This window comes from Lissotriton vulgaris, chromosome 7 (assembly GCF_964263255.1).
Source record: "Lissotriton vulgaris chromosome 7, aLisVul1.2, whole genome shotgun sequence".
In the NCBI taxonomy this organism is placed as follows: domain Eukaryota; kingdom Metazoa; phylum Chordata; class Amphibia; order Caudata; family Salamandridae; genus Lissotriton; species Lissotriton vulgaris.
In genome coordinates this window covers 1,664,674,416-1,664,746,504 of record NC_141695.1, presented here as the reverse complement: position 1 = coordinate 1,664,746,504, position 72,089 = coordinate 1,664,674,416, and positions in this window count along the sequence as shown.

Genomic DNA, 72,089 nt, shown 5'->3' with positions numbered 1-72,089 from the left:
ATGGCGGATAAGGGGCAGACAGCAGCGTTGGTACTTCTAGATCTTAGTGCAGCTTTTGACACTGTGCTGCACACAACGCTGCTGTCTCGCCTCTCGGATATGAGAGTAGTAGGATCTGCCTTTGAATGGATCAAATCTTTTCTTGAAAACAGGAGTTTTCAAATGCATTGTCCTCCATTCAAACCCTCCCCCAGGAAGCTGAGACATGGGGTTCCACAGGGCTCCAGTTTGAGCCCTACCTTGTTCAATCTCTATATGGAACCCCTGGCCCACATTGTGCAATCTTTCGGAGTGGATATTGTCACGTATGCTGACGATACCCAACTCATGATTGTGTGGTTGTGTGTGTGTGGTTGTATGTGTGGTTGTGTGTGTGGTTGTGTGTGTGGTTGTGGGTGCGGTTGTGGTTGTGTGTGTGGATGTGTGGTTGGGTGTGGTTTGTGTCTGGTTTGTGTGTGGGGTCGTGTGTGTGGTTATGTGGTTGTGTATGGTTGAGTGTCTGGTTGTGTGTGTGTGTGGTGTGTGTGGTTTTGTGTGTGTGTGTGTGGTTGTGTGAGTGCGTGTGTGGTTGAACTCACGAACATATTGTGACTATTCACAGCAGTGTTTTGGTACTCCAAGAGACAGCAGTGAAGGTGTTCAGATTAGGCACTGCCACGCTCGCGAATGCCTTACCATTCATAGCAGAAGTCAAAAGTGCTTCGGCACTGCACACTGCCACCTCCACACCACCAGTGCTGGAGGCCTGAAAGGGAGAAAAGGGGTCCTTGTATAATACCACAGTCAAGCTAAAAGCACCAGTGAAGGTCTTACTGTAAACAGCAGGAGTCAATGGTGCTTCGGCACTGCACACCACGCACTACCCCTACCACGCCACCAGGCCTGGCAGGGAGCAAGAGGTCCTTGTATCGCAATAAAAGCACCAATGAATGACTTACCGTGCGTAGCAGGAATCAATGGTGCTTCGGCACTACACACCAAAGAAAGAGAGAGACTGCATGTGTGCGTGAGTGCCTGTGTGTGTGTGTGTGTGCGCGCGCGCGAGAGAGAAAGCGCATGTGCATGAGTGTGTGTATGTGTGTGAGAGAGGGAGAGAGAGCGTGCATGTGTGCCTGCATATGTGTGAGAGAGCTAGAACGTGCATGTGTCCGTGTGTGGGCGTGTGTGAAAGAGAGAGAGAGTGCATGTGTGTGTGTGTGAGAGAGAGTGAGAATGCATGTGTGCCTGTGTGTGAGAGGGGGAGAGAAAGAGAGCAGAGCCTGCATGTGTGAGTATGCGTGAGTGCGAGAGAGCGTGCATGTGTGCCGGTGTGTGGCGGGCTCAGGCGTGCTGACTGCTTATCAACGCATCCACAGTAGTGGCACACACCTGCTATAGTTCTTTCTATTCCTGGTGGATGCCATTTCAACGAGTTAACCCCTTCAATTTCAACTGGGTTGGGGCCCTTAAAAAAAACATTTTTTTTAAATTAATTGGTTGAGCCCCCAGGTACATTTTTTTTTCTTGATGCTGCAGAACAAATAAGGTAGAGCCATCAGGCGTGAGAAATAATTGGCTACCTTGGATGGGTCATCTCAACTATGTTTTGATGGTAGAGTGTCAGGTGTCCATGGCAGTGTAGTAGTTCCATATAGTCAATGTATATGTTATGAATCGGAAGATGTTGCGCTGAAAACTAAAACCATTACTTTAGTATTAAATCTTTTTATTGAGCAATAAACAAGTGCAATGCACCTCTCAAAGTCATCTACGCCGACCCAAATAGGAGGCGGCCTAAGACAGAGTCACTGCATACTCATGACTAACTGACTCAACGGCCAGCACAATTAACACAGCAAGCCGCCTACAACCCATTCGGGCCGGCCGCGTCAAAAGAGGTGCCATGGAGGTGCAAGCAGAGCCAATAAAAATGCGAGAACGAACAGGAAGCCCCAACAAAGGATAAAACAACCCCAGTGGTCCCCCCCCTCCCGCTCCCTCCCCTCTCCTTGTCCATTAGTCGAGCATAGGGTAACAGTCCATCACTGACTCTCTACGAGCCAGGCGGTACCGCGTGTGCTGGGCCTCTGCGCCTATGTGAGTGTGTCTTAGGCTCTGGGAGTGGGGTGTCTGCAAGTCGTAGCAGCCGTAGATAACGGGGACAGCTCAATTCCCTGAATTCCCCGGTCAGCAAGGTTAGAAAAGGCTGCCATAGTGCTGCAAAGTCCGCTCCCCTCCCCGCTGAGGCTAATGACAACTTTTCCATCCCCAGAATCGCCCAGAGACGATGCAGCCAACCCAGTTGTTGCGGGGCCTGGACAGCTCTCCAGTGGGCCACAATGTTCTGAACTGCCGCCCCCAGAGCCAGGGCAATCGGCTTCCCTCTCCAGGATTTCAAGGGGTACATGAGAGCGTTAGGAAGGCCCAGTAGAATGTATGATGGGAATCGAGGGAGCTGCGTGTCTAGATGAGAATCTATTAGATCAAGAATGGGGGTCCAGTAGGGACGGAGTCTATCACAGCTCCATAGCAAATGTTCCAACGTCCCCAGTTCCTCACAACCCCTCCAGCAGCGATCGCTGACTTGGGAATCCCACCGGTGCAACCTCTCGGGTGTATGATACCAGTATGTGGCGACTTTGGTCATTGTTTCAATGAGACCCGTATGGTGTGCTGAATGTCTGGCCCTGTAATAAACTCCCTCCCATTCCTTCAATGTGAATTGGCGCCCCAGGTCCCTCTCCCATCTAGCCCTTCCTGCATTGTATGTGTGAACGTTGGTGAGGAGTAACTGTTGGTAGAGGTCTGAGATTAATTTTTTGTCCTATGTGCGGGTCAGCAGCCACCGCTCATAGGGTGTGAGATGTCGTAGTGCTCCGGCTGGATCGAGGGGTTAAGAACCCAATGTCGCACCTGCAGGTACTGTAGGCGATCCGTCTCGGCAATGCCGTAGTTCTCTTTCACTTTGTGGAACGGAAGGATACCTTTGAGGTCAAACATGTGTCCCACATCCCTGCAGGGGGTCGCTCTCCATGCCGCGTATGCCCTAGCGTCCAGGCCCGGCGTGAAGTCTGGGTTATCGAATATCGGAGTCATCGGCGAGGGAAAGGTGGTCAGTCCTCTAGCCACGGCCACCCTGTCCCACACCTCGAGGACCGTGCTCGTGACCTTTGAGGCATACAGGTTGGGGGGTCTATGACACCGTGGTAGGAATGGGACACCCTGCAGTGGGCGGCCGGCCACCGCCTGATCTTGAAAGAGCCAGTGTTTGCCGGACTCTAGTTGATGCCATTCCACTAGTGTGCGCAATTGTGTCGCCTGGAAGTAGAATGTGAGGTCGGGGATGCCAACACCACCATGGTCATGTGGCAAAGCAGCAATAGTGTGTTTAAACTGCGGGCGTCGGCCGTTCCAGACAAACCGTGCTAACTCCGACTGTGTTTTCTGAAGCCACCCGGCCGGCGGCCGCAAGGGAAGTGTCTGGAACAAGTATAGAATCTGGGGCAGCAGAGTCATTTTGATGGCCGCGATCCGGCCGAGCCAGGACAGAGTGAGGCGTTTCCAACGCCGTAGCTGGTCTTGGAGTTTCTTGCTGAGTTTCGTGTAGTTGGTCTCCGCGGTGTCCTGCACCGTCGGGGCCAGAAGGACACCCAAGTAGGGGATGGAGGCGTCGGACCACTGCACATTGAACTCTGCTTTGACCTCTTCCAGAGTCTCCGGCAGCAACGAAATATTCAGGGCCTCCGATTTTGCCACATTTATCTTGAAGCCAGACGCCAGTGCGAAGGTGTGGAGTTCCGCAAAGAGCGCCCGTAGTGACTGCATCGGATTGGTGAGAGACAACAGGATATCGTCCGCGTACAAACTAATCTTGTGCGTGTCTCCGCCAAAGGGAATGCCAGAGATGAGTTTGTGGTGCCGCACTCTCTGCGCCATCGGCCCCATATAGAGCGCGAACAGGAGGGGGGAGAGTGGACAACCCTGCCGGGTTCCTCTGCTAATGTTAAATCGTGGGGAAGTGTGGCCATTAACTCGCACCGCTGCATTGGGTCGGCGATAGCAATTAAATATACGGTGGCGAAGGACTTCTCCGAACCCGAAGTGCTGTAGCACCTGGTCAAGGTAAGGCCAGTGCACTCTATCGAATGCCTTTTCTGCATCAATAGTGAGGAGCATACAGCCCGGTCTCGTGCGTGATCCAGCCTCGATGAGATGGAGGACCCGCCGGGTATTGTCGCTAGTCTGCCTTTGTGGGATGAAGCCCGACTGATCAGGCTCCACTAATTGCTGCATGTAAGGTGCTAGGCGACTTGCAAGAATGCCGGTGTAAAGCTTCAGATCTACGTTCAGTAAGGAGATAGGCCGGTATGAGCTGCAATTGGTCGGGTCGCGCCCGGGTTTAGGGATCACCGAGATGGCCGCCTCTAGTAAGTCAGGAGGGATGGCGCCGGGCTGATCAAACGTGTTAAAAAGGTCACGCAGTATAGGGGCAACTTGTGGGCAGAATGTCTTGTAAAAGGCCGCTGTATAGCCATCCGGCCCTGGAGATTTCCCCACTTTAAGGCGGGATATCGCCGAGATGACCTCCTCAAGGCCGATGGGCCGATCCAGGAAGTCCGCTTGTGCTTGGTTTAGGGAGGGAAGCGCCGCGCCTCGCAGATAGTCCAGGCCGACTTGTGGGTCGAGGCAGTCTGCATCATAGAGGGCGGCGTAGTAATTACCGAAAGCCGCAGCTATGGCTGCATCCTCCGTGACTAGGGTGCCCTGGGCGGATTGGAGGGAGCGTACTTGCTGCCTCTGATTCTGCTCCCGTAGTCTGCTCGCCAAGAGCTTCCCACAGCGGTCACCCCCGGTATAGTATGCGTGCTTGAGGCGCATGGCAGCGTATTCGGCTACATCTTGATCTAGGGCAGCCAGCATCTTCCTTTCGGTGCACAGCTGGCGCCACGCCCGCGCGGCCCCGGTGCGTTGGTGCATCTGCTCCAGTTCAGCTACCCGTTGAGTGAGTTCGGCTCTTTTCAGCGCTCTTTCCTTGTTATTAGCGGCGGCGATCGATATGATCTCCCCGCGAAGGACCGCTTTGAGTACCGCCCATTGTGTGGTTTTAGTTGTGTCCCCATTCGCATTGTGCGTCAAAAATCGAGCGATCGCTGCTTTGAGTCGTTCTTGTGTGGCCGGGACCTGTAAAAGCCCGTCCCGTAACCTCCAGTGTCGTTGAGGTTTCGGCGTGGACGCTACCTGGAAGGTCGCCACCACCGGCGAATGGTCAGATAATGAGGCTGGGAGTATCTCTACGTCCTGAGCCTGTGCAGTCAGTTGGGAGGAGCACAAAAAATAGTCCAGTCGCGCATAGGTCTTGTGGGCTGCCGAATAGTAAGTGTAGGCTGTCGTATGCGGGTGAGAGTGTCTCCACAGATCTGTGAGGCCTAGATCTGAAATGTGTGCCTGTCCTGATGTCGAGAGTGCCCCAACCTGGCCGAACCTCTGGCCGGAGCGGTCTGCTGTGTTGTGAAACACTAAATTGAGATCCCCACCGAGTAGTAAGTGTGGGTGCGTAGTGGCCGTGGCCGCCTCTAAGGCTGTGTGTAAAAATTTCTCCTGACCCTCGTTCGGTGCGTAAACAGTGCCCACTAGTAATGTCTGGCCCGCTACCTGAAAGCTGTGGACGAGGAGCCGCCCCTTGATCTCAGCCTCTTTTTGCAAGACCCTCCCCTCAAAGGATTTGGCTACTAATATCGCTACCCCCGCTACCTTTTTGTGAGTAGATGAGAAAAACTGCCACGGGAAGGAGCGTGACTTAAGTCTATGATGGTCCTTAGATACTAGGTGTGTCTCTTGCAGGAGGCAAATGTCAGCTTTCGAGTGTTCCAGGAAGGACAGTATCGCCTTGCGCTTGACCGGGTTTTTAAGGCCCCGTACATTAAGCGAGAGCACGGTCAAGCGGCGCGTCATGGCGGGCGCATTGCAGAGTCAGCTAAGCCCAGCACCTGTGCTGCGGGCACCAGTGGTAGGACACCCCTTCGCCCGGCGCGAGTCTGTCTGCAGAACCAAATTGCAAGGTCAAAATCCCCTGGACAAGGAGAGCCCCCTCCCCCCCCCCCTCTCAACTCCCTCCCAACCCGAACTTCCGCAACACCCCCCATCCCTCCCCCATCCCTTAGTCCCAACTGTGAAAAGGTCTTGGTCAAACATAGTTCCGGGTCCAGCTAGCAGTCCATCTGGACCCGTGGTAAGGTGTATCCTTGATGGGTAGGCAATGGCAACGGCAACCCGTCGGCTCCCTACCCCCGCCCCCATGCCGCTTAGTGGCCATGCTCCACAAAGCTTTGATTGCCATGTCTCATGGCCCGCTGGCTGTGTCTTTGGACACCTCTTGAATGGCGGCCGCATGTTCCAGGGCTACTGTTTCGGGGTCCGGCCTGTTAATCTTCTTCTTCTGGCGTTTGTGACGCACTCTTTGCCAGCATCTGTCTGTCGCCCGGTAGAGGCATTGACAATGAAGGGGCCATCCCGGAGTCGTCTCCTGACTCCTCTTCCTTGTGCGGGATGCCCAGGAGATCGCAGGTGTCTCTCAGGGATCTAAGTTGCTGCAGGGATCCATTCCACTTAAAAATGATGTGGAATGGGTGTCCCCAGGAGTATGGAACCCCTTTCTCCCGCAAGACGGCCGTGACTGTCTTAAAAGCTCGTCTCTTTTGAAGGGTGATTGCAGACAGGTCCTGGAAAAGTTCCACCGTCTGTCCACGGTATACAGTGCGTTGGTGTTGTCGGGCAGCCTTCAGGATGCGTTCCTTGAGAGGGAAGTCTGGGAGGTAGGCGAGGATGTCCGGTGGGGGGTTGGACGCCCGTCTAGGGAGGCCCACTCTGTGCGCCCTATCAATCCTGACCTCGAAGTCGTCCGGCTCCCCCAGTATGTCCCTGAATAGGCCCTGCAGGTAAGCCGTCACATCCTCCCCCCCGCCTTTGAGGGTACGTTCCGGACGCGTATGTTATTGCGCCTCGAGCGGTTCTCTAGGTCCTCAGTGTGGGTCTGTAGGTCTTTTTGTTGCTCCTGGAGTCTAATTATCTCCTGCTGCAGGATATGCACCTCCTCGACCCTGGCAGCGTCCGTTGATTCCACTTCGGCTACCCGCTCCCCTAGTTCATCCATGTCTTTCCTCAGTTCTTTGTACCCGCCCGCCATTTCCTGCTTCAGTGTTTGGATGTCATCTCTTAGGGAAGCGAATATTGCTTCCATGAATGATTTCGTGGCTGTCGCTTCACCGTCTCCCCGATCGTCCAGTTTGGGCTGTGTGATCTGTGCAGGTTTGTCAGGACTCTTGTCCCCCTTGGTCGAACCTTTCGCCAGCATGTCCAGGATAGTACGGCCCGCGCGGCGGTTGGTGGATGACATGGCCGAGGCGCGGCCCGGGGTCCAGGGCCCTGGGGTTCGAAGCTGTCCGGGGGTTCCCTGTTTCCACTCCGGGGTTAGCAGGGGAGCGGTCTGCTCCTCGCTTACCCACCGCTGTGGGTGGCAGGCTGCGCCGTCCGATCTGTCCGCCGCTGTGTCTGGGTAGGTCGGGGTGAGTGGATGGCCGCACTGCGGTGGCACGTGTAGTAGAGAACTCAATCACCGCACCTCTGCCAGGCGTGTCGCTCTTCGGGGCCTAGCAGCTGCGGCGGCGGGTAGCCCGTGGTCCTCAGACCGGTCGCGCTGTTGCGCGGGTGCTCTAGAATGCCCGGTGCCTCTCTCTCACCACCCCCGCTAGTGTCCTCCGCTGTCGCGCAGTATGGCGGGGCCTATCAGGGCCTTGCGTTCAGCGCCTCCGTGTCGTACCTGGGAACCCCTCCTGTGGGCTCAACCTTGCCGGCTTGACTGCCCCACCTCTCCGGCTGCATTGGGTGGGGTCACGCCGTGATGGGCGCCTCGAATCTCGGCGGCTTCCCGGGCAGTCCCCCTGACCCAGGACCCGGCCACGGGGCTCTCTGTGTGGTAGGCCGGAGAGCCGGCCCTCTAGTTGGTGGTTTGGGGCTCCCCACGCCTCCTTTCAGACCACCTACGCGGGCTGCAGCCCGGACCGCTAAAAGTCTATTGTGCCGCATACCGGGGGCTCGATGGTGCCCCCCGAGCCTCCCACTGATCTCTCCCGCCAAAGCTCCTCACCTCTCCATCTCGGCGCTGGTAGCCGCTCGGTCCTCGCTGCTGCCGATCGCCGCACCGCAGAGAGCGCCAACTCGTCCGCTTCACCGGCTGGTCTACTGGGGCCAAGGCACCATGGAGCTTCCGTATCCCTCCGCCGTGCCCGGAGCTGCACGGCGCCGCGTCCAACCCCTGGGCCCGCGGGGTCTCGCAGCGTCGCAGGCCCAAAGAGCCGGGGCCTGGATTTGCTTCCGCCGGACTGGCAGCGGGGAGGCGGGGCAGGCTCGAGCACTAGGGTCCGGGCTGGAAGGCGGCGGGTCCGGATCACGGGCACAGCTCTCAGCCCAGAGACGGGACCAACGATCCACGGGCCGGTGCCTGCCGCGGACCAGTCGGCGCTCGTCCAGGGCAAGTTGCAGGGCGGCCTCGAAGCAGCGCTGGTTCGCGCGCCGCGGAGTCCGCCATTTCCTCGCTCCGCGGTCTGGGTCAGTTACGTCCTCGGCGCTGTGAGCCTGGTTGGATCGGCTCCGGAATTGCTCTGGCGAGGTGGGTTGCGACTGCGGCCACTTGGGTGTCAGTGCCGTGGTCGCAGGGTCCAAATTTACTGCTGTTTAAGGCCGATGGCGGGAGCCGGGGCAGGGAGCCTCAAAGACCTGCGTCTGTTCAGGTCGCCATCTTGGCCACGCCCTAAAACCATTACTTCAAAAAAAAAAACTTGTATACACACTGCAGGTCACACATTTGTACAGAAGCCTTTATGAATCGGGCCATTAATGTGTTTCATGTGACACTGTTAATGCTTTCTGCATGTTAGTGACGGGTGTTTTTATGGGGATCATTGATTAATGGGGTGTTTATCTGCGATATGTAAACCAGTTTATTGAATCGATTGCTAAATTAAGGGTTTGTTGTACTTTTTTTTGCCAGAAAGGAAGGTTGCGCTAACATCTGCTCGCCAAGTCCAAGCAGCGTTCTGTAACAGTCCACGTCCTCAACATAAGGTGCTACTCAGCAGTTTTGATGTATGAGAATGTGTAGCATAAAATATATTCACTAACATGGCTTACATCTCCATTCAGATTCAGATTTGAAAGAGACACATTTGCCATAAAGTTCACAGCCCCAAAATGTGTTGATAAAGTATGTGGCGGCGGACGTGGCCATAGCAGGTTTACAGGCGGGGAGTCGCTTGGGAGCAAATTCACCGAGCGTGAAGGTTTTTCCCCCTGCCGCCAGCCCATGATGTGTGTCAACTGACTTTTTCAAATTTTCTGTCTCCCTTAATGAGGCGAGACTTTATGGATATTGATCCATCATAGGGACTCTTACAAAATCAGGTTGTATTAGTTTACCTTTTTCCTTCTCTACACCTTAGGTTAGGACACCTTAGCGAGTGTCCACCAAGGAGTATGAATGATTGTTCTGGTCCTGACGAATGCTGAGCTGACTTTAGGCTCCAAAGCAGAAACATGTTGACCATCTTTGTTTACTTGTCACCACTGTGAGGACTTATTGGTTCAAACTAACCCAACCAATCACCAGTCCTTCTTTTTTTCGCCGTTTTTTAATAGAGTTAGAGCCACCTTCTCAATAAAATTAATTGCTTGATGAGTAGCCCACACTCTTTTTAAAGCACTTTTTCCATCACAATTTCAGTTTCCTTTCCAAACTATCAGGGACCCAATGAAGACAACTGGCTACCAACTTTCAGTTGGGGCCTGAGGGTCCTTTTTCCACACCAAGCACGTGCACTCTATTTCTTTACTAACGTGAGAACTTTTAGTCGGTGTTAATCTCTACTCTGACTACTTGCACATCTGACTTTGTGTTTTCTGTTCTGATGTTCTGTTTATTTGACACTCTTATGTTGATTGATATAAATTTATTTGCAAGGGGTAAAAGAGTGGTCCTAAAAACCCTTTCTCTCTTGTTGTTCCAATTGATAAAGTATGTGTACCTCGACATGATGCGCTGTGTCAGGCTGTGCATATAATGAGGAATGTGTGCCATCTTGTTGTGCGCATATCAAGAGAGAGAGAGAGGACTAACTAGCTAGTCCAGATCCCCTGGGTTTATATGTAGTATCAACCAGGACTAGTCAATAGTGACCTGTATAGGACTCTAGACTGTATTATCTCAGCAAGCACCTAGTAGGTGTTCATGAAGCCCTCACCCACCAACCTAGTTGGTGGCATGCTTCATCATAGGGCCCACCCAGTGCCACCTAGCGTGTCCCGGGTGTGCTAAGACGCCTGATTACAGCGGAGCAGGTATGTTACTGAGAGTGCAGTGTGGTGAGTGAAGAAGTGGAGGTTAAAACAGCCTTGAGTGATCCCAGTACCCGAGGGTAAATTAAATTTTTAATGACTGGGTCTCCGTGGGTGGTTAAAAACAAGGCAGTGGGACGTTATGGCGGTGGAGTTAAGACCGCCTACGTGCAGTGTAGGTCGACATGTTTCAGCCAGTGCCTTAATTATGCTGGCTTTCCTCAGGACCAAGGTGTGTGCAGCAGTTAAAATTATATTAAAGTGAGTGTGAACGACTATGTGTCGCACTCGCTAAGGTGCTCTTAGTGTATATGGGGAATCCCTCACTAAGCATACCTTTACATATAACCTGTAGGACAGGACATGTAGGACAGGGACAAGACATACAGAAGAGTCAGTTAGCATATGTCTTAGAGGTTACAAGACAATTTGGCCGATTAATAAGTGCTTCGTGGGGAGGAAGGACTATAGCACGGCGAAAGTGTAACAGCATGGGTGGTGCTGTTAGTGAATTTTATCCGGGAGATCATGGCGTGGTGAGGCTAAAATATGGGCATCACACACATCGGTGGTGAGAGTGTAAGTAAAAGGGTGCTCTTACGCTGGCGATTTGCCTGGTATGTCCCTGGAGTGACTCCGTAAGGGGATTGACCCCAGAGGGGACCACTGAGAGATTAGAACCTGTATGGAGACAAAAACGCTTACCCGGTTGATGCGTGATGTACAGCATACTCACGAGAATGTCAGTCAAAGCCTGCGGGGTACCTGTTGTGCCGTAGTCAGCGTCCGGAACCTGAGTGAGGGCCGCTGTGTTGTTTAAGTACTGAACGTAAGTGCCGGCACCTGGAGGGGAAAGGGTAGAGAGACTCTCCTGCCGCTGCTCGTGTTAGCGTACACAGACCTAGTGTAATAAATCACTGGGTTGGACAACCATTTGTGTTGATTGACTTATTGTTTTTATAAAATATTTCGTGCAAAAAATTCTTTGGCATCAAAAGATACAACACAACATTCATAACAAAATACAAATACAAATTCAGTGAACTGAGAGAAAATTATCAAAACACAGTGTGTAAACAAAGAAATTGTCATACATAAATAACATGGACAACTATAGAAAGGCCTCAAGTTAATCACTTTACAGAGGCTCCAATCCTGGATATGAAATAGACAAGGGGACTATTGTGTTTGAAAGAAACCTCCTTGTTACAACCATCACAAGATACACAGTAGATACCACATCAGGTGCTTAGGCTATGAAAAAACATAGGAACAGTTAAACAATTCCAGAGTGTGTTTTAGTTGAATCCTAGCGTGCCCTAGCAATTTGGTATCTTGGAGGTGAGAACGTCGACGCGTTTCGAACCCAATACCATTCGACGGGTTCTCCTCAGGACATGGACTGGGGGGTTGTTGTCACTGTGAAACAATTAAGACACGGTGTAAGTGAGGGGGCTCATTTCAATAAGCTCATCGCATGGACTCACCCACTTCAAAATTAAAAAAGTACCTTATTTGTGAGGTGGAAGGGTCACTCCCTGCGGGAAGAATGAGATGCGAGATTTACGTTAGATACAGTCTACCTATGTTATAGATGTGCTGCACACAGGTTGTTAAGTAAAATCAAGGCGTACCTTGACAGAGGGCGAAGTTACCGCTGAACAAGGACGCGGTGCCGGCCGTGATCAGTTGTTCGGTGTGTGGATCTGAAATCTGGAGAGAGGGTTGGGACTTAGTATAACTCTCATTACCAAGATGATGCACTGGTAAGACACGGAGTGAGTGAAGAAAATCCTACCTTTTTTGACGCGATGATTTATTCAAATTGAGCGCGTGGGAGGCGGCGGCCGCCGCACGGGCTGGCGTGCTGTTAAAGAAAGGGGGGCAAACATTTAGACTGACATTAAGATGGTCGTGGTTTAATGCAAGTCCAAAAGGGGATACATATCCCAAACGGGTGACTTACTTCTCGGCAGAGAATACGAGCTGCAACGGTCCGGCACACAGTGACTTCTGAGAGACAGCTTGTTGGTAAAGGGGGCGTGTCTCCCTATATTTAAACAGCCTGTGGTCCCGGTGCATTGTGGGATTTGTAGTTTTTTGAACTACCGCAAGGGGTGCGCAGCACGAGACTGGTTTATCGTCTACATGAAATTTGTAGATTAGTGAATCTCCTATTCCCAAAGATTTGGTACAGTGCGGTCACTAGAGTGGCAACGGCATAAGCAGACTAACGATACGAACAGACAGTTCATTTATAGATTGCTGAGTTCATTCAGATCATTCAAACCTGACACGGCAGTATTGAATTTCAGGATGAGGTACGCCTCTTTCTGTGCCAATCTTGCATCAGGGTCCCCTCCGGCGCCCGGGACATTTTTTATGCTCGCCAGGATGGTCCACTTCAGGTCGTTTGCGGCATGATCCCTTTTCAGAAAGTGCGACCAGAAGTTGAGTATTTGGGTCAAAATCCAAACCTTCCACCTTATTAATGAAGTCCATAGTGTCGCGAAGATACGATGGTACCTTTGTGACAAATTCTTTCAGAAACACGTCCACAAATTTGGAAATGGGCTCCAGCACTGTAAAACGAAATACGCAGTGTACGCCATAACCTGTCCCTGCGGCAAAATTTACATAGGGAAGACAACACAAGAAGTGCGCCAGCGGATAATTCAACATAAATCTCGAATCAACAACAAAGTACTCACTGCGCCCCTGGTATCGCACTTTCTGAAAAGGGATCATGCCGCAAACGACCTGAAGTGGTGGACCATCCTGGCGAGCATAAAAAATGTCCCGGGCGCCGGAGGGGACCCTGATGCAAGATTGGCACAGAAAGAGGCGTACCTCATCCTGAAATTCAATACTGCCGTGTCAGGTTTGAATGATCTGAATGAACTCAGCAATCTATAAATGAACTGTCTGTTCGTATCGTTAGTCTGCTTATGCCGTTGCCACTCTAGTGACCGCACTGTACCAAATCTTCGGGAATAGGAGATTCACTAATCTACAAATTTCATGTAGACGATAAACCAGTCTCGTGCTGCGCACCCCTTGCGGTAGTTCAAAAAACTACAAATCCCACAATGCACCGGGACCACAGGCTGTTTAAATATAGGGAGACACGCCCCCTTTACCAACAAGCTGTCTCTCAGAAGTCACTGTGTGCCGGACCGTTGCAGCTCGTATTCTCTGCCGAGAAGTAAGTCACCCGTTTGGGATATGTATCCCCTTTTGGACTTGCATTAAACCACGACCATCTTAATGTCAGTCTAAATGTTTGCCCCCCTTTCTTTAACAGCACGCCAGCCCGTGCGGCGGCCGCCGCCTCCCACGCGCTCAATTTGAATAAATCATCGCGTCAAAAAAGGTAGGATTTTCTTCACTCACTCCGTGTCTTACCAGTGCATCATCTTGGTAATGAGAGTTATACTAAGTCCCAACCCTCTCTCCAGATTTCAGATCCACACACCGAACAACTGATCACGGCCGGCACCGCGTCCTTGTTCAGCGGTAACTTCGCCCTCTGTCAAGGTACGCCTTGATTTTACTTAACAACCTGTATGCAGCACATCTATAACATAGGTAGACTGTATCTAACGTAAATCTCGCATCTCATTCTTCCCGCAGGGAGTGACCCTTCCACCTCACAAATAAGGTACTTTTTTAATTTTGAAGTGGGTGAGTCCATGCGATGAGCTTATTGAAATGAGCCCCCTCACTTACACCGTGTCTTAATTGTTTCACAGTGACAACAACCCCCCAGTCCATGTCCTGAGGAGAACCCGTCGAATGGTATTGGGTTCGAAACGCGTCGACGTTCTCACCTCCAAGATACCAAATTGCTAGGGCACGCTAGGATTCAACTAAAACACACTCTGGAATTGTTTAACTGTTCCTATGTTTTTTCCTAGCCTAAGCACCTGATGTGGTATCTACTGTGTATCTTGTGATGGTTGTAACAAGGAGGTTTCTTTCAAACACAATAGTCCCCTTGTCTATTTCATATCCAGGATTGGAGCCTCTGTAAAGTGATTAACTTGAGGCCTTTCTATAGTTGTCCATGTTATTTATGTATGACAATTTCTTTGTTTACACACTGTGTTTTGATAATTTTCTCTCAGTTCACTGAATTTGTATTTGTATTTTGTTATGAATGTTGTGTTGTATCTTTTGATGCCAAAGAATTTTTTGCACGAAATATTTTATAAAAACAATAAGTCAATCAACACAAATGGTTGTCCAACCCAGTGATTTATTACACTAGGTCTGTGTACTTTGACGCTAATTCAAAACTGCCCGGCCATTGCTTTGTTTTTCTATGGAATAGTGGTCCAGGCCGGTCAGTGACAGGACCCAAGCCTTCCCCAGTTTCCCGCTGCTCGTGTTAGAGCGCATGTGTGGAGAGGAGACGCGTTTGCGCTGAGAGCTGTACAACGCGCATGTGCAAGAATCTGGACTGTGGGTTGCACATGTGCGGTAGTGCCAGTATCGCTTGGGACAGCAGGTGGCGCATGCGCAGTAGTGCCAGTAACGCTATGTTAGACGGGCATGGAGCAAAAAATAGGGACAGGGGGGGGCACATCCATTCTCAGGGTATGAGTCTCAAAGAGATGATTAATTCTGATGGTATGAGACTTAAAAAGTGCAGAGACACTAGTCCACGTGGTCAGGGCAGTTAAAGAAACGCTCCGATTGGTCAGGTGTTTAGGGCATTTGTAGAGAGTTCCATGCAATGGCATCATTGAGTCCATGCTTGTGTAGAGAGAGGCGGTAGATCCATCGCTGTTCTTTGCTCAGAAGAAACTTGTCATTGTCATTCCTGTCACAGTTAAACTGTTCAATCACGGTCTAAGCTAGATCGTTGGGGGTGTGGTTTAGGTTCCGGAAATGATCGGTCAATTTACTGATGTTCTTTTTGCACCTTATTGTGCTTCTGTGTTCCACCACTCGTGTGCGTACTTTGCGCGTGGTCATGGCAACGTTGCGGAGGCCACATGGATAGGTCAGGAGATAAATTACATTTCGAGAGTTGCAATTGGTGTGGTGTTGTTGGGTCCATGTTTTACCTGGTTCCAGGTCCAGGGTTTTGGTGTGACGGGTGAGGTGGCATACACTGCAGTCATTGCAGAGGTAGTGTCTCGTGACTTTTGGGAGGCCCCAAGTGTTAAGGATGGTGTTAGTTCCAGTTGTATTATGAAGCCTTGGGCGGGTGGACACTAATTGGTCTCTCAGGTTGCTGGATCTTTTATAGGCAAAGCGTGGTTTTTCCCAAGTTTTGGGGCCAGAGTTAATTATTTTCCAATGTTTGTTGATAATCTTAGCAACCTGATTGGATGCTGTGTTGTAGGTGGTACGCAGGTCATGGGTTGTTCTTGGGGTTCTTTAAAGGTGGTTTCTAGGAGAGCATCCCTGTTCTGGTTGCGGACTCTCTTCTTGGTCTTGGTGATGATGGCTTTGGGGTAGCCGCGTTCTGAGAGCTTCTGTGCCAGGGTGGTTGACTGCTTCCTGTAGTCTGCCAGTTGGCTGCAGTTTCTCCGGATGCCGAGAAACTGGCCGTAAGGGAGGTTTTCCCTGAGGGGTCTGGGGTGGAAGCTGTTAAAGTGCAGAAGTGAGTTCCTTGCCGTGGGTTTATAATATGTGGGGGTCATGAGGATCCCCTCTTTGACTGTGATGTTGAGGTCCAGGAATGCTATGGTGGTGGCACTTGCGGTGCTGGTAAACCTCAGGTAGGGGTCTCTGTTGTTTAGCCAGTTGAGGAAACTCTCAAGAGTTTGATTTGAGCCTTGACAGATGATGAAAATGTTATCGATATACCTGCGCCATTTTTTAATGTTGGCAGTATAGGGGTTAGTGTCGGTCATGACATGAGTCTGTTCAAACTGGTGGACATATAGTCCGGCTACACTGGGGGCAAAAACACTGCCCATGGAAGTACCGTTGGTTTGTAGGTAATAGGTGCCCTCGTATTCAAAGCAGTTATCCTTGAGTGCGATGGTAGCACAGTCCATGATGAATTTACGTGGTGTATGGTATGTCCAGGGCGTTTGTCCAAGAATGTCCCCGAGTACCTGTAGGGTGGCATCTTGTGGGAGGCTGGTATAGAGGCTTTCAATGTCCAGCCCTACCATTAGTTTGGTATTTACATCAAACGGTTCGTTGTGGATGATGTTGAGGAGATGTTTGGTATCCTTCATGTACGTGGGCGTTTTGATGAACTAGGGGGTTAAGGAAGAAGTCACAGTATCGTGACAAAGGTTCTAAAAGGGAGTTAATGCCCGATACTATCAGTCTACCTGGTGTTGGTAGAGTACCTTTATGTACTTTGGGTACGGTGAAGAAGTAGGGTGTTCTGGCATTCTTGGGGCAGAGGTAGTCAGCTTCCTGTTTGGAGATGTGTTCCAGGTCGTATGCTCTCTTGACCAAATTATTTATGGTCGTTTGGAGTGCTGAAGTTGGGTCCTGATCCAGTTTCTTGTAGTTGCGTGTGTCCCGGAGTAGTCCGCGACATTCATTGTCGTAATCAGACTTGTCCATGAGGAGGATGCCGCCTCCCTTATCCGCTGGTTTGATAACTAGGGTGGGGTTGTTCTGGAGATGTTGAATGGTATCTCTGTCTTCTTTGAACATGTTGTTGAAGTATCCCGAGGGGTTCAGTTGTTCGATGTCCGTGAAAACCGCCTGCTCGAAGGCGGTTTTCTTTGAGAAATCTATCCCGCCTGATAATATCACAACTGAAAATCCAAATGTTACCGACCTGAGACCAAAATCCTCCTTTATTCCCCCACCTGCATCCATTCCCCCTGAAATAAGCACCTCCATCTTCGTAATCGCCGTCGTCTCCGGGATGCCCGTGATGCGTAGGTTGTTTCGACGCGAGCTGGCCTCCAAATCCTCGTTTTTAGCTCTAATCACACATAAGAGACGATCCATTTGTGACAGCTAGTCTTTGGTTTCCCCCTGGATATCATGGAAGTCGGACTGTTTATTCTCAAGGACATCCAGCCTGTGCTCGTGGACCCCTACTTGAGTTTTTACTGATTCTATCTGGGACGTCAAGGTATCTAACTTAGCATCAATGGTACGCAGGCTTGACCGCATTTCTAACATGAGCGTACGGATGTCCTCTCCCTGATCGCCATGGTGACCTCCAGCTGCCCCACCGGTGGACGATTCAGAGTCTGATTCCATATGCCTGGTGGATCGGCGCTGCTCAAAACTGATTTTAGGTTGTTTGGCGTCTGGTTTGCCCATGACTAGGCGTCTCTGCTGCTACACCCACAAACACTCAAGATGGCCCGGCAGGACCATTACCACAGCAGGCAAACAGTTCCAAGGCCTCTTCAGTTGCGCAGCCAATGCGTTCCTACTGCAGGTGCCAGCAGGACCGCCACGTGGCCAGTGGGTTCTTTAATGAGCGACACACAATCGCGCCGACTGCTCTCCTGTCAAATCTTTGCCCAACTGAGGCGGTGGGTGCCAGGTGACTACCAGATAATGTCACTCCACAGTGCTCAATACAGGGATGTTGGTAAAGCAAGGCACGATCGCCAGTCACTCGCGACTCTCCAACAATGTCACTCGCAACCCCGCTACACCAACATGAGCGCGGCACGGCCCCCCAGGGCCAACCAGGTCTCCCAGACGTAGTGCACCACACAAGTAGATCAATGCCGCTAAAATGGCGGCCGGCCAGCAGTACAGGATGGTTTATAGGGCGCCAGCGGCACACGCAGACCTCCGCGCCACACCTGCACCCCGTCGCTACCTGGATAGCCAGTACTCACAGTTCAGGCGGTTGTGCAGCGGCATAGAACAAGGCGGCCCAGGGACTTCAATTCAGTGCCAGGCGGCGCAGGCATAGGCATCTGCAAAATGGCGGCCGACGGGCCGGAGCACACGCCTCGCTCCACCAGGACCCTAAGGATCTTCACGGGGCCAGTCCTGAATGATTCCTACAAGACAGCCTTCCTTGCGCTGCAACCGCGCCTCACCTCCCAGTGCAGCCGATGCTTCAGGCTTCCGCGTCGGGTCTCCCATCCAGAACCGGACTAACACGGTTGCGGCAGCCCCGTCTGGCCGTCTGACCCCGGCCCCCTCCGCACCAACAGCGCCTCGATGCAGCCTGTTCAGCGAGCAAGCGATGGATCCTCCCACGAGAGGCAAGGTTGGCGGCAGTTCCCCGACTCAGCCGACAACCACAGTTCGATGCCGCCGATATTGCAGGCCGTGCCCCAAGGCCCCGAATGGAGCACCAGCCTCAAGTGAAGGGGGTAGCTTCACCCGAGCTCCACGGCACAACGCCAGCACACGATCGTGGTATGTCAGAGCAGATGGCTCGGCAGGTAGGCGATGGAAATGGCCAGGATTCTTCCTGCTGATGACCGCAACTGTGGTGCACACTGAGCAGTGTGGATTGCCGCGTTTCGCCCCTTTAGAATGTACGAATCACTGCAGGATAGTGTCTCGGCCGGCGGAGCTCGCTTACAGAGCGGTCATTCTGTAAAACGGCAAGCCACGCCCCCCAGATCTGTATTGGATGTTAGTTGTGTATCTAAGTATTCAAAATTGAGTTTGGTCCACCGTCGGGTGATAAAGAGCTATCCCTTTACCTGACAACGACAATAGTGGTGCATTGTTATAAGTTTGGGCTACTACAAAGAAGATAGGAATGTAGATGGAAAGTCACAACTTAATGTTTCTTGCTCAGTAAACTGTATAAGCACCCTGCCGAGCTTTCTTAACATTTTTGTTTGGTGCCATTGTGTGAATTGGTTACTTATACAAAGAATTACCAGCTGCACATTTCTTTCATGTCTCACATATAAGAACTACAAACCAATATCAATTGGAGTTTGTAAGGTATACTTTGTTCATACCTATTTTATTTAATTATTTTTAAATGTTTCTGTATTGTTTCAACTAAGAAAAAACACTATACATACATATTTACAATTTGTACAAAACAACATATATATTCTACAACATTAAACAATATATAGAGATAGAATTCATCACAAGAGACAATTTCATCAGCAGACATCAATTATTGTGGGGTGCCCTATCTTGACACCAAGTTCATTTACTATCCATAACAACTTAATGCAAGGGAAAAAGTAAAAAATACTCTAAGCAACAAATCGCTGTATAAGACCACACATGAATTAATTAGTCTAAAGGACTTCCAAGTCAATTGCTTCTCAATGTGCCTATATAAAAAAAATAAAAAATAAAAATATTGTGTGAATTAGGGCACATTGTGTTCTGTCTGTTTTTAAAGGGCAAATATTTCCCTATTGGAGTGTTTTTTTTACACTGCATTGAAGAGTTCCATATATTTGATGATCTTTTCACTGTACCGAGTCGCCTACTATTTAATCACATGTTCTAGACAATCAAGAAATTTCTTGGGGCCTCACAAGATGCAGGTGACTCAGCTCTTAGCCTTTGTCATAGGCATAGATTTACTATCATCAGTATTCCACACCTAAATATCCATTAGGCACTACCAAAAATTAAACAGACTTGCTAAACAATTTAGAAGCAAACATTATCATAACTTAAAACTTTTCATTCACCTTGGGTATTTTTTCCTGTTGGTTCTTTCCACAGTCTGTCGCTATTCGAGGCCAAAAAGAACCTCAGAAATAATCTTCTGAAGGCTTAGTTATTTATATGCATAATTGAAGGCGGGTTTGAACAGGCAAATCTATTGTATCCCGCCACCAATCACTAAAAATCCCACTGTGAATTATACGAAACATGTCAAATCCTCACTGCTTTATTCCTCTCGTAATATGTGTGTTAAGTTCATTCATCTAAAATGTTTCTTTGTGCAACAAAAGCACATTAAGACACTTATCTCTCGGGTTTTTGCCTTCACTTTTAAGACCAGAAAATGTGATTGTGCCACATTGTGTATGACAGTATTTCCCAGGTCCATGAATTAAATTGAGAACTGTGTGTTCGAGGCGTATGAGCTGCAAATCACACACTATGCATAGATCGCAATCTGGTGTTGGGCCCGGATGTTTGCAGTTTGTTATTGTCTTGGAACAAGTCTTTGAAAGTCACGAGATAGGGGACTCCTCCTTTGGACAATAGTGCGCATGGGCACTGACTCCATCTTCAAGTTGTTTTTTTCTGCCATCGGGTTCGGATGTGTTCCACGCGTTCCAGTTCGTTATCATTACTGAGTTAACTTTCGACGCGCAATCCTTACCCTCTCTTCGGTATTGTTTTCGATCACGTTTTTCCCTTTCGACGCGCATCTCTACAAAACTTCTACTTCGGTTCCGGTCGTCAAAGCAGGCCTTGGGGCCTAGCGGCACCATCAGGCCTTCTTGGCTAATGGAAAGGACTCCCTTCAAAAAGTGTCCTCAATTTGGATCCAAGTTTCCACACGCCGATCTTCATGAGTTGTGTAACCTCCTCGGCACGAGGCCAACGACTGTCCGGCTTGTGCCTCTTTCCCCTCCAAGAAAACCATCAGAGATCGTCGAGCTCGAAGAAGCATTGCTCGAACATCGACATCAATACTGGACAACATCTTCCAAGAAGGCATCGATGTGCCGGAGCAGGAGCGGATGGAAGAAGGCACCTTCAGCGCCTCCGAAGCTGATGAATACGACGTCGAAGACATCACCCCGGGGTAACGAGTCGTAAGTACTTACGTCGACCCCACCCACCCACCCATTCAAAGGCTTTGGTAACACCTTCACCTTCAGGCCTAGGTGCACACCGGGATAAAACTTTCCACGCCCGCCTTAGGGCCCGGCAAAGAAGTCAACACATAAGCCTTCAGGCCAATCGGGATCGAACCAGCCTACCGTCTGTGCCAAAACCCCATCTTCGGCACAGACAAAAGAGAAACAGAAACAGAAACCATTGTCTTCGTCCGCACCGAAGCCTGGTTCCACATCGACGCATTCAGCACCAAAATCAATGAACACTGAACCTTCGGATCCGAAAAATCCTCGGAACCAAGGAAGCCATCGGTTCCGAAACCCACTAATCAACCTTTGGATCCCAAAAAACCATTGGTACCTAAAAAAACAACCGGTTCCAAAAACATCTAGTACACATACATCTGATCTGAAAAAGTCCATAAAGCAACTCCAAAGACTGTGCCACACAAGCACTTGGACCCGAAAAAATCAGCACGAAACACCATACTTCAGAGAAGGAGGTTTTTTGACCTGATCCTACACAAAAAAATTGGAAATAGAGCCAGAAACAGATCATCTCAGGATTAGTCCCTCCAAAAAAAGGAAAATGGACAACCTACACCACCTCCAGTACCTTCTAAGAAAAAAGACATTGCAACTTCCCTTTTAAGGGTCCATTCTACACCTCCTCCTCCACAATACATTTCTCCTGTTCCATCTCCAGTACCAACAGAATCTCCTCCACCTCCAGATGATGATAATACCACTGGTAACGAAGGGGATAATGAACCTCCAGGGGAGCCTTTTCATTACATCCCAAATGATCCATGGGAAAATGATGGCACACCAGATGTCCCTAATGTACCACAAGAGGATGTCTACCCATCTAGACCATCCCATCCAGAGGACACTATAGGTTTCTCTCAGCTAATACACAGGGCTGCAGAATACCATGGGGTAAATTTACATAGAGAACCCATCAAAGAAGAATTCCTCATGGACACTTTTGCAACTCCCTTAAGGTCCACCTCCATTCTACCAATGTTTAAAGGGGTCATTAAACACGCTCCTGAAGTCTTTAAAGACCCAGTAAGGCCTAGAGTCATTAACCGTAGAATAGAAAAAAGTACAAGGCAGTCACAACTGACCCTGCATACATTAAGGGAAGCTTCCTTTAGATTCCTTTGTTGTTTCAAACACCAGAAAAAGGGCCAACTCTCAAACCTCAGGCGATGCTCCACCACCTGACAAATAATCAAAACTCTTGGATGTATCTGCGAAAAGAACGGCGTCAAAAGCAGCCAACATATGGAGGATTGCCAACACACAGGCTTTACTGGCTAGGTATAATTGGTCACACTATGACGAGCTAGAGGCCCTACTACAACACCACCTTCCAGATAAATATGAGACTAGAGCCCGTGATCCATACTAATATAATAAAGAGAGAGCCCAAACCTTTGAGGTGGGTAATCTCAGGAACCACAGCACCAATCACAACACCCAATACAGCGTTGGAAAGGGCAGTTGCAGCAGAAGGACATAGGCTATGCAGACTCCCACCATATACAATTAAAAGGTAAAAGAACCGTGCCAGCAAAGTAGTCCCTTGTGGGCGTGTCTGCGTTGTGCTGTGGGCGTGTGCTGGAGGCGTGACTAATGCTGGGGACATGTGGTACGTTCCGCCCTTCATGCCATGTCTCATATCGTGTGCAAATCCCACCCTGCTCCCTTTAAATACCCCTGCACCCCATAATCATAACCCACCCTTACTCCTTAAAATAGTAAGGGTAACACTAACCCATTTTAACCCTGTAATTATACCCTGTACCCCAAAACCCAAACCTATCCCTAAACCCTAAAAATACCCCTGTACCCCAAAACACAAACCTAGCCCTGAACCCTAAAATTACCACTGTACCCCAAAACCCAAACCTACCCCTGAACCCTAAAATAACACTGTACCCCAAAACCCAAACCTAGCCCTGAACCCTTAAAATACCCCTGTACCCTAAAACCCAAACCTACCCCTGAACCCTAAAAATACCTCTGTACCCCAAAACCCAAACCTAGCCCCGAACCCTAAAAATAATCCTGTACCCCAAAACCCAAACCTACCCCTGTACCCTAAAGTACCCCTGTACCCCAAAACCCAAACCTAGCCCTGACCCCTAAAAATACCCCTGTACCCCAAAACCCAAACCTAGCCCTGAACCCTTAAAATACCACTGTACCCCAAAACCCAAACCTACCCCTGAACCCTAAAAATACCCCTATACCCCAAAACCCAAACCTAGCCCTGAACCCTAAAAATACCCCTGTACCCCATAACCCAAAACTATATCTGAACCCTTAAAATACCCAAACACCCCAAAACATATACCTCAGTACCCCAAAACATATACCCCTATATCCATACTTACCTTATCCAAACATTAAAAAAAACATGCTTTTACCATTCATGCATTTACTACGAATTTCATTGTAAATGTATGCGTGGTAAAAGCATATAAAATGTAATGCCATGCGTTATAATGGCATTGCGGAGTCATGATATACTTTCGTAATGAAAGTATGCGGAGTGATGGTACGCGGAAAGAAAGTTGCGGAATAATGGGTGTTTACCCTCCCCGGTAAGTACATTGGTGGCACGGCGGCCCACATTTCCAGCAACATACTCACATTTTTTCACCACTCATTTGAAAAATGCACAGGGCTCTCTCATTGATTGCCAGCACCGACATACACTTTTAGACACACCTCCCGCCACAAGTTCTAGAATTGCGAACTTTAGAGCTGGGGAGCTACGTTCGAATCTCGGCATCACCTCAACATCCTGTGATTCCAGGCAAATCGCTTTGTCTCACCGTGCCTACCACAAATGAGTGTGTTCTTCTGTAATGTAAATTGTGCTCATGCCATGTTGTCGAGTTTGCGCTATATAATATTGCAAGGAAAAATAAAGTAGGGAAACTCGAGTTCACACACTACTGAACGCGCACTCTTAAGTGCATCAGCAGTGCACTGGGAATCGCAGTGTTTCACAGGCCTGTCACAGATAAGAAATGCTATAAAAACGAAATCCTACAAAACAATATACTACTGGCCGACAGCAATTCATACCCGGACAATGTCGGGACAGGCTGCTAGTCTCATAGAAGATGGTAAACTGGTAACCAATACTTCCATTTGGTATGCTCTAGATTTAGCAGATACAGCCTCCCGAGCCATAAATACCAGTGTCCTTTTACGCAGACATGCCTGGCTAAGGATATCGGGGTTTAAACCCGAGGTTCAGACTACCATACTGAACCAACCCTTTGACCAAGAACACTTATTTGGACCTACGGTGGATTAAACTTTAGAAACGATGAAAAAAGACATTGATACTGCCAAATCAATGGGAGCCTTGCAATTGCAAGCTCCCAGAAGTTCCTTTTGTTGCTCCTCTTATAGGGGCGCCTCTAGAGGCTTTAACACCGATAATGCCTCCACTTCATATAAAAGTCCCACACAAACCTTCTCTATCAGAGGTTATTACAGAGGAGGCTACAGAAGCAATAACAGCATAAGTAGAGTCAAAACTACTAATACTCGTACTGCCACCAGCTACAAACAATGACTTCCCGCCGCTCCCCCCGGACTATCATACTCCAGTTGGGGGAAGATTAACCCAGTTCCTACCTGTCTGGAACAATATCACCACAGACAGGTGGGTGAGACAAATAATCCCATCTGGTTAATGCCTGGAGCTCACTGCCACTCCTCCCAACATACTACCCAAACAGCGTCCAATGTCAACAGAACATTTAACGCTTCTAAAACAAGAGGTGCTTTCCCTACTGCACAAACATGCAATAGAAACAGTTCCCCTTCACCATCAAAACACAGGAGTTTACTCCCTGTACTTTCTGATCCCAAAGAAGGATGGAACCCTAAGGGCCATCTTAGACCTCAGACCATTAAACCTAAACATACAATCAGACCATTTTCACATGGTCACTCTTCAACAGGTCCTTCCCCTACTGAAACAAGGAGATTTCCTTGCCACTTCAGATCTCAAGGACGCCTACTTCCACATTCCCATTCACCCTGCTCATAGGAAATATATTCGGTTTGTAGTGGACAGTCAGCATTATCAATTCAAGGTTCTACCATTCGGAGTTACCACAGCACCCAGAGTATTCACAAAATGTCTGGCAGTGGTAGCAGCCCACTTAAGAAGACTGTTCATGTTTAACAATACTTGGACGACTGGCTCATAAAAGCCAAGTCACATTCCCAGTGTGTAAATCACACACACACCACAATCCAACTACTTCACGACTTAGGGTTTACATTAAATTTCCCAAAGTCTCACCTCCAACCATCCCACATCCAACAAAATGTAGGTCCTGCAATAGACACCTCAAAAGGCCTTGCATATCCCAATCCAGCCAAGATAGCAAGTATGGAGGCCCTTATAACAAAATTCCAACTGCAACACTCGCTGCCAGCTCAAGTGTTTATTCAACTAATAGGGATGATGGTCTCTTGCATATTCATAGTATCTCACGCAAGACTCTAGAAGCGCCCATTACAGGAATGCTAGGCACATCAGTGGAACCAAGCTCAAGGTCAGTTAACAGATCTGGTGTTGGTGGACGGCCGCACACATCGCTCTCTGCAGTGGTGGAACACCCAAACCTTTCCAAGAGCCGGTTCCACAAATCGTGTGAACAGCAGACGCATCGCTCACCGGCTGGGTAGCTAATCTACTACATCACACCATACAGGGCAGGTGGACACTACAGCAGGGACGCCCTTTTGAGCACGGACGCACTTTGGCTACATCCCTAAACTACAGCGGCATTTCCAGGACTTGCACCACTACTCGCCGCACCCGCTCCGCGGGTGCCGCTTCGCCCCTCTGGGCACCGGGACATTTGGCGAAGGACTGTAGCAGGCTACCGGGTGAGTGTGGTCAGCGGGGCTGCGAGCGTGCAGGGGACTCCATTGCCCAGGACTCCCTGCAAGACCATTTTCCAACTTCCGGTCCGCTCTCCCTGCTGCCGCCCCCCGCCCCTCTGCAGTCTTAAAAACCCTTACCACTTCTTCTTCTGTGGGACGCCCTTTTGAGCATGGACGCACTTTGGCTACATCCCTAAACTACAGCGGCATTTCCAGGACTTGCACCACTACTCGCCGCACCCGCTCCGCCCCTCTGGGCACCGGGACATTTGGCGAAGGACTGTAGCAGGCTACCGGGTGAGTGTGGTCAGCGGGGCTGCGAGCGTGCAGGGGACTCCATTGCCCAGGAGTCCCTGCAAGACCATTTTCCAACTTCCGGTCTGCTCTCCCTGCTGCCGCCCCCCGCCCCTCTGCAGTCTTAAAAACCCTTACCACTTCTTCTTCTGTGGGACGCCCTTTTGAGCACGGACGCACTTTGGCTACATCCCTAAACTACAGCAGCATTTCCAGGACTTGCACCACTACTCGCCCCTCTGGGCACCGGGACATTTGGCGAAGGACTGTAGCAGGCTACCGGGTGAGTGTGGTCAGCGGGGCTGCGAGCGTGCAGGGGACTCCATTGCCCAGGAGTCCCTGCAAGACCATTTTCCAACTTCCGGTCCGCTCTCCCTGCTGCCACGCCCCCCTGTTTTACCCGGCCACCTACTTATTGACCTAGCACTCCCGCAGCGCGGGACGCAGCCCGGGGCGAAGACCGGGCAAAGAGCGGGCCGTTTGAGGCCGTTCGAGGACGGAGAGGACTGGACTGGCCCACCCCCTTTTCATCTGGTATTCCTGGACTCCATAGTTCCACTTAGGGACTTAAGATCCACCTTCGCCACTGTGTTCCCATCGCTATGAATTCAATGGTTACCCGCAGCAAAACGTCTAAAGGTGGGTCACAGATTAGCGGCCCCATGGATGATTTTATTACCCGTACCAACATAGCTATTGACAAAGAGATATCCAAACTCCAAAACCGGGTCTCGCTAGAATTAGATGCTGCTAGACGATTGTCCCAAGTAATTGCACTTTCCAAGAAATCCTCCTTAGGCCACATAGCTGCTTCTGTCACTCCTGAGCGCCCGGCCCTTCCACATTGTATAATTACTCAGGTCGATGTTCACCATTCCCCGACCCCGGCTACTTGCCAGGTGGCCTTAGGAAATAACGTTGAAATAATCCCACCAATACCATCTAGCGTCCCCAACCCTACCTCTATTGTTCCCTTTTCGATAAATCTAACTAATATCACCCCAAGTGGCAAGCAACCAAAGAGGAAACGCAATTCTCGCTCTGCTTATTTCCGCAAAAAAGCGAAAATTGCTGTTCCCAAAGATCTGCCTTTAGCTAACACCACAGCACTTAGTGCTGGCGCAGAGCCTACTCTTAACGCACAGCCACCGAGTGGGGGTCAGGAAAGGGTTCTATCCATTCCCTCCTCTAATATCCCAGCAGGTGCGGACCCTGAAGTAGATGGGTTAACTAAAAATAATAAGGAATTTATAGAGGAGGTATGGGAAACTCTCAAAAAACTGCTGTCACCCCTAGATTTAAGACTTTCTAGGATTGAAAACAACTTGCTAGAAATGGAGAAGAGCATTATTGCTCTGGCCACTCTGGGGTTGAAAAGTCTTGAAACCCAGGGTATTATTGTTGCTGACCCAACGCCACAACCCATTGCACCCCAAACCAACCAAACTTCCTCTAATGGACTACCCATAACAAAGCCAGTCCCCAAACCGAGGACTGTTACGGTGGAGCAAGCTCGTGAAAAACCAAAGGTCCCTCCACGGGACTCTTCACGCCATCAGCAAAATTCCAAGCATAATATACCCAGCAGGTCGATTCCTACTGAATCCCAAGTCCCTCCTGTAAAAGACAACTTTAGAGGTGGCTATATTGACCTCCCTCCAGAGGCAAACGACTATGCGGTTGTTCTGACGGGCGTTCCCACGATAGGTGACGGTCAAACTGAAAATCACTGGTCGCTCAAAAATAAAATAATGCACTGGCTAAACGTAAATAGACCAATCCCCAATGGTCGAAGAAGTCGTGTATTAATGGTTCGCAGAACTCCCTGGGTAGGCCCAACGTTGAAATCCATCCCGGGAGACTGCGTAGTAGTGACCTTTGAAGATCCCCATACGGCGCATCACATTTGCATGTGGCCAAACAATGATGACTCCCTAGTTACACCTAAACCAGTATCCTTTTTCTATCCTCCTCGACCAAGTCGAAATCAGGGGGAAAATTGGACACTGGTCCAGCAACATCCATGGCTGAATAAGTCCCGTGGCCAGAAGGAGACCCTACTACATTGGAACGGTCTCTCCACTTACAACAGATTTGGGACTCTAGAGGAGGTGGATTGACTCCCAGTGCATCCAGCTAACCAACCTCGAACGGAAATCTCACCACTGCAGGGGCATGATTCTAAGGATTGCACTGGTTCTGAGTTTGTAACAAATAAAGCGGCACGACCAAATAGCCCGCGGTTTGTAGGGGAACCTTCCACATCTGATATAACTAAAACTCCCGTTTTATGAAGACAAGGGGAACCCAACGGATAGCTAAGAACCATGGGTATAACTTTGTTATGGAAAACAATGGAACCTAGCTTATTCAACATATGTAAAATGTAGTATAGAAACACAATGGAAACTATACAAATCAAGATGTCCTGACCCAGCCGGGGCAGGAGTTTATTCTCAAAAAACAATGTCAAGTATACAATACAATATTATCAAGACACAAGCCTGTGCCGTACTGACAAAAAAAGGAGAAATAGATATAGGGTGAGAAAGAGGGTGATTTTCAGGCAAGGAAAGAGAGCAAAGACAGGGCACTGCAGAAAATTCAAAGATTACTGGCAGTGTCGCCTGGAGTGGGATGTACACAGATTTCTTTAGACAATATTATGAGTGTCAACCCACTCTTGGGTGTCGACGTTTCGATCCCTATAGCTCTATTGGATGCATGGGATCATCATCAGGACTTATCTAATAGCAAAACATGCCTGAATGAGCAAAGCCATGTGGTTGAGCATCCACGTGGGTATCAGTGGAGTTCAATGGTTATGTTGTTATGGTCGTTTAAAAACTTCAGCGCCCGTCTGTAAGTGTACCGGGTGGCCGCACTGTTAAATTGCGTGCGAGCGCCGGAATCTGAAGTATAAAGGCATCGATGGCACTATACTTCGGCGTCAGTATTCCGACCTGTTTTCGTTGAAGTCACAATTTGTGGCTTGCCTCGCCCTGGGCTTCAACAATGTGGAAATCGGGCGTTAGTCATGGTAAGACAACCGCCTCTCCCAGGGGTGCTCGGTCAATGCCGGATTCAGCCGGATTCAACGAAAACAGGTCGGAATACTGACGCCGAAGTATAGTGCCATCGATGCCTTTATACTTCAGATTCCGGCGCTCGCACGCAATTTAACAGTGCGGCCACCCGGTACACTTACAGACGGGCGCTGAAGTTTTTAAACGACCATAACAACATAACCATTGAACTCCACTGATACCCACGTGGATGCTCAACCACATGGCTTTGCTCATTCAGGCATGTTTTGCTATTAGATAAGTCCTGATGATGATCCCATGCATCCAATAGAGCTATAGGGATCGAAACGTCGACACCCAAGAGTGGGTTGACACTCATAATATTGTCTAAAGAAATCTGTGTACATCCCACTCCAGGCGACACTGCCAGTAATCTTTGAATTTTCTGCAGTGCCCTGTCTTTGCTCTCTTTCCTTGCCTGAAAATCACCCTCTTTCTCACCCTATATCTATTTCTCCTTTCTTTGTCAGTACGGCACAGGCTTGTGTCTTGATAATATTGTATTGTATACTTGACATTGTTTTTTGAGAATAAACTCCTGCCCCGGCTGGGTCAGGACATCTTGATTTGTATAGTTTCCATTGTGTTTCTATACTACATTTTACATATGTTGAATAAGCTAGGTTCCATTGTTTTCCATAACATAACTAAAACTCCCGGCAGGGAAGACTGGCGGTACCTACCCTATATGTCTCATTCTGTAGCTACCTCTATCGAATCACCAGGTCCTACCCTTTCTGGCTGCCTCGTGACCCCTAACCAGCAAATTGAGCTACCTGTGAGGTCTCCTAAACTTGAGAATATGTTTGTTTCTCCTAGGCCTATTGTTTTTACCAATGCTTCTCCACCCGGTGACTCTGCCCTAAAAATCTTAAGTTGGAATGTGGCTGGTCTTGATCGCAATTTCGATAATCCTGAATGGAATGATTTCCTGGAACCATATCACATCTGTCTTTTCCAGGAAACCTGGTGCATGGAGCCAAGACACCGAGTGGGATTCTCTACCTTTTTTATCCCCGCTGCCCAGGAACAAGGTTCCAAAGGTCGCCCTTCAGGCGGCCTAATTATTTGGATCAATATTGCATTGGACTTCAGAGCAAAAGTAAGAAACACCCAGTCACCTGATCTCCAGTGGTTAACGATAACCCACAAAGGGGGAAGAAGTTTGGAACTCTTTAATATCTACCTGAGGGGTGCCAAAGGCGGCGCATCCCATCTACCATCTACAGGCCTAAACCACAATCTGGCCGCCTGCAGTGTGGACTCTTACGTAATGCTTGCAGGCGACTTCAATTGCTGTTTTGAACCCCTGGCCAGAGAAGACATCTTGGACACTTTTAAGGAGGATTCCAGGAGAGGCATTCCTATTCTCAGCCTTGACCCGATCCCTAAATGGTCGCAAAACGCCATTGAGATCAATGCTCTTTGCATGGAGCACAATTTGCGTGCAGCAAACGGGCGTTCCAAATCTGACCACACAGGTGCCCATACCTACAACAGACCAGGCCATACATCAAGGATTGATTTTGTGATGCTCAACTATAACCTCTGGCAATACCATCAAGACATGGAGGTTATAGTGTCAGGTGATAGTGATCACAACCCTCTATCACTAACTATCTCATCTCCTTGGCAGGGTGGAAACCAAGGCCCTCCCGGCCATAAGTGGAAATCTACCCATGAACTAGCCCCTACAAATTGTAGTAGGCGCCTGAAGTGGGCGAAAGTTTCAGCCGATGAAACAAGGATGGCCCAAGCCGGGACTATTTTGGAAGGAGTGGAGTCTCGGATGGACATCTCAGAGCTAACTGATACTAAGATTCTACCCCTATACACTGAGACTGTATTGGCATTGAGTAATTTATTCATTGTTCCCCAATCTACTCGTAGGGGCCCCTCGAAACAAACAGCTAAGTGGTTTACAGGCAAATGTCGTGTAGCTAAGAGGGAACTTGTTACCACATTAAAATCCAAAAATGCAGCTGATATCAGGGCCGCTAGGAAAACTTACAAAAAAACCTTATCTGAAGCCAAACAGGAATATGATTCTAATTTTTGGGGAGATCTAGTAGAGGCAAGTACCAGGAAGGACGCTAAGGGGTTCTGGGACCTATTAAGATCTAGGGAAAAGCCGATTGACCAGCAGCTCACTTGTAACATCCCAGGGGGCGTATGGTTTGACCATTTTCTGAAATTATATTCTGCCCCTTCAGGTGCATTCCAGTCGGGGGACCCACCCATGGTCTAACTGCCTAATTCTATTTCTGCTCCCATGTGCCAGGACGAGCTATTTACCAGCTTGGATGTTGAAAGAGCAATCCAATGCATCGTCCCAAACAAAGCGGCAGGTCCTGATGGGATCCCAGGAGACCTAATCAAGAATTACCCATCTTCCTGGAGCAGATTAATTGCCTCCCTTTTGAACGAGGTATTACTGGGTGGTGATTTTCCCGACTCCTGGAGGGGCGCTGAAGTTGTACCTATTTTTAAAAAAGGTTCTAGGGGCGACCAAGCGAACTACCGGCCAATTAGCTTACTGGACTCTTCCCAAAAGGTGGCAGGAAAGGTGGTATTGGGCAGAATTATTCAGTGGGCCGATGAAAATAATATCCTGTCAGATCTTCAAGCGGGTTTCAGAACAGGAACAGGCACAATCGAGCAGACGTTCCGCCTTCTGATGATCTATTGGAAAGTGGTGGTGCTGGGAGGGGGCAGTCTGTACTTGGTCTTCATTGACTTGCGGACTGCGTTCGACCTAGTACCACGAGCACTTTTATGGAACGTCCTCGATGGGTTAGGCCTCCCCCCCTACCTGCTCTCGCTCCTTGTAAAATTTCACGACAAGAATTTTGCCCAAATTAGATGGGGTACACAGGGAGAGAAAACATCTCGTATACCCGTGGACAGGGGCGTTCGGCAAGGGTGTGTGCTTGCCCCCACTCTGTTTTCTCTTTATATCAACGGAGTGGTGGAGCACTTACTTCAGCATCCATCAGACGCACCCACCCTTGCTGGAAGGAAAATTCCGACGCTCCTGTTCGCGGACGATACCCTCCTTATTTCGAAATCCCCAATGGGCATCCAATCGTTGCTCTCCAGCTTTAAGGCCTTTTGTGATGAAAGGGGTTTGGCCATAAATATAGGGAAAACCAAGTTTTTGGTTCTCAATCCGCCCAAAAAGTCTGTCTTTCCCCCGGTCCTAGATTCTGTTCCACTTGATCGCGTTAAAGAATTTGATTACCTGGGAATACGCATCAGTGACACCATGAGCTGGAAGGCACATCACCATAAAGTATTCTTGACGCACAAAAGGGTGGCAGGTGCCTTGCTCAAAGAGCAGCGAGCCTCATCATTAAAACCTATTGGGGCGCCCCTGGACATCTATAGGGCAAGGGTTGTGAGCGCGGCACTTTATGGTGCCGAACTGTGGGGCACTCATAAAGTTGACACCCTGGCTCACCTTGAGAATAACTTTCACAAAGATCTAATGGGTTTGCCCCACAGCACACCAACCATCCCACTGCTGCTAGATGCAGGCACCCGGGCTATCTGCGATCAAGCGAAACTACGCCCACTCCTGTTATGGTCCAGAATCTGGAACGTGCAGGAGCTTCGAAGTTATGCAGAAGCCCTGAATGACATTATGTCACTACCGGGCTCGCATAAAATCATCTGGCTCAGAGAAGTCAAAAAGTTGTTGCATAAACTAGGATTAGGAGAGGCTTGGGCCAACAAATCTGCACCCCCGAAACAACAGCTCAAGAAGGTCTATTGGGCATGGGTAGACAGTGAGAGGGTTCGCAGTACAAACCATTGCAAATCTGTATTACTGTTCTTGTCGATCAAAGAGTTACCGTTAAAGGAACCTTATTTGGATATTATCCAGAGCTCATGGGACAGATCACTGTACATCAAGTTCAGGGTGGGGGTGCTTCCATTATGTGAGTTTACGTCCACTTGGAGACCGCCGGCCCAAACCGTACCTTACTGCCCTTTTTGTGACCTTAGGATAGAGTCTGTGTCCCACATGCTGTTTGAGTGCAGTGTCTATGCAGCCCCGAGACGTAGGTGGTTGAAGCCCCTCTGCAGGTGTTTGGGAACTCGTTCTCATCTAGAAGCACTGCGCATTTTACGTACAGATGCTAGACCCTTCTTTTCTACCTGCATGGCAAAATTCTAGGGCTGGGCCTGGCGTCTTAGGGTTGCAAGGAAACTGTTAATCCAGTGACCGAGCCTTCACATCTAATATGCTGCTATGAAATGTTCTTATGCTGATGATTGCTGTTTTAATGTTTTAAAATGTATGAAATGCTTTTATGATATGATTTTTTTATCGAATAAAGCTTACATTTACATTTACACTACAGCAAAAGCTACTCCACATCAATCATTTGGAGTTATTAGCAATATTTCTGGCATTAAAAGCATTCCAGAAACACGTATCAAACAAAGCTGTTTTAGTCCGGACGGACAATATAACAGCGATGTATTATCTACAAAAACAAGAGGGGACGCACTCTCTGCAGCTCTCTCAACTAGCACAGAGCATATGAAGATGGGCAATTCCTCAAAACATATTCCTTTTAGCCCAACATCTTCCAGGAATGAAGAATCAGATGGCAGATCTGTTAAATCATCAGACCAACAGATTCACGAGTGGGCTCTTCATCTAGAAGTCCTCCAACTGTTTTTCCAAATGTGGGGACATCCAGAGATAGATCTCTTTGTCACACATTTAAACACAAAATGCCCAAGCTTCGCCGCCAGATATCCACACCTATAGTCCAAAGGCAATGCAATATGGATGAATTGGTCAGGGAGATTTGCAAACGCTTTTCCGCCTCTCCCACTCATTCCACTAGTGGTACGCAAGCTGTAACAACAGTCACTAACACTGATCCTAGTTGCTCCAACATGGGCCAGATAACCCTGGTACACAACCTTGCTGGAACTATCAGTAGTCCTGCACCAAAAACTGCATCTCTCCCCACAACTATTATCAAAGAACCATGGAGAGATCAGACACCCAAAGCAGCTACATGGTCTACACCACACACATTCACAAAACACTATTGTATAGATGTGCAACAAAACATCAACCTACTGTGGGCCAGGCTGTACTCAAAACACTATTTCAGACTACTGCAACAGATACTTGTGGTCGCCGCTAAAGGGACAGTACTGCTATGCAATCTATGCATAGTGTGTGATCTGCAGCTCATATGCCTCAAACGGAAAATGCTGCTTACCAGTATGCATCTGTTCTTGGCATGTAGAGCTGCAGATTCACACACGCTCACCCACCTCCTTATCTGCTCCAGTATAATCTTAATTAGATACAACATACATGGACATCTCTTTCTGTTCTCACAAAACTCCATCATTTCCCTTCTTGGCGAAAAAACAACCTGAAGATGGAGTCGATGCCCATGCGCACTATTGTCCAAAGGAGGAGTCACCTATCTTGTGACTTCCAAAGACTTGTTCCAATACAATAACAAACTGCAAACATCCGGGCCCAACACCAGATGGCAATCTATGCATAGTGTGCGAATCTGCAGCTCTACATCTCTACATGCCACGAACAGATGCATACTTGTAAGTAACAGTTTCCTTTGGTCTGCATACACTGTCTTGTTAATAGTATCTTATGTTGTGTAATTGCATGTTGCGTTACATTTAATAATATATCTTTCTGGATTATTTCTCCTGATTTTGTTTTTCCGCAGATATATTTTAATATGTATTGCATTCTTTGTGTCGTAGGTTGCAAAGTGGTTTATGCATGTCTCTCAATCGTGGTATGCCACCGTAAGGTTGCCTTAAAGTGCTGATGGCAGGCTAATAGAGGAAAATAAGGAAACAGGATACAGAAAATGATGGAGGAACCCTTTGAAAATAGTGGTATTCAACACACTAGTATATATCCGGTCTGGATTAAGATTGCCAAAAGAAGCTGGAGACGGGACAGAATGGAGCATGATACTGAGAAAGATGAGACTAACTTTTTAGATGGAGTGGTCTTCATCACAATACTAGTAGCTCTCCTGATGGGGCGTAAGGATTAGTGTATCCTTTGGATAGAGGTAAGTGTAGCTTGGGTTAAATGTATCTGGAATGGTGTTCTGGTAGCAAGCACCTCAGTTTACTGTTTTTGGACCTGATGTCTTGCTAGTTCCACTTTTATTTCTCTATATTTATCTTTTTCTCTACACGCACTATTTCTGACATAACCTAATATCAATAGTATGTTCTTCTCTGCTTTTTTCTATATGCCACTTATTGAATCCCTGTTTTTTAATATAATATTTCAGTACCCGAAAGGTTATAACAATTTTAATTTTATTGCTCTAAAAAATTCAGTTTTTGTTTTAAAAATGAACAATAACTTCACTTTTCAAATGACTATTTTAGGTTTCAGAAGTGATATTACAATATACAGTAGGCTTTGTTTTTGTTATTTCTGAATGCATTTCAAGGTCTGACACAAAAGAGGACAAAGTAAATTTTTTTTTGTAATTAAAATCGCACTCGATCTGGTGACAGGGCTCCTCCCAGGATTACCCGTGCAGCGGAGTTTAGCGCTGACGCGGGGCTCTATTCCTTTCGCCGCCATCTCCCCGGGCCACGCACTAGCCACGCCCACTACCGCTAGGTCACGCCCCCATCTCTCCTATAATCATGTGCCTCGCAAGGACGAGCAGCGGACGTGCGCAGCGGACGCGCCTAAGGCAAGCCCGTCTGCGCCCGTCCGCGCCTGGCCGGGCCCAGGGACTAGGCAGAATGGAGAAATCAACAGCTACACCTCTCATGAACTCCTCTCCTTGCAACACTCTGGCACTCCCCATCTCGATCTCGCAACACCCACCTGTTTAAAAGCTAACAACATCTATCCTCGCCACCTAAGGCAGGAGAACCTTTATACCACATCTCAAAGCTCTAACTCCACGAGCTCTACCCCAAGCCCAAAGGCCTTGACCCTTCGCTGTCTATACCTTAACACCAGATCTTTGGTAAAACACCAACTAGACATCTTTTTATTACTTACATCAGATAGACCAGATCTGCTATTTATCTCCGAAACCTGGCTCACGGTGGACTCCTTACCGGATATTCTTACAGCTCTACCGGCAGACTATTACATTCTGTTAACAAATAGAGAACCAGGAAAACCTAGGGGAGGCGTTGCTGCCATCATTCATAAAGACCATAAGTTTTCCACTCTACCCTCTACCCTCCCAGTACCTCCCTGACACAGAAAATCTTGTAATTAAATCTGACACGGACAAAGGGACCATGGTGCTGGTATTGATTTATCGCCCACCCAAAACTATGCCTTCATTTCCAGTCTCTCTGACTGAGCAAATGGCCAGTCTAGCTGTCAATTATAACAAAGTCATGCTGATTGGTGATCTAAATTATTGGTACAATGACCCGGAAGCAGGACCCCAGGCCACAGAACTCTTTGACCTTCTCTCCCACATGAACTTCTCTCAATCAGTCCTGACCCCCACCCACGAAAAAAGGGACACATTTTGGACCAGATTTGGTCTCGCAATGTCCCACTATCTTCCCCAACAACAATGCCTTGCATATGGTCGGATCATCACCTACTGCACTTCTCCATCACTTTTCACGGCCATTCTAAAGACTCCCGCTTCTGCCGGGGGGCTAGCAAGGAAATGGAGCTCACTAAATAAACAAGATTTCCTGTTATGTTATGTTAAACTGTATTTTGTATAGCGTACGGCTACTCAGAGAGTGTCCTGACGCTTTAATTTGCACACCAATCATATAACATAACAAGAAAAAAACACAGCAAAAGACCGAAAAGAAACCAACAGATCATGGGAAACTAGGAAGTAAAAAGCCAGGTTTTAAGCCCTTTCCTAAAGGCCAACAGGTTTGAAGTGCTGCGCAGGGCCACTGGTAGCTTATTCCACAACTGGGGCGCCAGCAGTCTAAAGGAGCGGCCTCCAATGCGTGCCCTCTTGACACGGGGCACAACGGCAAGAAACAAGGCTTCTGACCTCAGCGACCTGGCTGGGTGGTAAAAGGTCAGTCTTTTTTGGAGGTATTTCGCTCCGGAGGCGTGCAGGGCTTTATGTGCCAGAGTCAAGGTCTTAAACATTATCCGCTTCCGGACAGGAAGCCAGTGCAATGCCTCCAAGAGGCACGAGGCTCTAGCACGGCGAGATAGTCCAAAGATGGCCCGTGCTGCCGAATTCTGGACCACCTGTAACCGTTGAAGCAGATACTCTGGCAGGCCGAGATACAAAACGTTGGAATAGTCGATTCTCGAGCCAATTATCGCCTGCACTGTGATCTTCCTGTGTTCCTCCGATAACAAAGGGAGAAACTTACGCAGCATCCGGAGTAGACCAAAACAGGTGCCCGTGAGGCCGACTATCTGTGAGCGCAGTGAGAGGCCGTTGTCGATCTTAATCCCAAGGTTTTTTGCCACCTGGGACGAACTTGCTGGTGGAAACATGTTCTCAGGCCACCACACTTTCCAGTCCGGATCCGAACTGCACCCAAAAAAGAGGACCTCGGATTTGTCAGAGTTACACTTGAGGCTGTTATGTTGGAACCACTGAAATACAGCCTCAAGGCAACCCCGAATCCTACCTCCATCGAAATCCGCACCCTTCTCACAGGTGAAGAGGAGCTGGGTGTCATCAGCGTAGGAAACGATCTGGGCCCCGAAAGACTCCGCCAGAGGGGTCATGAAGATGTTAAATAGAGTTGGGCTCAATACTGAGCCCTGAGGAACTCCGACCCCCAATGGCGACATCTCGGCGGAGCAAGCAGAAGCCCAGACCGTTTGTCGACGGCCTGCCAGGAAAGAACGAAACCACTGGAGCACCGTCCTCCTGAGACCAATCTCTGAGAGTCTTACAAGAAGACCCTCATGGGGGACGGTGTCGAAGGCCGCCGACAGATCTAACATCACCAGCATCGCCCTGCCTCCCGAATCCAGCACCTCCCTAATCGCCTCCGTGACTTCTAGGAGAGCTGTTTCGGTACTAAGATTGGTGCGAAAGCCCGATTGAGTAGGGTGCAGTAGGTCATGGGACTCCAGGTAGTCGGCAAGCACCCTGTGCACATGCTTTTCAATGATCTTGGCGAAAGCAGGCAGGAGCGAGATAGGCCTATAATTCGCCAACACCTCCGCATCCAAACCAGGCTTTTTGAGCAGGGGGATAATCATCGCCTGCTTCCAAGACTGGGGAACCACACCCTGTACTAAAGAACAATTCAGCAGGGGGTTCACGTAAGGGTTAATGATAGCTGCCATTTTTGCCAGAAACTTGGCAGGGATCCCGAGGAGAACCTGATTTGAGACAAGCCATCAGATCGAATGAAGCGGTCATAGAGAGAGGCGGGAAAACAGCCAAGGCCGCACCAGCACTAGGCAGGGTCACAGCGGCATTCTCCACCCGACAGGGCGCGTCAGGCTGCTGCACAGGGAAAGAGTCCTGGATCAATTGGATCTTGGAAGTAAAAAAGTCCGCGATCGCCCTGACCCAAGGTTCAGGAGGGGGAGTCTGAGTCGACGCAGCACGTGAGGTGGTAAACTCCCGCACAATAGCAAAGAGCTCCTTACAGGAATTAGAGGCAGCTTCGATTTTTCTCGCGAAATAAGCCTTCTTTGCAGAAAGGATATCACAATGGTAAACTTTCGCCAAGGATCTATAAGCAAGTTTCGCTGTCGGGTCATATTTCACGCGCCATGCTCTTTCTGCTATCTTGCATTGTCGGCGTGAAGCCGCCAACGCTTCCGTAAACCAAGGGGCAGATGCACCTTTGTCAGGATTGCGCGGAGGCCTCACAGGAGCAAGGCCATTTAACCTCTCTAGGAGCCAGGCCTGCAGCCGCTCAACATCCTTATCCAGGTCCCCAGTCAAAGCGCAAGGATGATCCGTACAAGACTGTGCCAATAGTTCCGGAGTAACCCGGTGGAGGGCCCTGAATCCCTGGAAAGCTTGCCGGGGGGCACCGGACGACTTCCGAAAAAAAGAATTTAATCAGCCTATGATCAGACCAAAGCACCTGAATGGGAGCATGCATTTCTATAGGGGTTGTAGAAAAAGTCAGATCCAGGGTGTGTCCCTTCTCATGGGTTGGCCCAACGTGATAGGGCACCAGGCCCAGAGGGGCTGTGACGTCCCGCATTTTAATCGCGTTGGCGTCCATTTCAACGTCCATATGGACATTAAAGTCCCCGGCGACTATGCAGTGCTCGGACGTAAGTAACAGAGATGAGATAACTAACTGGAACTCTTCAAAGAAAGAGCCTGTAGGCCCAGGAGGTCGGTAAACGAGGAGGCCTTTCACAGATTGGTGTGGTGACAGGACAATAGAAAAGGCAAGGGATTCACACTCCTTAATCACCTCAGAGGGAATGATAGTACAGGTGACCCTTTTATCTACTATCAGTGCCACCCCGCCTCCGCGCCCCTTCAGTCGATCCTGCCTGTAGATGTTATAGTCAGGCGGGATGGCTGTGGCAATATCTGGGTTGGATGACTCACCGAGCCACGTCTCGGTGAGCATCAGAAACAGTGGTTTTTCCGACTCCAGCAGATCATAAATATCCAGGGCATGACGGCCGAGAGATCTGGTATTAAGCAATAAGCCCAGATATTTGACGCTGACAGCCGCCTTCTGCGGTGCATCAGCCAGATGTTTCTGCGGGCGCCAACCACACTCAGGGCAACGACTCTTACCCTTGTAACGCGCAGGGAAGACCGTACAGCAGGAGCCATTAACCTGTTGCCAAGAGCGTAACTCCGACCCCGAATAGTAAAGCATGATGCTCAGATGCACAAACAAAGTGCAAAACAAAAGCCCAGTCCTGCCCGCCGCCTCGGAAGCCTCCGGGACGCTGACGGGCGCAGACGGGCAGGACTCTGGCACGACTCCGGCACAGCGAGGCACGACCGCTGCGCGATACCGCTGCGCTCCCGAGGGAGCTTTAAATAGGCGTCCCTCTGGCAGTACAGAGCGCTAGAGCGCTCGCAGCTGGCGTCCCCTCCGCCTCGGCACCACTCCAATATGGCGCCCAAAGTCCCCTCCACCACCCGTGAACCAAATCCGCCCAACCGGCGGTGCGGGAGCCAATTAGTGTGCAAGTAAGGGGCCAGCGTAAGAGCAAGGGCTAAGAGAACACAAGCCAAACAAAATATCAAAAAGGTAAGGTTAAAAGCAGCAGCGCGATGTCAGCGCGATGTCCAGCGCGAAATGGTGTGCAAAGTGAAATCCCTGTCTACTTTGGCCAACTCTCTCCCAGCATCTTCCCCAGATATCAACCTCATGGACAAAGATCTCACTGAATGGCTCCTGGCTGCCAGCAACGTGCACGTTCCTTTAACCAAGTTCTCACGTGCTCGCCGCATGGATGCCCATAGGTGGTTTACCGCAGACCTAAAAAATCTAAAATTAGAACTGCGTCAATTGGAGAGAAAATGGAGACACGGGTACTCTGTTGAAGATAGATTATCTTATACATCTGCCCGCAGGAAGTATAAGAACTCCATTCTATCGGCTAAGGCAACCTTCTTCTCCGAAAAAATCTCAAACGCCCAAAACAAATCCAGAGAAATCTTCAGGGTCGTAAACGACCTATGTAATGATGTCAGAACCTCCCCTTCTCAAGTTCCCACTCAAATGATGTGCAATCAGCTTAATGACTTCTTTAAGGATAAGATTGCCATTATAAAAGACAGTATTCAGTCCAGCTCGATCAATGCGGAAATAATGGACATCTGCAGAAATCCCTACGAACTTGAGGCTATCCCTCTTATAGACCAATCGAGGCTAGCAGAGTTGATGAACCGCGTAAAGTCCGGGTCTCCCAACGACCTCTGTCCCCCGCACATACTAAAGGAAGTTTATTCAATACTCCCCCGAGGAATACTTCCCCTCCTGAACGAGTCTTTATCACAGGGAATAGTCCCCAATTTGTTCAAAAACGCCACGCTGTTTCCACTAATCAAAAAACCTAGTGCCGACCCTTCCAACCTTTCAAACTACCGACCCATATCCCTTCTCCCTTTCGGTGCGAAGATTCTTGAAGCGCATGTGGCTAGCTGTATCTCTAGTTTTATAGAAACATCTGACTACCTGGAGCCCAACCAAGCCGGCTTTCGCCAGGCGCACTCTACCGAGACGGTGATTCTAGCGGTCCTGGACACTATGAGGTCTAATGCCGATAAGGGCTTACATCAGGCCTTGGTGCTTCTGGACTTGTCGGCAGCGTTGGACACGGTGGATCACACCATCTTATTACACCGTGTCGAACAGGCCGGCCTGCGCGGCGCGGCCCTCGGATGGGTCAAGTCCTTTCTGAACGACCGATCCCAAGCAGTTAAGCTTGAGAATTTCACAGCTCCCAAACTCTCCACCACCTGCGGCGTCCCACAGGGATCGTCATTGTCCCCCCTCCTGTTCAATCTTTACCTCAAACCGCTGCTGCACTCTCTAAAAAACAGGAAGGTCACAATATACAACTATGCGGACGACCTGCAGCTCATTTTCCCTCTAAACTCGACGGACTCCGTTGAGGAATTTCAGGCCACCATGTTGCACATTCAAGGGTGGATGGAGTTGAACCATCTAAAACTCAACCCTGGGAAGACCGAGCTGATACTCCCGGGTAAAAGTGCAACCAGCTGGGGCCCTCATTTTTGGCCGCCATCAATGGGATGTCCCCCGTCTCCCTCTCCATCGGTAAAAAGTCTCGGGATCACCCTCCACACCGATCTCTCACTGAAAAGTCAGGTGGGAACTGTGATCTCTTCATGCTTCTTCCAGCTTCGGAAGATTAAGAAAATTGCTCATCTGCTCTCGCACTCGGCCCTCATTAAGGTGGTAATCGCCTTGGTCCTCTCCCGTTAGGATTTTTCCAATTCCATTTATCTAGGCCTTCCTTTGGCTCTTTCTAATCGCCTGCAGATTGTGCAAAATCAGGCGGCCAGACTAATATTTAAACGCAACGGCAGGAGTTCGGCGAAACCACTGCTAGCCACTATTCATTGGCTACCTATTGCCCAACGGGTAACCTTCAAGGTAGGTTGTCTGGCCTTTAAGGCTCTTCATGGGAAAAGCCCCAAGTTTATTAACCATCTCATAAACAAATACGAACCAACTCGTAATCTCCGCTCTGCCCACCTGTCCCTCCTTACCTTGCCCCTCATCAAAAAGAAACGCCTTGGCGGATGTCGATTTGCCTATCTGGCCCCAAAGATCTGGAACTCGCTTCCCTTGTCACTTCGGAGTTGCACTAATCTAATGGAGTTCAGGAGTGCACTGAAGACCTGGTTGTTCAAGCAAGCGCACGATTAGGACACTGTATACCATCTTTTCTTTGCTCTAGCGCCATGAAACCTCTGGGTGCCCGTGCGCTTTACAAATCCCGAATAACATAACATATTTAATGTAAAAATGTTTAGGTGCATTTGAGAAGAGGGATCCCCCTATGGAAACATTAAAATTACGAAAATTATGCAGAGAAAACGGCTGCTGATATTTTTCTGCACTTGTCTTATTTATAAAATATTTATTTGGAGGGTTTTGTTGTTTGCTTAATTTACATCGCGATATTGTGTTGCTCATTTGATTTTTTTTATATATGTTTAATAATATGAGATGACATATTTTGTATGTTTTCAATATCTGTTCATGATAACATTTTAGGTATGCAGTTTGGTACTGTGAGTGGTTAAAAGGAAGAGAACTTTATTTTTAATAAAAGTTCTACAATGCCAAAGTAACTTTTATGATGGAAGCAATCCAGATGGGGAATCGATGAATGAGAAAATGTGTGAGATTATATTACAACATACAACTTTTATTTGTTTGTGTGAATGTGTGGAGGCAATCCCATCAAGTTTTGAGAAAGCCTATTCATTCAGAAGCTCCTGCTGGCCGTAAGGGCTCGACATCAGTATCCATAAAATGTATTTAGGTCCACTTAAGAGAGTCCTAAATGGCCAACATGAAGCTTTTAATAATTTTAAATATGTTTATGGTGCCTCCACTCTAATCTTAGCATTGGGCGAATTAAAGAAACTCAGATAACAAATATCAGAAGTCATAATTCCAACCTCAGAATTGCAAGAACTGGCTACAATAAACAGTGCCCCAGCGCAATGGGTTTTTAACAAAGTGATACTCAAAGTACGGCCTTTACATGTCGCACCCTGGTCAAAAACAGCACTGGGCTGCTGTTTACTAGAGGTGGGCGGAATTTGCGGAATTGCGTTATGCAAATCTCCACAAAACGGTAAAAACTCGCGGAATTGCTTGTTCGCAATGCTTTTTACCTGTTCACAATCATATCAATGTGCGAATCGCTATTAGCGATTCGCATTTTGATTTTGCGATTTCAAGGGTGCAGGGGTGTCCAATGGACACCCTGTTGCACCCCTGAAATGTAAATGTAGCCTGATGTTGCGCACACACATGTCCAAAGGACATGTGTGTGTGTAACATACCACTTAGAAAAATGCACTAAAGTGCATTTTTCTAAGTTTTCGCTATTTACCGCGAAGTTACACTTCGCAGTAAATAGCGGCCAGAAATAGCGAATTCGCAAATAATAAATGGATAATGAATTGCATTTAAGGAATCTCTAATAGAGATTCCATAAATGTAATTCCTCGCAAATATGCGATTTCGCAATTTGCGATTTTTGCATTTGGGATGATGAATCCCAAATGCAAAAATTGCGCTCGCAAGGGGCCAGATTCGTAGAATCCGGCCCTTCGCGAGCCGATTTTTCTTTCATGAATCTAGCTGTTTGTGTCACAGCACTTAATCATCAAGCATGCCGGGCAAGCTGTATCCTTGTTTATCCAAAAACATCGAAATGCAAAACAGAAAACGTATCCCTCATTACTCTAAAGCAGGGGTCTCCAAACCGGTCCTGGAGGGCCGGATCCATGCCAGATTTTTAAAATTACTACATGTATCTCAATGGGGATATCCACAAAATCTGGCATGGATCCGGCCCTCCAGGACCGGTTTGGAGACCCCTGCTAAAGTATACGCACCAAATGTTTCAAGGAATTAATAAGGGTTCCTGTGAACAGAGTCTCATGCTCTTACTACAGGAAATGAGCATGCGCCTACACCAGGCTGCTCGCTAACAAGTGTCTTGAGAATGTGGTTCCCACTAAATGTTTCCCCACATGAGACCACTAGACACCAGTCCCACCAACAGGGAAACTAAACCTCTGATGCCCCAAAACAGCTCAAAAGTCCTCCTCCGCAAGAGACCACCGAAAACTCGATCTCGCCAACAGAGAGACGAGAAAAGGAGCTTCCACTGCAGGCACAAGGGAGGACAACCACGGAATCAAAGGAACATGAACGTTGGTGCCATGGGCACCCTTATGGCCTTCAGGAAATACAGGAACGCCACCAGCGCTGTGTCATCAAAATAATCTGCAGCTTGTAACAGCGCTGCATGTTCTATATCTGGTTACCAGCAGTGGCTTCCAATCAAGTGGGGTGTCACTGTCGTCAGGCATGCCGGGAGTTGTGGTTTTACAACAGTTTCCTGTAGCTCTCGACAAGTGGCAGTCAGTGTGGGCGAGTACGATGGGCCCTGACAGTGATAAAGTTTCTTTAAACTTTAAAAAAATGTATTTCATTAACATGCAGAACTATTTGACCTTAGTTCATCAGATTATATCAGTACATAGAGAAGGATATTTTTTTTAAAGAGATGGTTTAAAAATATGATTTTAGAAACATTCATTCTCCCCCCCACCCTTCTGTGGGGTTACATACATAGGGGCATATTCTCAAGGGGCTATCGCCGAGTTATACGCACTTTAACACAGCCAATGTTGCGATACATTTTTTTTTTTTTTAATTTTTGGTAAACCTTTATTGATACACAAAGCAGTTACAATAACGGGCAGCAAATCAATAAAAGCCATAAGTACTCAGCATTCCGCCTCCCCATTACCCCATTGCAACTCAGGATAATGATTGTACCATATAGGTACCAGGATGGAAAAGGTTTCTTTTTTAAGTTTAGGGAAAACCAGGATAGGATGCCATACAATCGAACAATCATTACATCAAGGGCTGTCTGTAATCAGGATCTTCGCAGCAGGACTAATAAGGACAGGGCGTTGATACTAATGCGTATTTAACAGGATAGACAATGAACAGTACAGTTCGCATGCCAATACAGTACATGCCTGCCGCAACTTAAGTCTGTTTCAAGAAACATCGCCCCTCGTGATTCGGACCAGAGAAACGTACGGTAAACAACCCATCGCTTGGTTACAAAGAAGAAGGGGAAAGAACAAGGGATAAAGGGAAAGCCAAGAATAACAGGTAAGAACAAAGGGGCCCTGGGAACGAAAAAGAAAAAAGAAAAACAGTAATACCCCCCCCCCCCCCCCGCCTCCGAACCCCCCACCCTGCACCCCTGCCTCCGGCTACGGCCTCCCCCTCAGCAGCGTGCCTGTCGCCCGTTATGGAACCCGAAATGTAGAAGAAAGCAGAATAGAGCTATAGCTCGACTTAAGTTAGAATCTAAAGGAGAGAAACAGAAAAAGGAAAGAAAAAAGGGGAAAACGGAGGAGGAAACCAGGACAGACCCCCAGCCCACGCCGCCCCCACCCCCGCCACAGAAGACACCCACTCCAAACAGTAAGCCTGAATGCAATACAGTACACGTATAATGAGTGGGTACAATCCCTGCCAGTCTGCCGTTAGCGCCATCATAACATAGGTAGAGAGTCCCGCACCGGATCGCACTGAAATAGCATTACAATACTCAACCCAGGCCCGCCCAGTCCAATTTACGATTGCAACCCAATCTCTCCGTCACAGGTGTAGGTGGATCAAAGTACTCGACTGGGAAGAGGACGTCCTCCAAAGACACAACAGTACACAATGATGTCGCTCGGAGGACGTAGCTATCCGACTGTCCAGGGGTCATCAGTGAGCGTGAGAGATGGTGCTCAATCCTCAACATCCGCCCAGAACAGAGGGAAAAAGGGCTTGCCATAGCGCCACCTCCACCCTCCGCTGTTGATCAGTTAGTCATTAGAACCGGGTAATGCTCCCATAAATGATACCATCGTCGGATATTCAGCCTCCGCTGTGATGACTGGACAACACCCAGCGCCACCAACCCTCTGTCGAGCGTGGGCCCATAGGACGTCACCATCTAGCCCCGAGACCACCAAGTCCTCTAGTTAGGGTTTAAACAAACCTCTGCTGTCTAAAAGTAAACCTAGGTATTTGTAAGTGGCTACGTGGTCTAGCCTCTGTCTGTCCAGGAACCATGCAAGTTTCTTTGTTTTATTGTAATTCATTGACATAACTTTTGATTTGTTTAAGTTCATCTTTAATGCATTGTTAATTGAGAATTTGTTGGTGGTGTCCAGGAGATGTTGTAGTCCAATAGGGGACCGACTAATTAAGATCAGGTCACCTGCATAGAGAAGATTTGATAGTGAGATGTCTCCCAGCCGTGGGGGCATGCGATTTGGTTTTGTCCAATTCTCCAGGAAGATCTGTGAGAAAAAGGTTAAGCAGCATGGGGGCTAGAACGCATCCTTGTTTTAGACCTTTGGTGGTATTGATTTGCCTTGAAAGGTGCGTTCCAGATCTCAGTTTGATCTTGACCCAAGTGTTGATATGTAGTAGTATCAGCTGTTTTAGAAGTGGCCCGGGAATCCCCCATTTTCCAGCTTCTGCCAGAGTTTGCTGCAGTCTACATGGTCAAACTCCGCACTGTAATCTATGAAGCATATAAATAGCGAGCTCTTGGCTGTCTTTACCGCGTCTATCAGTAGAGTTAGCGCCATGATATTAGTTATTGTGCCCAGACCTCTACTGAATCCGGTTTGGTTTGCTGGGATGATGTGTTTTAAGGTTGCTCAGGATGTTAATTCCTTCAAGAGGAGTCCTGCATAGTACTTTGCCTCTGTGTCAATTAGGGCAGTAAGTCGATGGTTACTTGGATTGCTCCTTTCACCCTGTTTATAGATGGGACATATTATTGATATTATCCAGGATGATGGACATATCGTTGTTTCCCTAATTTCCTGGAAGACTGGCGCCAGTGTGTCGCTCCAGAAGTCAGCGTCTTGCTTGTACATTATTGGCTGGATTACGTTGGGCCAGGAGCTACATCTAGTTTCCTTTTTGATATTTGTGGCTTGATCCTAACCGCTGTTTGTACGTCATTTTTTTCCTTCCTGTTTGAGGTTAGTTTGGAGCTTGTTGCTACTTCCTCCTCCAGATTTGTAGTCTTGCGCGGGGGCTTGGTCTTGTTGAAGTCGTCATATACTTCATGTTTATGTATTCCTGTTTTATTAGTGCTTGGATACATCTTGATTGTCCGAGTTTTTCCTCTGGGTGGTCGCCCTCTGGGTTTTTATCATTGAAGTGATTTGATAAATAGTGTGCCCATTCGGATTCAGATATATGTTAATTCCTTTGTGACCTGGCCGTTGGAGGCTATGGATTGTTTTCCAGAATCTAGCGCTGTTCTTCTGTTTCGAGTCGTACACGATTGTCGCCCGGAGTTCCTCATTCATTCGCCATTTCTTTTCCCAGGTCTTCTTCTTTTGTTGAGCCTTTAGGGTTCGCAACTCTTTTTGCAGGACTTCATTGTTAGATTGTTTACGGAGCTGCTTTAGGATCTGGTTTATTTTCCGTTTTAGTTTTTTTATCTCTGGTGTAATTACCTTACCAAATATGTTACATGATGTGTTCGCTTCGCGGGTTTTTTGCTCTGTGGCATATGTTGTTCCAAGTTCCATTACTAATTCTTCCCAAGCCTCTAATGGATTCTTTGTCAAATTTGTTATCTGGTGGAAGATTATTTTTGCGTTGATTGTTAATTCTTCTGCTTTATTGGTCTTGCACCGTATCCGTCTAAAGTTGGAGGTGTACTCTGCCCCGATGCTTTTCCTTGCTTCCATGTCGTTCCCACTAGTGACACCTAGTTTCACTTCTAGTGGCAGGTGGTCACTTTGGCCCTTTTCTCAAACCTTGAATGAACTCATTATTTCAAACAGTGGTATTGTTGCAAGGGTGAAGTCGAGGTGAGAAGAAGTGGTTGAGGAAAAATATGTTAATGCTGGCGGTGTGTCCTCTTTGAATCAACCATTTAGTACTCTCAGGTTTAACTGCTCCAGATCATTTAGTAGTTGATTTGAGCATCTTGTTTGCTTGTTTGGAGAGGCTGGGGATTGATTTGGTATTCCCCACCGCAATGTTCTGTACCTTTACTATTTTATCTTCTGATTTCTTTCCAAAAAGGTGAAGATTGAAGTCGCCTGCCAGAAGTAAGTTCTCTATTTCCCTTTCTTCCATGAGTCTTACCAATTCGCTAACAAGTTCTCTTGCCTCTTTTAGTCTGTGCTTGGGGTGTATGTTTGTGTTTATTATATATAGTGGTTGAGCCACCTGATTGTTATCAATTGTTATTACTATTGCCTGTATGGCACTAGGGGGAGTGATTATTACGTTGATTTCTTCCATTGTTCCTATTGTTAGTATTGAGGCGAGTGAGGCCAAGCCTCCTGAGCTGTGACCATAGGAAGAACCTCTAATTGCTGGGTGGATTGGAGTTGTATATCCTTGTGGGGGTATCTCTTTCTCTTCCCAGGTTTCTTGGAGTAAAATCAGATCAAATGAGTTTAAGTAGTTAGATGTTTCTGGGTCTTCCAGTTTGATTGACAGACCGTTAATGTTCCAAACGCATATTTTAATTATTAGAGGTGTCCGCTTTCGTGAAAGTCTGGCCTGTTGCCCTTTGTCACTTTGTATCTTCTGTGATTATTGTCCGCCGGATGTTTGCCCAGTTTAAATCAGGTTGCTGAGTTGTTAAATGTTTTAAGTGTGGTAGATTACTGTCAGGTCCTGGGGAATAACTACGTGCTCCTTTAAAAATCGATTTGACTATTTGTAGACATTCTTTTTTGCTTTCTTCTAGGAGCGGGTGGGGTAGGCTAGGCTAGTCTTTTCCTGCTTCAAGCTTTATTCCCCATTGAGAGATTTTGAGCGTTTCCCCCAAGATTTGATCTGCTAAGTCGTTTGTTTTCCATGTTGACTTTGTCATTTTGTGTCCATGTTGATCTGGGGAAGAGTGAAATTCAATTGCGAGCAGGTCTGTTGTGTTAATGTGTTTTAAATTTTCAATTGAGTGGATGAATCTTAGTATATTACCCCTATTTAGGGTGTCCACTCTTCCTCTGGATTTGAATTCTGGGATAAATAGGATAATGTCTGTCTCTTTTTTTCCAGGGGTCGGTATTCGCTGATGTGTAGTTAGCTCGTATTGTTTGACCCCGTATGGGGGCTGGATTTTATTTGTTATGTCATTGCTTTCTAAGCTGACTCCGTGGAGGTCCTCTTTTGCCTGTTCAAGGGCTAACTTATTCGTGCTCTGTGTGCTTACCTTCGTCTTTTGTTCCTGGATGGTGATTTCCTTGCAATAATTAACACTGTTTGTGGGTTGGTCAGTGTTTATTACTTCTGTGTTGATTTGGACAGATTCCTCTAGAGCCTGCTCTGTGACTTGTGCACCGGGTTGTATTTTTACTATTGGCATATTTTCTGCGATAGTCCTTCCATTGCTTCGTGTGTCATTTGCCGGTTCAGGTATGTTACTAGGTTGCTTGTGTTTGACTTGGCCGATGTGCTTCTGCTTTATCTCTTTGCTTGTTTTCTCTTTGGAAAATATTGGTGTAGGGGTCTCTGCTGCTTTTAAGATCTTTGTGTCTAATGATTTTTTATCTTGAGGTGATGACTTTTTTTCTTCGATGTACTTCATGATTTCTCCTGTTTGCTCCTTATCCCTAGATGTGGTCATTTGCTGGTTCTCGTCAATGTAATCTACTCTTGTTGTCGTTCTGTTCCAACCCTTCCTTTTTTGTTTCCGGCAGGCTAGCGCATTCGTAGATGTCTCTGCGCCGGCCCTTTCATTGATTGAGATGTTCGAAAAGGACACTTCTAGTGTGCATTTGGATTTTGGAGATGAGTCCCCTTGCTTGATAGCAATGTGATAGTCGTTGCTGGTTCCTGATGGTTTTCCACAGAGGCTTGTTCTTCCGGACCTGACCTCCGTTGTAGGGTGCGTTATTGTGTTTAGTTTTAAATCCTCCAGGAGGTTCCCTAGCATCGTGGGTAGTGTAGATAGCTTGTCGACTATTGGAGACCAGACCCAGTCAGTTCTTACTGTTTGAGATAGTTTTGCTGCTTCTTGTCCTCTTTTCATGAGGCCTTTAAGATCCGCAAGTTTTCTTTCTATTCCAGAAGTAGCTTCTGCTAGCGTTTGCAGGACACTCAACTGCATGTCTAGTTTATCTGATTGGTACTGCAGTGCTGTTGCTGGCAGCTGTATTGTATTAAGTAAAGTTGCCCATAATTTATCAGTAGGTCCTCTACTCCCCTCGATGTGCGGGTTAGAGTGCTCTTCAGTGGAGCTATTAAAGGTTGGTTTAACGTTATATGATGCCACTAGGTCCTCCCATTCTTGTGACGCCAGAAAGGTCATATCCCTATCTGTGGTACACGAGTTCTCATATAACAAGTGTGGGGGGAGATTTGCGGGTTCAATATTCCTTTGCTGTTTCTCAGCTGTTCGAGTGTTGTCTTGTATGGTCAATTGCTTATATGGAGAGCTATTTTTTTGCATGAGATGTTGCGATCGCTCCATCATCTTTGCTCAATGTGTTCCGATGCGATGGAGAGATGTAGATGGAGGATAACTGTCCTCTTGAGTCATTGGGACTTTGGTGCTCCGGGAGCCCTTCTAGTTATGCGTCCCATTTGCTCTCATTCTCCTTATCAGGCACGAGCCCCCTAGAGTTTTTTTCCTGGTCACCGGAGTCTTTTGGTGAGTTGTTTTGGCTGATGGCATCCTCACTTGCTTCAATGGTGTCGTCAACTTGCCCCCATTGAGCTCTAGCCCCCATTATACTTCTCAAGTGGGCTGTGGTCTCCATATGGTTTGTGAACGTATGTATTTCTACGGCTTTTGTTTTTGATGTTTGAGGCAAGGAACTATCTACTCTGGCGAGTCGCAGGGGGGATTGTAGACTGATTATGGTGTCATTGTTTGAGTAGATTGTTTTGCCTGGATCTTTTAGAAAAGTGAATTTCGTATGGATTTTTGGCTGGCAGTAGTTTGTGATCTTCCTTGGAGGTTGTTCTTCTATGTTTCGGGCAAGTTTTTTCTTTTGTCACTTTTGATTGTAACATTTAGCTGATTTACATTTTTTAGCTCTGTTATGGATGATGGACTGTTTTCTTTGTTAGTTATTGGACATTAAATTGAGCAGGTTTTTGTGTCCTTGGTGTTCCCTTTGCTGGTGCTTTTGCTGTCCTTAATGCTGTTTTTCACTCGAATCGTCATTTTCTGGAGTCATTTTACATCCGTGGTTCTCACGTACGACATCCTTTCTTTTTCGTTTGGGTGAAGGCCTTGTTATATATCTTCTTACTCTTCGAGACCTCATGACGATCCCCCTTGCCGCTTTTCCTGACACACTCCAAGGAGATCCGCAGGGGGCCACAAGGGTGGGAGAGGAAGTTGATAGTTGAGGGTACTGGCTGTTGGCTGCTGACTGTCGGCTGTTGGTTGCTTGCCTATGTTACCTAAATTAGGTGCTGGGGTGGGTAGACTCAGAATCAGCAGAGGGGTGTGAGCAGTGGTTGCAGGGTGAGTACAGAAAGAGGAACACCTCCTCTCTCGGCCCCCGAGATGAGGGCGAGGCACTATGGACGAAGTCCTCTGGCTCTCAGGGTCTCGGGGTCTCAGTCCGGCAAGGCGTAGCAGGGCTAAGCAGGCAAACAGAGCAGAGCAGGCCGTGTCCACCTTGTTTGCCTGACCTGATTGCCTCTGTTCATCTGCCGATTCCTCTTATCACCCTGTGCCTCCCTTAATGGTAAAGTGATGAGATCTGGGGAGTAGGACTGACTCGGCGTTGGAAAGATTAATATACAGCTCCTGCTGTGTTACGTGCCAACTCGGTTGAGTGGCTGAGTACTGCCTCTAGAGGAGGCCAGGGGGAGAGTCAGGGGAGACCAGATTGAGGGCCGGGCTAGTCCCTGTTGTTGCTTTCCTTGGGCAGCTGGCGGCCGCTGACAACCCTCTCTCCCCCCTCCCCCGCACAACATGCTCCTTACAGATGAGCAAACGTGCGTGTGTGCTCTAACCGCCGCAGCGCTGGAAGACCAAGGGCTTACCACCACTGCTGCTGGTGCTGCTAAAGGGGGCCCGGTCCCTGGCTCTCCGGTATAGCGGCTGATGTGTGGCTGGCGGGGGGTCGGCGGCTTTTGGCAGCTTCTACGGTTACGGCTTCAGCTCTGTAGATTTTCCGGCCGGATTACAGCCGCTTAGCTTCTCTCCTCACGCCGCTCGCACACCTCCTCCGCCTCGCTGCACCTCGCTGCTGCTGCTGCTGGAAAAACGTGGACTGGAACAAGCACAACAATTCGTGTGAGGCAGAGGGAAACTACGCGCGTTCAAATCCTGAGGGGGTTGAACGGCGCGCCGTAATTCCCCGTGAGCACCGGTCTGAAGAGGACGCCTTTCTTAGGTTGTATCGGATCGAACCGCTTCAGCATAATTAACGGCTGATCCTTGTAGTACATGCTCTGCTGCCTTCAAGCACATTTAGTTAACATGGCAGAGTCTGTATTAGGTTTTCAGTCACCACGCCCCCTGTGGGTCTGTACTCTGGCATCTTAACGCATGTTGGGCACTTACCCAGGCCGGCAACCTTATTGTGCCCTTTGCATCAGACTCTTCGTGCCCAGGGCTTGTCCCTTACTTATTAGTGAGCTTTCTCGCGCATGAGTACAGGCTGGCACCCAGTCCCCCAAAATAATAACACCTGACGCTTCAGGTGCACGAGTCTGATTCCCAGACCCTGACAAGCCCCACCAGCGCTGTTTGCTCCTCTCTTTGTCCAAACATGGAAATAGACTATGAGGAAGACTTCCAGGGAGGGTAAAACACCATGGCTGACCTCCCTTGGGACGATGACTTCTGTGATTCTGTTGACGCTTCAATTTACAAGGCAGTGGGTGAGGCCATGTCGCTCCTTGAAGAGAGGTTACGCGCAAGATTGAGCAGTCGCTAGCACGACTGACTAATCTCCCTATGGCCACCTTGCCCCAAACTGGGCCCCCAGCGCCTCCCCTGATGACAGACTCTGCACCCCCCACTTACAAACGCGCACGCGACACAGGGGCGGACCTCTCTGCCTTTGACAGGCTGAAACAGGCTTTCGTAGCTACACAACCAAGTTTGCCACCTGCAGGGGACAATTTGTCAAATCAATAGAAGGATGCAGGAGACGCTAGCGCTGCGCACGGCCCTTCCAGACCCAGGCCCCCGGCCCAACCTCAGGACTCCCCTGACATGTTCGACCCTGATGAGATTATCCATCCTCGCTCTTAAGACTGGGCCCCAGCGGATAAACTGGCAGTTATGTGGCAGTGTGCATCAAGAAGCCCTTAGAAAAAGATTCCCGTAACTGCCTCCAGGCAGAATGCCCGCGACCTTTCCTAGACGACAGTCGCACTCATCCCAGAAATTAATGCCCGCATGGCAACATTTTTGCAAAAATTCATGAGGGATCCCAAAAAAGGGATTGATAGGTCCTGGCGTACGTGCCAGGACAAACTCCTGGACGTTTTAGGGCCACTCCCCAAGATCTTGGACGTGGCCAAAGAGGCCAAGACATCTGGCTCCTTAATATTCCCAGAGTCCCTTTCCAGGTGGGCACGGAGAGCCATGGTGTTCTTGGGCAACTCTAATTGTGCCCTTTCCAGGGAGTCTCGCCGCTCCTTGTTCATCAAAGTTGATCCAAACCTCAGAGATCTTGCAGATCCAGAAGCCGGGGCAGTGGCGCAAGGAGGTCTCTTTGGGAAACCTTTTATCAAGGAGTTACGCACATTTTTCAACACCTTTACCTCCCTTGACAAGGCGCAATCAAATATTAAAAAGGTTTTTCCCTGGGTTTTCCGAGGGGCAGGTCGAGGTAGCGGCAGCCCGACTGTCTGCGCTTCTAACCAACACCCAAGAGGGCAAGGCTCCAGACAGGGACAGTACCAGGACCAGTCCAGTTTCTGCAACTTCTACCCTGCAAGAGGCCGATGTGGCAAGGACAGAGGGTTTTGAGGAGTTGCAGCCTCAGCCAGTGTCGGTGAGTGTTCTCCTTTCTTCCTGGTTAAAAGTAGGGGGGAGACTGGTGAATTTTTTCCAGACCTGGGTTTCTATCACCGGGGATCCATGGGTATTGCAGACGGTTCAGGGTTTCCACATAGAAGTACGTGGGCGAACCCATCCAGCAGAGCAGACCCGCCCCATCCAGTTCTTCCTTCAGGAATCCTTCTCTGCTCTCCACCCCAGGCATTACGTCAGCAACATCTTTCTGGTGGACAAACAGACAGAGGCAAGCGACCCGTCATCAATCTCAGCTGGTTCAACAAGTGGCTAGTCTACCGCCACTTCAAGATGGAGGGAATCCATCTTCTCCCCACTGGTGCTTCCTTCACTTCATCTGGCAGGAGCAGACGTACAAGTTTGTTTTCCTCCCTTTCTGTCTATCCTCGGCCCCTTAGTGCTTCACCAAGGTCCTCAAGTCGGTAGGACAATGTTTGAGAGCTCAGGGCATTCGAATGATTGTTTACCTGAACGATCTGCTCTTGATGGCGGCGTGCCCTCTTCAGCTTCTACGTCATCTTCGGATGGCAGTGGATCTTCCCCAGAGTCTGGGGTTTGTTGTCAACGAGACAGTCAATTCTCACGCCCTACCAATCTTTACGTTTCTGGGCTTCATGATAGACTCCACGCCCTCCACGCTCAGTTTACCGTCCAGAAAGGTCTCAAAGATCCGTCACCCATTGAGACGGGCCCTAGCCAAGCGGAGGTGTCTCTCAGAGATCTAGCCGGGATAGTAGGTCTACTCTCAGCTTCCATCCAGGCTTTCCTCCCAGGGCCCCTCCACTACTGTGCCCTGCAGCGTCTCAAAGCGTTGCAGTTGCACAGAGGGTGTCCCTACTCGCAAAAGGTAAGCCGCTTCGAGGAAGCCCGGCAAGAGATCCAGTGGTGGTTACAACACAAGGAAGCCTGGAACGGGCGAGCAATCTTCTGGTCCGCTCCAGATTTGATAATAGAATCCGACGCCAGCACAAAAGGCTGGGGAGCCAGGTGCGGCGATTTTTCTACAGGAGAGTTATGGTCGCCCGAAGAACGGAGGTTACATATCAACTGTCTGGCACTCCTGGCAGGCTCCTTCGCCATTCGCTGTTGGACGAGAGAGTCCATTCAGTCTGCCTGCTGAAAATGGACAACATATCGGCAGTCCAATATGTCAACCATTTAGGGGGCACGAGGTCCAAAGCCCTCTCCGACCTAGCCGCAGGTTTTGGCTGTACTGTTTGGACAACCAAGTATCAGTGGTGGCACAATATCTTCCTGGGCGGGAGAACCTGGTGGTGGATTTTCAATCCTGCAATTTCAATAATTCCAGACTGTGCAAACTGGACCCAGACGTTTTTCAGAGGTTCAACAAACTTTGGGGTGCTTTTTTGATAGACCTTTTTGCCTCAACCCCAACCTTATTCAGCTGGAGACCGTACCCTTGGCCAGTGTCCACGGATGCCTTCCTCCAGGATTGGAGTTCGGAGAAGGGATACGCATTTCCCCCTTTACAATTATCACGTGGGTGACAGCCGAGATCAGAAAGCAGAGAGCGGAAGTGTTAATTCTCACCCCCTCTTGCAGATCTCAAGTCTGGTTTCTGGTTCTTCTGGAGCTTGCTTGGGATTCTCCAATCCTACTCCCCCCTTTTCTGAATCTTCTTCTGGACACCGACCGAGTTCCGCACCCACTGGTTCTGAGGTACTCATTGTGACTCATGGCGTGGAGGATTTCCGGAGACAATGGGAATTCCCAGGACTTTCGGCAAAGGCTGAGGAACTCATGTTTAAGGCTTGGGCAAACAGCACAATCAAACGCTATAGGTCTGCTTGGGGCAGATGGTCCTGCATGTGTGTGCGATGGGGTCTCAATCCCCTAGAGGCATCAAACGCTACAGATCTGCTTGGGGCAGATGGTCCCGCTGGTATGTGCGACGGGGTCTCAATCCCCTGGAGGCAGATGTAGTTCACATCCTGAATTTTTTGGCTCACCTAGCCTCTACCGGTTTGGCTTACAGCTCTATAAACACCTTTCGGTCAGTGGCCTGCCCATTTCGACAGGCCACCTTTCGATTAATAATACTGCAGTCGGAGAACACCCACTCATGTGTACACCTCTCCGAGTTGTTAGACTATCTCTGCCTCCGGAACCTCGGTACTCAGCGTTATTGGACGTGAACTAGGTTTTCAACTTGTTTTTTTTTCACAACGGAATTTTATTGTTGACCGCCAAAGCAAAGGAAATGCCTCACACGGCACCCACAATACATGTATGTAGTAAGAAAGATGGACATCAACATTTTCAGAGTGATCATGACAATGGTCACACAAAGAAATAGTTACAACAAAAATAATAACAAAAGAACAAATAACTGCGCCACGTTGCTTGCGCAGACAGAGAGAATTGTTGCATACATATGGAAAGTCCATGCCACTTGGAATCACATCTAACAGGTATATAGCACGGAGTCCAGTGTGCTGGATTCACAGCAATAAGTCAGCGATGTCAGGCGGTGGGGTGGAGGCTCCATATATAGACCTCTGTAGTCGTCCACTGGTTCCAGATCTTATAATGTTTCTTGGGGCACCCCCTCGCTTCAAAGACAGGGATTTCTAGGACCATACAGAAGTCCAAACCCTTTTTCCATACTCCAAGTAAAGGATTGGATTCCTCCTTCCAGGCTCGGGCAAGGTCTCTCTTTGCCAATGTAAGACCTAAAAATAGAAGGTGACGCTTGTACCTGTTGCCACCCAGGTCCTCTGTAATATGGAGCATGGCCAGCTTCGGGGAGGAGGGAACTTTCCTCCCCAATAATACCCTCTAACGACTCACAGCGCAGACAATGTGGAGATGCAATTTGCCAAGCACACCATAATCTGTGTCTATGGGGATATTTAAACTCGATGAGGTGCAGGCGGGCAGCGATAACCGCACTACGCGGGGATTCCTGAGCTTCCACCCAGTCATCCTCCTCCAAGGGGCCCAAATCTTGCTGCCCCGCCTCTCTGGTTCTATGTAGGGTGGTAGGTGTATTGTTAATGATTGTACGGTATATTTTTGTGATCTTATGGTCTCCCAACTCCCCCATAAATACCTTAGCCTCAACAGGGTTAAATTCGGGTAGTTCCATAAGGCGGGATATATAGGGGGTAAAGGCATGTCTGAATTGTAAATAGAGGTAGAATTGTGTGCGGGCATATCATATTCTGTTTGCATATCAAGGAAGGACATGAAGGTACATCCACTCATAACCGCCCCCACTGTGTCTATTCCAATGGCCCTCCAACCCCGAAAATCAGGCAGCCGTGCCAGCTCTGGTAATTGCCCATTATTCCATAAGGGAGTTCCATGGTGAGCCTCCCCCACCAACCCATCTGGCGGAGCACAGATTTCCAGGTTCTGAATATGGTGAAGGTGGCAGGCGGCAGTTCTTTCAGCAGTGCCGTCGAATAAAGTGCCATGTGCAATGCAGTATCTCCCAGCAGCCAGCGCTCTACTGCATACGCCGGTTCCCCACCATCACCATACCACCATTCATTAAGGACTAGAAGGTGCGAGGCCAGATAATACGCATGAATGTCCGGAATAGCCACTCCACTGGTATAGGTAGACTGGAAGCAGGTCCTCCGCGCAACTAGCGATGCACCACCTTCCAAAGAAACCGGGCAAGAATAGCGTTCAGTTGGCAGAACCATGTCTGCTTGATCGGGTAGGGGTGGTTCTGCAACTGATAAAGAAGGCGGGGGATGGAAACCATTTTAAAAATAGCTGATCTGCCAAAAAGAGACAGGGGCATATGAGAACATACACGCGTCTGGTCGCTCACCTGCATCCACAGGGGGGCGAGGTTTTTGGTCCATGCCACAGACTGGGAACCAGAGAGGAAGACACAGAGGTATTTGAAGCCATCTGGAACCGCAACGACTTCCTGCAACCAGCTGGCCAGCCAATCCCCACCCCTGCAGCGGCCACAGAAATGATTTCTCCCGATTCATGTACAAGCCCGAGGTCTCGTCAAATATTTGCATAATGCGAGGGAGGCGTGGGCCAGTCCGGTCAAGGTTTGTGAGAAAAAATAAAACATCATCCGCATACAATGCTATGCAATCAAAAACCCCCGGTGCCCGTTCAAACCAGCGCATCTGGGTGGCGACTCGAATCCAGGCCGCTAGTGACTCCATAGCAAGTGCGAAAAGGTACGGGGAAAGTGGACAGCCCTGATGTGTCCACCGTCTAATAGGGAAGTGTCTGGAGGCCGAGTCAGCCACCCTAACCGAAGTGGTTATATCTGTATATAGTAGGCGAATAAGCTTCAAGAGCCGGAGGCCAAGATTTAGACTGCTAAGTAGGGCAAAAGGATAGGTCCAACTAAGGGAGTCCAAGACTTTATTCATGTCCGCCAGAAGAAGCACAGCGGGGCACCCGAGTTTGGCAACCGCGGGTATAGCACTTTGCGCGCGTCTGATATTGTGTCGGGAGCATGACCCGGCATAAAGCGTGGATGGTCTGGATGAACCATCTCCATGATGTATGGGACCAAGCTATTGGCAATCACCTTGGCCAAAAGCTTGGCCTCCACATTGACCAATGAGATCTGTCAGTAGGACGAGAATTGTTCCAGTGGCGTCCAGGCTTCAAGAACACAACAATTTCGGCATGCTGCCAGTCAGGAGGGAGACTACCACTCTCTGCAGAAGCCTCTAGAGCCGCTAAGTATGGTTATAGAAGTTGCGGATGGTGTTTCTGAAAAAATTCACAGGGGAAGCCACTCGGGCCCTGCGCCGTACCTGTTTGCATACTGGTGAGTGCAATCAGCAGTTCCTCTAGTGAAACAGGAACATCTAGCATGTCTTGCAAATCATTGGAGAGCGCCAAGGTGGAAAGTCATCTATAAATATTTGGAAAAGTGCCACAGGGAGTGCCTCATGGGGAGCATATAGATCCATGAAATATGTAGCAAAGCAATCTGCAATAGCAGACGGGTCTATAAGAGTGGTTTCATCCGGGCCACGTATACATGGGAGCGTCTGAAGGCGCAGCGTCTTTTGACATAGACAATGCAACAAGGCACTAGACTTGGCTTCCCACTGATACATCCGGCTACGAGTAGCAAGCCAATCTAAAAGGGCTTCATCAATGAGTTCTCTGGCGTACGTCTGTTGTATATTTGCCAGGTGTCTGCGTGCAACACTTCCCTCTGGGCCCCTACTCGAACGTAACAAGTCGAGCAACTGGACCTAAAGTCGTATTCATTTGATGCGGCGCTGTGTGCGCCGTGCCGTACAAAAGGCAATATTGGCCCCCCTGAGGGTGGGTTTTAACACCTCCCTAGAATAACAGGGGAAGCTACAGAGCCCGTATTCAGAGCGAGGTATTCTGTAGTAGATGTATGGATATGTGCTCTATATTCAGCGTCTCGTAGCCGCCACGGCGACAGTTGCCACTGAAATTTGGAGCATCTGGGATCTAGGGAGCGAAGAAGGGAAACCGGAGAATGATCTAATAGACCCCGAGGGAGAATATCGGCTGCGAGCAATCTATGAGTGAGTGCCCCTGAGAGAAAAAGGTAATCTAACCACGAGAAGGACTTGTGTGCGCCGGAGAAAAATGTGTACACACACTTGTGGGGTGTAAGGTTCTTCATGAGTGAATCCATCCCAAGCTCTGCACCAGGGGTAATAATTTAGAATCTTGGGCCCCGTCATGCGAGCAGCGGCACGCCACCTTTTCTGTGAGGGAGAGAGAACATCATTCCAGTCTCCACCCAGCAGAGTCAACCCCTATGGGAGTTCAGTCCAGAGTGTTGTTAGCCTTTCAACAAAGGACCACAATAGGTGGGGCATAGATACTGCCCAAAACAATGGGTTCCCCATAAAGAGTCCCATAGATCACAACAAATCTGCCCTGGGGGTCTGACCACGTCTTATGATGAATAAAGGGGACACAACGGTGTAGAAGAATCGCAACCCCCCGGGAGCCTCTAGTAAATTCCGCCTGATAAATATGTGTGAAGCCAAACCTCCCCAAAGCAAGGTGTCTTGGTTCCCACTAAATTAGTCTCCTAGAGAAGGAGAATGCCCGCCGTATAGCGCTTAGCTTGGCGCAGCACAGCTCCTCGCTTGATCTTATCAAGTAGGCCATTTATGTACCAGCTAAGGACCCGGAGCTCTCTACTCCCGCCCCTATCTAAACCTGGTGGCATGACTGGTAATAATGTAGAGGCACAAGAAGAGCGAAGTGAATGGCAATAACAACTCCTAAGTCACACATGGCAGGGAGCATAGTGGCAGAAACAAAAAGCAATAACAAAACCCACATAGAATTCCCAACCACCCCCAACCCCAATACCTCATAAACATAGAAGTACCTGACGCGGCATGGTCCAGGCCAAAACACCAACAGGGGGTAACAGCTAGGAGCAGCCAATGGATCCCCTGTACAGGTGTCCTGCCCATAGAGTAACAGAACAACAAATGGTCAGAGACTCATACAACAGTGGAAGCCTGCAAGAAAAATACCTCATAAGTGAAGGAGAGTGTACATAGTTACAGTTCTCGGAGCCATATCGTTCAGGACACAGAGTTCTGGTTGATCGTCAGGGAGTCTCTTATTGGATTTGCTGCGAGCCTTGGATCTTTTCCTAGATTGTGATCTACATCGCTGTCCACCACACTCTCCCTGGGGGCCACGCCCGGGGCCACTAGGTGATGAGTCTGAGTCAATCCTTGGTGGAGTGTGGGGCTTAAGCCGAACCTTCTCCTCAAGCCACTGGAATACCTCCTCCAGGGACTCGAAGAAATGGGTGCACAATTCATATATCACCTGTAGGCGGGCTGGGTAGAGCAGGGTGTATGGGAGTTTAAGACCCGAAGGCGAGCCTTAGCCTCCAAGAAGGACTGTTTGCGCTGCTGTGCGGGTCTGGTGTAGTCTGGGAATATGAAATGCACTGCGAGTCATAGAGAAGAGAGTCCTGTGCCCTCGCCTGTTGAAGGATGACATCCCTGCCTCTGTAGTTAAGCAGACGGCTTAAGCAGGTGGATCCCCACCGTAACAAGAAGAACGGTCACCCAGGCCCTCGTCAGTAGCAGGTTGGACTACGGAAACGCCCTCTACGCAGGAGCCCCGACCAAACTACCGAAACGCCTACAACGCGTTCAGAACGCCTCTGCACGCCTGATTCTCGACATCCCTCCCCACAGCCACATCACACCCCACCTAAGAGACCCGCACTGGCTTCCTGTCAACAAGAAGATCACCTTCAAGCTCCTCACCCACGCACACAAGGCACTACACAGCACCGGACCAGCATACCTCAACAGACGACTCACCCTCTACACCCCCAACCGCCAGCTACGCTCCGCCAACCTCGCCCTCGCCACCGTCCCCCGCATCCAAAGTGCGACTTCTGGCGGCAGATCGTTCTCCCACCTCACCACCAAGACCTGGAATTCCCTCCCCCTCCTCCTATGGCGACCCAGAACCCTCTGAACTTCAGATGACTACTCAAGACCTGGCTATTCGAGCAATAGCAGCATCCCTCCCCCTCAGCTCCTTGAGACCCTCACAGTTATGTAGTGCGCTTTACAAATGTTTTGATTGGTTGATGGGCGATGATAGGGCAGGGCGGGCACCCGGGGGGGGGTCTCTGCAGCAGCGCACGATGAACGCGCTCCAGGATGAAATATGGAGAAAGTGATTTGGGCACGAGCCAGCCCCTGAGCCACATGGTAAGAAAATCCACTGCATCTTTCCCTTTGCACCCTTCCAGGAATCCAATAAAGCGAAGATTATTGCAACGGGCACGCCCTTCTGCATCTACAACTCGTGTAGCCAGACCCCGCGTAAGTGATTCAAGGGTAGACACCTTCATCAGCGTGCCCACAGTGTCCTCCACATCTGATATGCAGGATTTCGCCTCTGTAACCTGCTGCACCGCATTGCGGAGGTCCTGCTGGAGCAGCATGACATCTGCACCCACAGCACCTATCCAATGTTTCCCGCAACTATGTGATCGCCGCCAGCAGGGTTGCGTTGTCCTCCATTTGGGTCTCTGCGCCTCCCAACAACGGCACAGAGGCTGCAGCCCCAGCAAACTTGTCCATGGTACATTGCTTAGAGGATACGCCAGGCTGTTTGATCTTGGCCATTATGGCGACTCACAGTGCCTGAGAGAGCGGACCAGCCGCCGGGTGTTGCTATTTCTCCCAATATGCGCCAGGGATCATGGGCGTCGCGAGCCCAGCGTAGCAGCCACGATGGAAGCATGGGAGAGCCAGACCAGGCAGGGCAACCATACTCACGGGCCGCACCAGGCCTATGCCTGGCCACTTCCACTTCACGCTGTAGCAGGAGCGTCAACAGTACGTAGTGACGCCCAATCACCGGTGCCAACTAACACATCTAGGAGAGGGCAGAGCAGCAGCGCAGTACATAAGGCAGTGATGAGGGGCACCATGAAGAACAGCGTCTGTGCTGGTACCACCAGCCGGGTAACTCTTCACGGGGCGTCTGAGGTGGGCAGCAGCCTAGGCAAATGGCATCAACACGAAACTTCCAGACAAGCCCGGATCTCGGCAGAAAGCCCCAATGACTCAGGGTTTGAAGTAGGTAGTAATTCCTCCGAGGCACAGACCTCACCAGTCCTAAGTTTACACATCCTCAGCACGAGGGCCGAGGTCAGCCCTGACCCCAGAGCTCGCAGCCGGAGCCCCCATGAACTCGGCGCCCGCCCTGCACCCCAGCAGGCCACCAGGCAGGGGCGGGCGAGAGCGCCACGCAGGCACTGCCACAGGGCCAAAAACCGGCTATCCCGATACAGCAGGACTGGACTCCACAGGCGCGAGTTGCTCACCAGGGCGGGTCTCCCAGCACAACATCCGCAACTCTGCTCAGCAGGCGTCGGCCGTCTCAGGGCATCTCTAGTAGGTAGGCCCTTAGGCAGGGAGGTCAGCGCCAGTCACTATCTGGATTCATGCCGGAGGGAGCCCGATGCCGCAGTTTCAACTCCGCAGTGTCCACCGTTGTTTGTTAGACCATAGCCGCCCACCTCCACAGCTGCGGTGTCACCGTCCCAGGCTTCGTGCAGGGTGTAGTTGCAGAAACCCACGGGGCAAGGGCGCAGTCCGTCGCTGTCGAGGCACCCCTCTGGTCAGCCCCCGCCTCAAATCACCGGCCAGACGGACGCAAGGGAGCTGTCCTCGCCACTATCTGCCAGCTCAGCTCAGTCACAGGCCCCGCGGGGAAGGGCACACAGGATAAGGAAGCGGCGTCTGCAGGCAGCAGCGCAGCCCGTATGCACTAGGCCACCACGCCGCCGCCACACAGCAATCCGGGGATAACGGACCTGAAAATGGCATTACAGCTGTAGCAGGTACTCCTCGACCTCATGTGAGCTCCGAGATGGTAGATTAGGCACTCAAAGGCAGGATATATAGAGGTTTAATGTCAGGCTGCCAGAGCTGTGCCACAGCACGTCCGCCATGCTAGATGACTGTGCCACCCCCCTCTTTTAACTTGTTCTTATTTTGGCACACTAATTGTTTTTTGTACAAAAACAGCTGTTGGCTAAACTGGCTATGTTGCTCTGCCTTATTTCCTGTCGAGGTGTGTCTGATGTGAGAGCTTTGGACGTTGCATCCAGGATGTTTAGTCCTAGTGGAGTGACCTTTACTCTTCATAAAAGGTCTAAATGCCACACAAGAGTGATCTCATACCCGGAATTTTCAGATTCACCCAAGTTGGGCATGGTTCGTGAAGAAATTACAGAGGAATACCGTCCGCCTGGAGAATGCCAACTCCTTATTGCATTACGCAAACCGTTTAAGGCGGGGTCTTCTCCCACCATAGCCAGATGGGTTAGGTGGGCGATGCAAGAGGCAGGTATAAGCCTTAGAGACTTTGGAGCTCAGTCAGCTCGTGGATCTATGCCCTCAAACGCATTTGGCTTGGGTGCCTGTTTAGAGGATATCCTCAACGTGGCGGATTGGTCTTCGGACTGTACCTTTAAAAGGTTCTACTTCAAGCAAGTGCTGGACATGGCTCACCTCGTGGTGAGTAGGCTTTAAACTAGCATAAGCCTCGCCTTCGGTCCTGACATAGAATGAAAAATTACCTAGCTATTGTAACGGAAAGTTTCAATTCTATTAAGGACTCGGAGGGGAAGATTATCCTGTCCTCTGGTTTTTGGATGAAGATTTCCCACCCCGTATTGGAGTAAGTAGCTCAGTTTGAGTATAAACTGGTGAGAATTCTGATTGGTCTGCCTCCCTGTTTTTGGTTTATAGGTTTGACGTATACCTGTTCGTTGAATGACCGTGTACCTTTGTGCTCATAGGTTCTGATGCAAATAAACAGGACACATGAGTGTAATCTAACGGCTGACTTCACACACCGAAAGCGGATGAAGGGCCATTGAGTAAAAACTATGTCGAAGATGGAGTGACCTGATTGGAGGATCCAGGACTGCTCCTAGTTGGACATTTTCTTTAACTACAATTTTCCCAAGGGTCTATGGGAAATGTAGTCTTGTTTTCAAATTGGCTGCTGTTAATAAAAGTGAAGTGTGAAGGCATAATCCTCGCCTCCGAGTTCTTAATAGAATTTAAACTTTGTTACAATAGCTAGGAAATTTGTCATTATTGTGCATTGACTGAAATATATCTTTCAGACCCAAAGCTTTAGTAAAGTGTACCTAATTTGGTATAAATAATTACTTGTGTTTGTCGAGTTTTAAGTGTATATTGTTTCAGGTCCATAAATAAGTCAGTCGCCTCCTAGTATTGGTAATGCATATGGAAATTTCACAAACAGTTGTCCTACTGCTTGTATTGTATAATTCTGTAATCCTGGTGACATATATACGTTTATTAGAAGTATTTCTTCCTCCTCATACTCCTGTGCATTGTCCTGCATTATCTGCCTATTTTTGTTTCTGCTAAACTGAGTGTGTTTTTCTTACTGACATCAAAGCACACAGGGACTTTCAGTTTTACTTTACCCAGTTATACTTACGCTCTTACAATTACAAGCATGCATAATGTTTTAGTTAAAGAAATCAGTATAGGGTAAAAGTGTGACGCATGGCACGGGCAATGGCAGCTATGTGATGATGTGACAGCACCACATCATGGACATTTACCAACACATACATTGTTAGCATCTTGCTTCTTTGAAAATGCCTGATGTGTGTTCTTTTTAATTGTGCACATGCATTGATAAGGGAGGAATTGAAAGCAGTATTCACTACTTGGCTGCACTATCAAAGAGGCATTTTATTGTCGAAGGAAGTGTACAGCCAAAGTGCACTCACATAAATTCAGCTAGTCACTGCAGGTGTGTGGGTTCCTTAAAATGCCTTTGTACACCCCTATGAGTTGAAGCAGGGAGCTAAACTGATCCCTGGCAGAAATTCACGCTTGTGGCTGGATGAGCTGAAACCAGTGTCTGCAGCATCTCAATGAAGTGCAGTCAGAAGCCAAAATTGGAGGTAGGCTTTTCAAACCTAACGTGGCCATCCTGAAAAAGTGTCTGACAACAAGACCGGAGAGAGAACAACTAAGTATATTTAAGCTTTAGCACGTAATCAGTTGTCCTATTTCTATTATGCTGTTCCCAGGATGTGGTTAGCGATCAGAGCTGCTGACTCGGGAGCTGGGGACAAGTGTTCGAGCCTCGGCGTCGGCTCAGCATTCTCTAGTTATTAGCAAATCACTTAATCTCCTCCCCGGGATCTAGCAATTTAAATTCAAAATAAATAAATAAACAGCGATCTCGGAGTGGCACATTTTTTAAAAAACACACGGTTGGGGCTGGCAAGCAGTGAAGGATCTGAAACAAATGGTGCCGGAGCAATGTAAAGTAATCAAGCTGGCCACAAAGTAAACATAACACAGGATGGGGAAGTGCACGAACAGACGCCCTTGGATACTCTGATGAGTAGGAAACCAAGAAATGCAAATGCCAATACTGTTAGGAGGGAAGCGGCTGCCATTGCTGAAGCTGGCTTCCCATGAGTGCTGTGTACCTTAATTAAGTAAATAGTTCTCCAAACTGCTAATAAAAGCTCCTGAGTAAGGACACATGTAAGAGGGCCAGTCCTCATGGGAGGTAACAACAGACTAAAGGGAGGTACTATGGAGTGACTAATAAGCCTATAACAAATCAGAAGCCAACATTTACAAAGGACATTAACACAAGCCAATTAAAAATATGGGCGAAGAGTGGGTGGAGCTTCAAGTCCATACCTGAATACAGCATGTCTTGAAGAGACAGCGCATGCGCTGCCTAGGCAAGACCTAAAAAGTGCTACACATAGTATCACAGTGGCAGCCAATTTACAAAACATAATTGGTCACCTTTCAGTGGCAGAGTTCTATGTTTGAGTATTAAACTGATACAGAGTTGAAACGTTTGCTCGGACTAAGGTCTGTTAAAATGTCACAATAGAGAAGTAATACATCCACAGAATGACACATCATTTGCCTTTTCTTGCTGCATAGTTGAGTCAACCCTGCCGCAAACTTAGGTCCTAGCTTGTTGCATAATTTCAGTGACACTGAGGTTAATTTTAAGACTGCCATGAACCGTTTTTCTGCACAGAACATTTGGGAGTTTTCTACTTTTATTTCCTATTACAGCCCCTCCCCCATGTCGAATACCTGCTTTCTGCCAATGGTCCCAATTGATTTACTTGCCTTCAGGTAAAATAATACCTTTTAGGAGGTTGGATGTCCACTGTATGGTACAATTTCTCCTGCCCAGAGTGCTCAACTGCATGTGCATTCGGTATGCTTTTTATTTTAACCCTAGATGCTAATCATGCTAATCTTGCTTGTGCAAAGAGGTCTATAAGTCCTGTTTTTTGTAAAGTGCGAACATATAACCCTTTTCTTTGGGTAAACAGTTTTATTATTTTTTTAAAACAACAGTACAATAAATCATTACACTGAGGCATGTAATACAATCTCAGTCTTTTCCCGGTTTGGTGCCCTATGTTTACACATCTTAAGTCCTGAGGTTTACCCATGCTCTGCTGGGGTCCCTTTAGTTTGCCAGTCCCAGCCTTTTGTCCCATACATGATCGTATTTGGCAGGAGATCCTCTCGCCTCATACACTGGCTTTTCTTGCATGGTGCACCAATCCAGTCCTTTGTGCCATCGAGAGATAGCAGAGGGGCAGGGTCTTTCCAGGTGGCCACTATGTCCCTTTTGGCCACCATTGTGGCGGTCCCCAAGAATGTTTAGATGGCACAAGAACGTTTAGTCGGCACAAGAACTGCTCAGTCCCTCCATGACTTCCAGGATAAGGACTAAGGGATTATTTGGTTGGATTCAGGCGTAGACCTGACGTGACTTCGAATTGCCGGAGGATATGGAGGCATCGGGGACCAGAGTGTACCAGGTCTGCAAGGAAGAGTAGAACGTCATCTGCACATAGGGCGATGCGGTCTTTGTCGGATCCTTGCCATTGCCATCCTTGTTTTTGTGCATTAGTGTGGATAAGTTGGGCGAGTGGCTCTATTGCAAGAGCGTTGGGGAGATCGAAAGCATCCCTGCCTAATTCCGTCGGATATGGAAGACTTTTCGAGAGTGCCCCGTTTATGAGGAACCTAGCCGATGGATTGGAGTAGAGTTCTCGTATCAGTTTCCGGAAGTGTTGGCCAAATCCCGGGTTCTTCAGCACACTCTCAAAGTACAGCCAATCGACAGTGTCAAATGCTTTTTTGAAGTTGGTCGGTAATAAAGCCAGGTATAAGGAGAGGAGGGGGTGATGAGCCAGTGCCACATGCAGGCGTCGCAGGCAATTCCTTGTGCTGCGATGTGGCATAAAGACACATTGGTCAGGGTGTATGAGACTGCAGAATACCTGTTTAAGGCGTGTGGCGAGAATAGTAGGGTAGATTTTGACTTCAGTATTGATGAGAGAGATCGGATGGTAGTCCGAGCATGAGTCTAATGGGGGGTGTGTTTTAGGGATGACCACGACAGTAGCCATATCAATTTCTGGTGGGAAGGCGCCTTTCTCTACCACTTCTTCATAAAGGGTGTGAAGGCGTGTTACCAAGGTTTCCCTAAATGCAGCGTAATATTCAGCTGGGAATCTGTCTGGGCCAGGTGCCTTCCCAGACGGGATTAGTGAGATTGCCTCCTTGATCTCGTCTCGTGTGATAAGTTGGTCTCATTTTTGTGTTTCTGGACCCGACAATCGTGGGAAGGGGATATCATGTAGAAAATGATGGTTGGACTCTGGTTCCCGAGAATGGTCTGCTGAAACATGAAGTCGTTTGCAAAGGCCTGTGTGACAGCTGCAGGGATGTGGTGTGTGCACCCTTGCTTGTCTAGTAGCAACGGAACTATCAGGTTAGCAAGGGGACACAAGGCCAACCAGTGGAGCAGCTTACTGTTTTTATCGCCCCATTCATAGACTTGGGTTAATCAGTTTAGCAGATTCGAGTGATATATGGCGTATTTCTTCCTGCAACATTTTGAGTTGTCGGCGCTCAGCCTCATACGTGTTATGCTCCAGGCGAAGGGCCTAGGCTACCAACTGAGAAAGGTGGTTCTCTTGTGTCAGACGTTTGTGTTTCAGATGCCCTTTAGTGTAACCTCTGATCGGGGCCTTGCCTGCCGCCCACAGTGTACCATGGGAGTCTACTGTGCCCTCATTTAATTGGAAATACTGTTTGAGTTCCTCTCCAATGGCCTGCCTGTAGTCTCTGTTCTGGAGGAACCAGGCGATAAGTCTCCAGATGAGACGTGGGGCACCAGTAGGACCTTCTATGTGGAGGAGGAGCGCAGATTGATCGGATGTACCACAAGCTAGAATTTGGATATTGGTGACAGTGCATCATTCGGAGGCGGGTATAAGAATTAGGTCAGTGCGGGAGTGGGTATGGTGTGTAGCGGAGGTGTGTGTGTACTGGAGTGTCCTGGGATTCCATGTTTACCACACATCTCATAGGCCTAGTCTGGATGCCCAATTATAAGTCGTTTGACGCTCAGTTTTCTGTAGGGTGGAGGGTAGCATTGTTAGTGTGTTCCAAGACTGCGTGAAAGTCCAAACCCCCCCCCCCCAACCACTGTCAGGCCCTGGGGAAGGGAGGATATTAAGTCAATGGTAGCATGGAGGGTGGGCTCAAGGGCCGCTGGAGGCACGTAGAGCTGAGACCAGGTTGAGAGTGATCCCTCCCAGGCTCCCTGTGAGAGCCATGAAGTAGCTATGGGGATCCCTGACTTCTCGGACAGTGGAAAAGGGAAAGGAACAGTGCAGGAGAATCACCACACCCTGAGAGCATCCCGAGAAGCCCGAGTGAGAAACTCTGTCGTAACCCTAGCATGTAAGTAAGGGACAATGGTTTCCCATGAGATGTGTTTCTTGCAGCAAGAGGACATCCGGTTTGGATCTCTGTGAGTACTTTAGTACTGCTGTGCGTTTCACCTTATCTAGGAGCCCATTTACATTCCAGGAGAGGACCAGTATGGATTCTCCCTCATAGTGGGGTGGTGTTGCCATGTCGATCAGGTGTCTGTGGGCGTCGGTGTGGATTACCTATTGGACTTGAGTTTTTGGGGCCTGCGGGTTTCTCTGAGTGCTTTGCCCTATCTCGAGGGCAGTGCATGTGTGTACCAAGAGTGGCAGGCCAAGTGCCGCAACTGAGAAAAACTACAGCAAGAACAGGGACCACGGTCCCTACACACGTCCCCAACCAACCCCCACCCTATACTTCTTTGGAGGAAGTATCTGTTGCTCACGTAACAAGAACTCAAAACAAAATTAAACTACAACGATTGATTCAGGAGCAGAGTGGTGTACCCCTCCACTTGACAGGATTTTTCATGCCTCCGAAGCAGGAGCATTGACGACGCTGGATTTATTGGTTGGTTTAATGAACACATTCAATACAAAATATTGATGAAATTTTCAAGAGGAAAAGCTGAGAATTTACCATGTTTATTTATTTACTACGAAGAAAGAAAAAGAAAAGGAAGAAAGAGGAGAGGTTGGAAATACAGAGGGAAGTTCATATGCGTACCCTGCACATCCATAGCTTGGGGTCGTGCATGGACCTTGGCTCACTTCTCCTAGAAGGAAATAGTGGGGATGCAAATGGCGTACAGGCCACTAAATATATATATCATATGCAATGGAGGTATAGGATCCTAGTGGATCAGTGCTAAAGTTGGCTGGAGGGGGCCGTGTTTAGGAGCCCATCCAAGTTGGACAGGCGTGATGGAGACTGGGTTAATGGAACTTGATGCGTTGGTTGCAGATACTGGCGATATATGTGCCAGATGTCTTTGGGTCGCAAGGTGGGGGCGTTGGAGTGTGACGTATGTATCGGTCTGCATATCGCAGTAAGTCATGCTGCAAAGCCATTCTTCCTTCTTGGGGCACCGTCTGGTGCCCCAGTGTAGTGCGATTTCTCGTTTTGCCAATGATAGTGCTAAAGCGAGGAATCTACGGTAACATAACTGTATACTGTTGACTATTCCCAGCAGTGCGAGTTTAGGGAAGGGAGAAAGTGGACATGAGATTCCATCGGACAGCGTTTGAAGCACTTCTGCCCAGTAGGTAGTTATAGGCGGCCATGACCAGGTCATATGCGTAAAATCAGCGTCCGGGGCTTGGCATTTGGGACAGTTTGAGGATTTAGTGGGGTCGATTTTGGACAGTTGCCGTGGTGTGAGGTAGATCCGATGGACAAACTTGAAATGGGGTGTCGGAGGGATGGGCGAAAATGGAAACTAGCAGCCAGATTCATGAACGAAAAATCGGCTCGCAAAGGGCCAGATTCTCAGAATCTGGCCCTTTGCGAGCGCAATTTTTGCATTTGGGATTCATCATCCCAAATGCAAAAATCGCTATTTGTGAACTCGCATATTTGCGAGGAATTGGATTTAAGGAATCTCTATTAGAGATTCCTTAAATGCAATTCATTAACCAATTTTAAATTGCGAATTCGCAATATTTGGCCGCTATTTACCACGAAGTCTGACTTCGTGGTAAATAGCGAAAAAATAGAAAAAAGCACTTTAGTGCATTTTTCTCTGTTGCATGTTACACACACACATGTCCTTTGGACATGTGTGTGCGCAACACCTGTGTAAATTTGCATTTCAGGGGTGCTACCGGGTGTCCTTTGGACACCCCTGGCACCCTTGAAATCGCTATCTTATTTGCGATTAGCTAATTGCTAATCGCAAATAAGGAATACTCCCCATTCATTCCTATGGGCCTTTAGGCCCATAGGAATGAATGGGGAGTTATTCCTTATTTGCGATTAGCAATTTGCTAATCACAAATAAGGAATGTGTAGGAATCGCAATTTATTTAGCGATTCCTACATGAATCCCGTTTTGCAAGTCCTTAATAGCGATTCCTTAATAATCGCTATTAAGGACTCGCAAAACGGTTCTTTCATGAATCTAGCTGTAGGAGGTCGGATTGATGGTTGAATTGTGAAATTTATTTAGAGTACAGCACAGAGAATAGGGTGGATAGTTCAAGTTCAAGAATTTATATAG